The following is a 71,334-nucleotide window of genomic DNA, read 5'->3' on the forward strand; positions in this document are numbered from 1 at the left end:
TATTAGCTGGCTTAGAACCATCAAAACCTAAGCACCTCACTCATCAGCTGTGTGATGAAAACCCATAGTTAAGAAACCACGGAGCACAACACTTTATGGGTAAAAGTTTTTCTCCTTCCTCCCAAGCCTCACACACTAACATAAAAAAACAATCCATGTTGGAATTGCTAAACTAGGATTCAGCTGAATTATATATCCTGTACCATGTTATCTTAAAGCTGAGAAGATATAATCAACACATGGAAACAAATCTGAAAGTTAAAGCTGAAGAGTCAAAGAACTAAAAAATTCAGTCTCGAGCATAATGATAAAAAAAAACAAAAAAAAAAAAAAACCTACAGCTAAAATTAAAGTCTATAAGGAAAGAAGGTTCTAAAGGCTATTTATGCAGGCAGATTCTTCTCTCTCTATTTACTCCATGGCCCTTCCAGGCTATATACTCAGCTTACCCAAAAGAGCAAGTGGATTAATCTGGTAAGAGAATAAAGATATGAAATCCCTGAAAACCCTTTGGTGTGGTCTCAAATCCTAGGCATATGCCCAGCTTCCTTTGTGGAAGACATCCACCTTGCCCAGGCCCTCTGTGGCCTACAAAGAGGTCAGGAGATAATGATGGCAGGAACTTGTGATATGCTCTTGGGGCTTAAGGACAGTGTAGCACAAGTCCAGGGCCATGCATCAGCTATGGCTCAAGTCATGGGGTGCGCAGATGTACCTTTTTATCATTTAAATCAGGGACTCATTAACCAAGGTCTGGAATTACAGGCTGTGGACTCTTTCGCAGTTCTTAATGGGCCCAGGTGCACTTTTAATAGCCCAGGGGAGGCTCTACATCCACGTGCAGCCAATCACTGAAGAGTGACCACTTAAGTAAAATGCTGGTGATCCCCTCTCTCTCTTCTGATCATCACCCCATCTTACCTGATTAACTCCCATTCCTGAGTCTATATCTAATGAGAATTTGATCTGACTCCAAAAGCCATGCTCACCCACAATACCAACAGCCTCTCATCTGGTATTTCTTTTTTTTTTTTTTTAAGTGTATTTTATTGATTGTGTTGTTACAGTTGTCCCAGTTTCTTTTCCCTTTGCTCCCGTCTTCCCAGTACCCACTTCCCTCCAGCAATCCCACCCCCCTTAGTTCACGTCCATGGGTTGTGCATATATATACATTCTTTGGCTTCACCTTTTCCTATATTATTAACTTCCCCCTGTCTATTTATGCTTCTTAGTCCCTGCACTATTTCCCCATTTCTCCCCCTTCCCCTCCCGACTGATAACCCTGCAAATGATCCCCACACCTATGATTCTGTACCTGGTTGTTTGCTTAATTTGTTTCTGTTTTTACTTTTTAGATTCAGTTGTTGATAGTTTTAAGTTTGTTATTTTAATGTTCATAGTGCTGATCTTTTTTTCTTAAATAAGTCCCTTTGACATTTTGTATAATAATGGCTTGGTGATGATGAACTCCTGAAGCATTGCCTTGTATCGGAAGCACTTTATCTGTCCTTCCATTTAAAATGATAGCTTTGCTGGATAGAGTAGTCTTGGTTGTAGGTCCTTGCTTCCCATCACCTTGAATACTTATTTCTTTTTTTTTTTTTCAGATTTAATGTGTTTTATTGATTAAAATATTACATTTGTGCCAATTTCCCTTCCCTCTGCTCCCCTCCACCTGGTGGCCCCCCTCCCTCCAGTTGTCCCCCCCTTTTAGATTATGTCCATTAGTTGTGCATACAGTTCCTCCCAACCTCTCTCCGTCTATTCCATTCCCTCCTACCATGATCCCCAATTCCTATATCATCTCCCTCCCTCTCCCCACTCCCCCTCCCTGTTGACCTCCCCCCAATATGCTTTCCGTACCCACAGTTCCTTTTCCACTCTCGTTGCCTGTTTAGTTTGCCTTTGTTTCATCTCCCTAGCTTCTGTTTTTTAAACCAGTCCCTTTAACATCTCATATAACAGTGGTTTGGATCTAATGAACTCTTTCAGTTTTATTTTGTCCTGGAAACACTTTCTCTGTCCTTCTATTCTGAATGACAATTTCGCTGGATAGAGTATTCGTGGTTGTAGGTTTTGGATTTTCATTACTTTGAATATTTCTTGCCAGTCCCTTCTTGCCTGTAGGGTTTCCCTTGAGAAGTCAGCTGATAGTCTAATTGGGACCCCTTTGTACATAATTCTTTTCTTCTCTCTTGCTGCTTTTAAGATTCTCTCTTTATCTTTAATTTTTGACATTTTGATTATAATGTGTCTTGGAGTGGTTCTCCCTGGGTCCAGTCTCTTGGGAACTCTCCTTGCTTCCTGGACCTGCAAGTCTATTCCCTTCCCCAAGTCTGGGAAGTTCTCCTTTATTATATTTTCACTCAATTTTTCAAGTTCTAGTTCATCTTCCTCGCTCTCTGGCAAACCAATGATTCTTATGTTGGGCCTTTTATAGCTGTCCCAGAGGTTTCTGATCCTCTCATTGTTGCTTCCCATTTCCTCTCTCTGCACTGGTTGACTGCTTGTTCCTTCTCCATATTCCAGTTTGTTGAAATGAACTCTGGATTTTTTTTCCTCACCATCTGTCTCGTATGCGGTTTTGTTCCTTTCGTTATGAAAGTTTTTCGCTTCTTTCTTATCTTTTTCCTGCTCTTTTGTGAATTCTGTAAGCCACCTGATAACAATGGCCCAGAACTGAGCCTCTGACAGGTTTCTTATCTGTTCATCTGTCAGGTTCTCTATCTGTTGCCTGGTGAGTTGTGTCACCGGGATTTCTATAGTTGTCTGCCTCATTTTGACAGATGCGTTTTGTTTTCTTGGGCCGGCTGTCGGGGGCAGTGCCTGTGTACGCGTCACAAGTCAGCGACCGGCGCCTGTCTGCGACCTATTTCGCAGCCCTGTGGTGCTTTCTTTCTTTGGGGGCGGGGGTCCAAGATGGATTCACACAGTTATTCAGCTAGGAGACCGGGATCCGTCCTCCCGCCCCCCTGGGCCTCACTGTTCAAGGCGATGCGGTGGCTGCTCTCCCCTGCGCTGGGGTCGCGCACTGCCAGGGGCCCGACCGCAGCCGGGATTTCTTGCCGCCCCGCCCGATCTCAGGTGCGATCGCAAACAGCGCTGCCCTCTTTAACTCTTACCTGCCCAAATGGCACCGCTGGTTTATAACTTCGTATGTTGGGCTTCCGTGTAGTTTTATTTTCTGGAATTTCTAGTTATCCTTTGTTTTGAAGTAGTTGTATTCCTCTCTAGTTGTAGAGGGAGACCTAGCGTGTCCGTCTAAGCCTCCATCTTGGCCGGAAGTCAAATACTTATTTCTAGCCCCTTCTTGCCTGCGAAGTTTCTTTTGAGAAATCAGCTGAGAGTCTTATAGGCACCCCTTTGTAGGAAACTCTCTGCTTTTCTCTTGCTGCTTTTAAGATTCTCTCTTTACCTTGAATCTTTGGCATTTGAATTATAATGTGTCTTAGTGTGGTCCTCTTTGGATCTAGCTTCTTTGGGACTCTCTGTGCTTCCTGGACTTGTATGTCTATTTCCTTTGCCAAATTTCGGTAGTTTTCCTTCATTATTTTTTCACATTAGCTTTCGATTTCTTACTCTTCCTCTTCTCCTCTGGCACCCCTATGATTAGGATGTTTGCACATTTAAAGTTGTCCCAGAGGTTCCTAAGCCTCTCCTCATTTTTTAAAATTCTTGTTTCCTCATTTTGTACTGGTTGACTGTTTTTTCTTCCTTATGTTCCAAATAATTGATTTAAACCCCAGTTTCCTTCCCTTCATCAATGGTTTTGTGTGGGTTTTCGTTTCATGTAGCATAGCCTTCACTTCTTCTCTTATGCATTTGCCATACTTAAGCATATCTGTCAAGTCTGTGGGCAATCGTTATCACCAGTGTTTTGGGCTCTGTATCTGTTAGGTTGTCTATCTCCTCATTTATTAGGTTGGCAATCTCCTCATTGCTTAGTTCTCCCACTAGAACCTTGATCCATTCCCTCTTTTGGGCCATACTTCTCTGTCTCCTTGACAGGCTCCTATGTTTGTTTGCCTCTGTGTCTTAGGTAGAGCTGTCACACCTGTTACATTGTAAGGGGTGGAGCCTTAGATATTCATCAGTACAGGGCAATCTGTTTCACCATGTTGTAGTGCTGTGCATGGGGAAGGGATCCGAGAGGAAACAATGCTGCCTGCCCAGCACTCCAGGCACCTCTCTCACCTCCAGATAGGACTGGCGCCTCTCCAGCCATTGCCATGGCCATCGCTCCCAGAGTGGGTGGGTCCATGGATGTTCTAGGACCATGGGGTCCCTCCAAACAAGTGGACTCTGCTGAGAGACTGGCAGTCTCTGCCTCCACCCCAACCCCCACTGGTTTGCACAGTCAGGATCAATGAGGCTTTACTGTCCCCAGCACTGGGACCGTGAGCTGCGTGGTCCAGTCTTGTGCTGCGAGCACTCCCCAGGTGTCCCTCTCAACCCCTCCAGAAGTTTGACTGCGTTTTCTGCTGGCCTGCTGCTGCCACCGCTGCCACCACCATATCGGGTCCCCTCCTCGCCCTGGCTCCACCCCTCCTACCTGTCTGGAATAGTATCTCTTCTTTATAGCCTTGTCCGATGGACTTCCATGCAGCTCAATCCTCTGAAACTTCTGGTTGTCTCTAGCCTCGAGGCAGTTGCATTCCTTCCTAGCTGTGGAGAGAGACGCAGCCTGTCTGTCTAGGCCTCCATCTTGGCTGGAAGTCTTGGTATTTATTTTTAAAGGTGCACATTATACCCTTCTTTGTATAAGTATGTAGAAAAATTATGTCATTTCTGACAAATTTGGATAAGTTTACCTAAACAAGCAAAGGAACTGATGCATAAACATTCATTAATGGCTTCCTATTATCTTTGGTAAAAGTCTAAGTCTTCAGATTACTACACAAGACCCTCTGCTATCCAACTACTGCCTGCCCCTTCAGTCCTCTTGCCCCTCTCCACATACATCTTGCACTCTAATCAACTACTTGCAATTTGTATGCTTCTCACGATGCTAAGCCTTTGAATGCACTATCCCCACCGCCCAAGATGCCCTCCTGTTCTCTCCTCCAGAGTCAGGGTAGGCACATTTCCTCTTCCCTATCTCCTCCCCCATCCCTAACTAGGTGCTGTCATATCATCCAGTATCTATCTTTGAGATAAAACTTACTACACTGTATTAATATTACCCCCTTTTTCTGTCTTAAATAAGTCTCCTAAATATTATGCCATAATAAGCACTATTCTTTTGAATAAATAAGATTGAATGAGTTGTTCAGTAATAGTACATTGTTTTGGGCACACAGACGCAGCCACTAAATAATCCTGTATGGAAAAAGCTTTGTGCACAAAGATGCACTTTGCAGCAAAAAAAGTCAAACAACATGAAGACAATTATGTAAAATGACTATGCCATGACTGAAATATTAAGCAGCCATTTAAAATTATAAAGGAATCATAACATTGCAAAATGGATATAGTATTGGTAAGTGAACAAAAAGAAGACATTGTATTTAGTTTATAAAGATGCATGAAGACATATATACCAACCTGTTAAAAATGGTTCATTCCATGTGGTAGCATTACGGATTCTTTAACTTTTTGTACTATATTTTCTAAGTTTCAAAAACTTGCATGAAGTGTTTTATATATTGTAAGGAAATGTTTCTAATGAACAAACAATAAATATTTTAATGAAAATTCCACTGAATCCACTGGCCAGAACAGCTTGCAAACTAAAGTAAATTATAGCACTTTTCCTCCCACCAGGTATGAAGAGGAATAATGAAAATAAAGTCAGATTATAAAGGCTGCAATGCCAAAACACAGCTGGACAGCAAATAAACCTGGCAGTTAAGAGAATAAGGGATTAAACAAAAAAGAAAAAAATACTCCAACTCTCTCCTGATCAATCAGAACTATCCCCAGGTAAAGTGCTAATTCAGAGTGTCAAAGGCATGAGTGTGGTATTTTTTCATAGGCTGAAAAAATTCCTGGCGGTTTCCAAAAATGAACTTACGTGGCTGCCTTGAGTATGTTTGTGGAAACACACTGGCATCACGAGCGTTGCTCTGCTAAAACCCAGCCAGGTCCAACCAAGGCAGCTTACAATGCGGATGGACATAAAAGGCCTTTCCTTAAATCTATTTTTGTCAAGACCCTGCCACTATTTTTACAATTTTCAGAAATTAAATACCTGGGTCACCGATTCGAAACCTCTCTTTTAAACTGATTATGTTACCTATATCAGCATTATATTTTTCTCCAGGAATTTAATATTTATTAATTATGTACATATTTTCCTTAACTTCCACATGCCACTCTAGCAATCTATGTTTTGAACATGTAACAGTAATTATATTTCGTATCACCAGTTCCTTAGTTTTATTTCTCATTCACATACATTACTCTACAGTACGTTCAGTTTCCAGAGGAAAAACCTGTTGACCCCCCACGCCCCTCTTCCTTCTGGTCGCCTGCTCCGACGTATCCCTCGCTCACGACCCGGAAGTTATGCCAATTGGCGCCGTGACGTAACTTCCGGGCAGGGTTGCTTCCGAGGCGGACGCGAAAGGATGGTGAAGCTACGGGCTTGACGGCTGGATTCCTGCCCCAGCCGCTCTCCTCAGTAACTTTCTGGAGAGATCGGCTCTTCAGGGCCCGGTTCCGCCAGCGCAGACCCAAAGAGGCCGATGTCCCGCGGCCCCTCGGCCGGGCGCTGATGCCCGCCGCCCCCGGGAGGCCCCACAGCGGGCCTGGGTCATGAGCCTGCTGGGCGGCCTCGCCCCTTCGCCGCGGGCCGCGTCGCAGTCCACCAAGGCCAGGATGAAAAAGCTCGCGAAGAGGAGCCAGAACGAGAAGTACCGGCTCAAGTACCTGCGACTGCGCAAAGCCGCCAAAGCCACGGTGTTTGTGAGTCTGACGCCGCTCGGGCTTCCCCCGTCCCAGCACTCCGAATTCGCGGGGTCTTTCAGCAAACCGCCCCCCTTCCCAGAGTGGCAGTAGTAGGACCGTGTTAGCTTTTACAGCGTACGTCGCCTCTCGGTAGCCTTGTGTCCTTGGACAGATTGCATATTTTGGCAATCCTGCTTCTTACCTGCGAGAGTTGATAACTAGCCTGCTGAATTGTGAAGATTAAATAAGGAGAGGAAAGTGTTTGGTATCTAGAAGATGTGCCAGTAAGTTTTAGCCACTATGGTTGTTACCACAAAACTCTTGCAAATGCGTTTGATTCTGAAGAGAACCCTGAGAACGAGGCACTGTTTTAAAAATAACACTGAATCCCTGAGATGATTTGCTTAAAGGGGCGGTGTCAGAGCGCTGACCCCAACTTAGACGCCCTGGTTCTAGTTTCTTTATTACTTCCGCTAACCCGGCCTATTTCCTAAGCGCCCCGGGACCCCTTCCCTAAACGGACACATACAGGAAGCTTTCGGTAACTTATTATCCCCTTCTAACTGCGAGTCTCCCTAGTGTATCTGCTGCTCTTCTGTTGTAGAGGCGCTGTGTTTACTGAATGAATGGACTGGTTTGCCAGCCCCTCACTTCTGTGTTAAAATGTCCTGACTCGCTCAGGAGTGCGCAGTGCACGGAAATACAGGGAGTGGGGTCCTCAAAGGCCCTCCCACCGCTGTCTGAAGCACCACCTTACCTATTCTTTCTGCCAAAAACTTGATCATCTCTCGGCCTTTTTTGGAAGCATAAGAAAGGTTTGGGAATGAGCATGTTCATTCCAAAAACATTTATTTAGCACTTGTTGTGTGCACTGGAGAGAATTAAGGAAAGTATAATTAAGAGGATTTGATACCTTTCTCTTATTCCCTACATGTCAAAGGTACGTGAAGCTAGCCGCCTATGCTATTAGGAGGACTGTGGTTCCATTAAGTACTACATAAAGGTTTTGTGAAGAAAAGGGCTATTCAGGGTTTGAGTTCCTACCTAGGGAACACCCAGATTGTAGCATTCCCCCAGGACTGATGCTTGGGGAGTAGACTGAGTCATCAGTAAAGAAAGACAGTACTCGAGTAGGTAGATTATGAAGTTTAAGAGTTTTGCATACTAGAGTTGATTTTGTTCCCTCCAGTTTTTCTATTTAAGGCTCACATTGCTTGGGATGCTTTGGGTTAGACTGGTTTTGTAAGCTCCCCAAAAGTCAAGGTACTTGGAAATGGATAGTCCTCATATTTATAAGGATTGAATTTAAGCACCTATGGATTTAAGCAATATGCCCTTTCCTCTGCTAAAGGCTACCCTAATTAGGATGCCTGCACATCTTGACTCGCCTAGAACAGCCCTAATTTACCATCATGTTCTGGCATAATCATTACTAGTGCCCCCTTTTTACTCAAAGGTGCCCCAGTTTTGATAAATTCTGTAATTACCCTGCCCATAGTAAACTTGACTCTCCTGTTACCTATAGGTTCTTTTATCATTTGCAGGGTAGACTAGTTCTTCCCTCTTACCTAGCAACAAAGGACTACTTTGGTTAGAAATACAACTCTTCTTCCCAGAATACTTTGATCTTTTATTCATTTTGTGATTATATTCAAATTTTTTTCTTAAAGGAAAATGCTGCTATTTGTGATGAAATTGCTCGTCTGGAGGAAAAATTTCTTAAAGCAAAAGAAGAAAGACGGTGAGCTGAGTTCATTTTGTGTTTAGAATCACAGTTTTGGTGATTGACATGGCATTACCGCTCTGGGGATTGTTCTGTAGGGGGATTTTTGTGCATCGCACAGCCCGTCAGCCACTGATCAAGCACAGAGAGACAACCTGTGCACTGGTTCGTGTTTATCCTAGTTGGGCCAGACCACAGTGATGAGACGGCTCTTTTATTCATCTTTCTGATAAAGCCGTCTTGCCACAACTAATAAGTAATCTAATAGTATAACTTGCCAGTTATAAAAGAAACTGTCCCTCATTCTGCAAATATTTATTCAGCATGTGCTACCCTGTGCAGAGCACAGTGGGTATGTATACATATGCAATTCATGGTATATACCTTTCAGAAGTCTAACACCTTCCAACATCAAGTTACAGCAGTCCTCCAGATGCACTATAATTCTTTATCCTTCGCTTATTACCCTCTGGACCTTCATTATTCTCAGGGTCCACTAAGAATGTTATTTTCAGTGTAATAATCTTGTATATAGTTCTGACTTTTCCTAGCACTTAAGTAAAACATTGACTTGAGATAAAATGGAAGTTCATACCTCTGCTTCCTTTCCTTTCTAACCTCAGGTACTTGCTAAAGAAGCTCCTCCAGCTTCAGGCTCTAACTGAAGGGGAAGTACAGCCTGCAGCCCCTGCCCACAGCTCCAGTTTGCCCCTGACTTATGGTGTGGCCAGCTCTGTGGGAACTCTACAAGGATCTGGGCCCATTTCTGGGCCTAGCACTGGGGCTGAGGAACCATTTGGGAAGAAATCCAAGAAGGAGAAAAAAGAAAAAGGCAAAGAGAACAACAAACTGGAAGGTACCCTGGAGGGGATATCAGTCGTACCAGTGGCTCAGTGACTACTGACAAAGACCTGCTACTAACTGGTAGACACACATGGCCACAGATACACTTACACTCTCACCTGGTCCTTAAGCAGCCCTCACAGCCCCTGGAAAGCAAGTGTTCCAGAGCCACTTGGAGTGGAGCAATTCCAGTTAGACCTGGTTAAATGCGCAGGGAGCAGGCTAAAGCTTCCACCGTCTTCCCTATCCCCAGCTCTCTCGGCTGCCTTCAGTTCACACTTTCCTAGAGGCAGGGAAATGAGCTAGATGGCTTTTAGAGCATACTGCTGGCTTGGGAAATTACTGATTTGTGAAGTAAGAGACCTTAAAAAGTATAAGGCTTTTTAACCCTGGCTGGTGTGGCTCGGTGGATTGAGCGTTGGCCTGCGAACCAGGTGTCGCTGGTTCAATTCCCAGTCAGGGCACATGACTAGGTTGCACGTCAGGTCCCCAGTTGGGGGTGCGAGTGAGAGACAACCACACAGTGATGTTTCTCTCCCTCTCTTTCTCCTTTCCCCTCTCTCTAAAAATAAGTAAATAAATATATATATATATTTTTAAAGTATAAGGCTTTTAGATTCTAAGCAGTAATATTAAAATTGGTTACTGCCAGGTGGGTGGCTTAGAAGGATACTCGGGGCTTTGGGGGAAAGTCCCATGTGCCCATTCAATGAATGTGTAGAACTGGGATTGGCTTATTGCTCTTAGCATATACATGTAAATAAATTTTCCCCTTCCCCTTAGCATTGGGAGGGGCCTAAAGTGGGTGACCCCAGATTTGCGTTTCAGTTCTGAAGAAAACATCCAAGAAAAAGAAAATGGAGGGAGGTGCTCGCAAGCTGGTTCAGCCCATTGCCCTGGATCCCTCAGGACGGCCTGTGTTCCCCATCGGACTGGGGGGTCTAACAGTATATAGCCTGGGGGAGGTGAGTGAGACCAGCGATACAGAGAGAGGAGAATCAGAAATGTGGGAATGGGGTTGAGCCTTCCCTCCCTGTTCCCATTAGTAGCAGTGCTTGCTGTTTCAGACCAACACCAGGAAATCTGCAGTTCCTACGAGCCAGGTTGGTTTTGTCTCCTAAACAGCCTACACTCTTCCTGTGTGATTTGAGTCACTCTTTGCAGCCCCAGAGTGGTTCCAGAGGCGACCTATGGCACACTGGACTTCTGAATTCTCCAGTGTCTTCATTTGCAGGTTGGGGAACTCTTTTTTTATAGATCATCACCGACCGACCTGGCTTCCATGACGAGAATGCCATCTACCCTGTGGGCTACTGCAGCACTCGAACCTATGCCAGCATGAAATGCCCAGACCAGAGGTGTCTCTACACCTGTCAGATCAAGGATGGTGGTGTGCAGCCTCAGGTAGTTTTCTTTGCAAAAATGTATGGAACTTTATAGAAAACTGCTCAAGGAATTAAGTTGGCTAAGATAGCACTTACTACAAAAACACTTTCTTGGCAAAAATTTCTCAGTATAATTTTGATTTAACAGTTTATAAATAGTGAAAGTGTTCTGAAATTTAAAAAATACAGAAAATTAATTGGAAAGGAAGTTTGTAGTCAAAATGGCCTGTGCCCCTCTAAGGTATTGTAAGGGTAACCTGAGATTACATGGTTTTAAGATACCATTTGCTTTTGTACTTAAGAGATGTAAGTAAGTGGATCGAAAGAGGTCTGGAGAGGCATGGAACCAATTCAGTGTTCACCTCTGGAGAGCAGTCAAGCCAGGAGTATAGAATTGAAACAAAGGACTGTTTTCTGGGATTTGTTTGACTTTTTAACAGCACTGTAGGAAGTTGTACCCGCCTCCTAGTGTGGTGTACATCAGCTTCAAGTTCCGGAGTGAACAGGTACAGGAGTAGCGTGACTTTGTCTCTCCTACTTCTTCCTTGAAAATTGCTCTCATGGCTCCTTTATCTTTCTCAGTTTGAAATTGTTCCTGAAGATGACCCTCAGAATGCCATTGTCAGCTCTTCTGCAGATGCCTGTCATGCAGAACTGCTCAAGGCCATAAGTGCTACCATGTAAGTTGACCAATAGCTTGAAGACAGGCCAAAAAGATCCCTTTGGTACAGTGAGACCCTTTCTCTTGCTTTAATGAGCGGAGATCCCTTATTTTATAGAATGCTTTCTTTCATCAGTCAGATGTCTTAGCAACTAACATCTCCAGCATATGCAAGTCAAGAAAGCTTAGCCTGGGTGTTCATGCCCACATTCCAGCCCTACACCCATTCTCATCTCCCTCTAAGCTCGCCCTCTCCTGTTTAGGGGGACACCAGTGTCTGACCTGCTTCCGTCTGGAGCTGACTTCTTTGGGTTTTCTCATCCAACCATCCACAACCTGATCCAGAGTTGTCCAGGAGCTCGGAAGTGTGTCAAGTAAGTGTGGTCAAACCTACTCCCTTGATAGAAGCTGCGATCAGTGTGTCCAGGACGTGAAGTGTTTTGTTCATTCGTGTGCTTACTGAGCTGCTGCTGTGCACAGAGCATGCTTGCCCCTTGACCACGGGGCCTCAGTACTGTCTTAGCCCTCTGTACAGGCGAGCAGAAGCCAGTTCCCCGCTGCACTGTGGCTACTGCTCTCTGTGTACTGTGACAGCAAAGGGAAGTCCTGCAGAATAACGTGCCAGTAAAGAAGCCTACCTATCTTTTTAAAGTTTTTTTTTTTTTTTGTTTTTTTGTTAACATGTTTTTAAATACATATTAAATACATATTGGAGAGATCTACGTAAAAAAATACCTGATCCCTTTGGTGGTGAGAATGTGTAGTGGCCAACAGACAGCTCTTGATAACAGTAACATCCCTTTGATCCTGCAGTTACCAGTGGGTGAAATTCGATGTGTGCAAACCTGGAGATGGGCAGCTGCCCCAGGGACTGCTGGAGAATGACGCAGCGATAAGCTTTGAAGCCTTTCAGAGACAGACCTTTGATGAAGATCATAATGATCCCATTCTACAAGGTATCTTTTAATTTTACCTTTCTAGTTTGAAAATTGACCAGTTTTAGGCTTCCCTCCCTTCTTCATTCATAGCTGAGTAGCCCAGAGGTCTGGGCAGTGATAGAAGCTTTCACTGCTCCGATACGAAGAGTCCCGAGCCAAGAGAACTGGCTGCCCCGTGTAGCTCCACAGCAGTCCTCACAGAAGTCACAGTGCATGGCTGTGATCATAATAAGCTGTGATCATAATAAGGCAGGGCCCACCAAGGAAGGTTTCTCGTTTCTCCTTAAGTTAAGACCTAAGCAGAACTCCAGGGGAAAATGTACTGTACAGGACTAAGATTGCCAGACAAGGGTGATTGGGCTGACAGATGCGAGGGTGTTAAGGACTTGAAAGAACATATGTGTATCTGATCAGTCTCCTCAGAGTCCCAGACAACGCTGGAACTTATGGAATGTTTTCCCCAGGATCCTTGGACCTCCCGGAGCTCCAGCCCTCAGCCTTTGTGTCTTCTTACCAGCCTGTGTTCCTGACACACGAGCCGGTGGTGGACAACGCCCTGGAGCACTTGAAGTCTTCACCGCAGGGCAGCCCCATGCAGTCTTCCGACTGAACAGGATGATTTTAATCTTAAACTAAAACTTAGACTATACGGAAGGAGGCAGTGATTCAAAAGATACTAACACATTTTGTTGTGGAGCTTCCCATGGTGACAGTTTACCCTGAGAAAAACTTCACCTGCTGTATTTCTAGTAATAAAGTTCTCTTGACAGTTCTGCTTATTTTCATCTTGTTAGATATGATCTGTTTTCCTTAGTTCTGCCTTGGGTTGAGTAAACTTAAATTCTTTATTAACCAACATGAGAAATAGCTGTTGACTCATGGAGGAGTTAGTAAGGTTCTGACAACCTTCTACCCTTGATTCTGATTCTAGTTCAAGGAATGTTAAGCCCCAGCCCCTGCACCCCAAGCAGCTGTTTTATTTTTGTGCCAGTATGATCAAAAACGAATCCGGCTCATCCCCAAACTGGCGAGTCCAGCCCAAGGCACACTTCGTCCATTTATTCACATTTTCACATCTTCTTTAAAGAACCTGAGATTTATTTACATTTAAGCCAAATGACCTGTTTGCCTGTCGGTCACAGTTTTTCTAAGTTTGTGATTCCCCCAGACCGGTTCCTGGCAGCCCGAGCAGCGCCATCTCTCCTGCCGCCTCGCCTTTTCTCTGTATTCCTAAGGCTGGCCCTCAGCACCTCCCCAGGTGCATTTACATGGTTCTGCGTTGCTAGCTTTCAACATTCACATTATTATTTCAGTTGAAAGAGCAGGACCGTTTACATCCAGAATTGTGGAAACGAGGGTTAGAAGAGCTCTCAAGGCCATGCAGGCCTGCTGGATATTTCACCCCAATGATGAGGTGAAGAACACTGAGGTTCAATTTGTGCGTGGCCTGGCATGGCCCAGTACAGACACCAGCCTAACCAGATGACAAAAGGCAGGCATTTCACTGTCTACCGGCCCTGGCTCATCTCAGAATATAGAAAAAGGCACGTGCTAGCTGGGAACTGTCCAACAAAGTTTTTATGTTAATTTCCTTTAAAAGCAACAGTTGGCATCATTTAAACTCCTAAATGCCCAAATCGAAGGGATCCATACTTATGTCTAAGATATGGTCATACTCCAACTAAACCATTTACAGCAACCTTGCTGTGATACCCAGGCATCAGGCTTGCAATGGAAGCAGTGAAAGGAGGGACTGGCAGGGTACTGCTGGGGTGGTAGAGGGGACACTGCTTATATTCACAAGGCCATGTGGTCCAGGCATAGCGGAGAGCCACCGGAGAGTCGTAACAAGAACTGATATCCAGGGCCAGGGTCTGGGTGGAGAAAGTGTTCATGGGAGCTGGAAGCCAAGTGCACTGCTGGTCATCACAGCATGAGATCTAATGAGAGAGTCATAAAAAGGAAGGGTCAGGTCGGGCCGAGGATGTTCCTAGGGGCTGGGAACTGCTCTTTCAGACAGATGGTAAGGGAGGGAAAGAGCTCCTTTTAGCCAAGAACCCCCTTCCTATAGTAACCAGAGCGAACCTGAGTCCGTGTCTGGTCAACAGCCATAGGCTGATAAAAATGTTCATGCGATGAAAACAAATAAATCAACAAAGCCTTAGTTACTGAGGCAGACAAGGAAGCACAATCACATCCAGCACTTGGGGAAGGTTCCCTGAACATCCTTGCTGTCACCCCTGACAAATGGCAAAGCAGGAATCTGAGCGAGCCGAGCAGCCTAGCTCTGCTCCCCTTTGGTGCTCTGAGGAGCCGAGGAATGAAGAAGGGGCAGAGAAACTCTGGACACCATGCCCTTCTTCAGTCAGAAGGCAATCCAGGGAAGGAAGCATAAGTGGTCCAGTACCCAAAGGTTCAGTTCCGACCTGGCCCCCACTAAGACTCTGGGTCCAGGTGACACACAGACGGCCCGCGACTGACTGAAGCGGAGAACACAGAATGCGAAAACTGCTTGGGAGCTAGAGTTTACCTAAAACCCGGTGTCCAGAAGCTAAAGGCCCAAGTGCTGACCAAGCACCTGAGGCAAGTGGGTTCTGTAGTCAGGGTGCAGAGGAGAAGCTGCCCCGCATAACCGTGTGATTCGAGTTTGTTTGCAACGTCCTTTCATCTCCACTGCCCTCCTTTCACACACCCCCAGCCCCAGCCTAACGGCCTCTGGATTCCCAGACACTCGTGTAAACATTCCATGTAGGAATGCCTCCCCCGTGACCCCCAGCTATGGAAGACTCTTAAAGGAACCTCTTTAATCAATAGCCCCAGTTCCACAGTGGACTGATCCTTGCTAGGTATAGAAGAAAGTAGTTTCATTATATAAATTCACATTAAGCTACAAATCACCCAGCTTGAGCCCCTTAAATGAGACACTATTAAATTCAAAAGAATACCAGAATTTAGGATAAAAGAGACATCCAAGGATGAGGGAAGTATTCTGGAACAAGGATCCTTTCAAAGGTAACCTACAAATAAAGTTGCAGGCCTTGCCCAGAGCGGAGTGAAAACACAAAAGGAAAATGACTTTAATATAGACTCCTTTTCCCTTCCCTGATTGTCCTGGCCGTCAGAATTGCCTCCAAGCCAGTGATTTTCAACTGGCGTGCCATAAGATTTTTAAAACATGCAGTACCTGACTATTTAGTCAGGGCACTGGCTCTTTTCCCTCAGACTGTCACATAAAAAAATGACAACAGCCAACACAACAGTGGCCATCCAATGTGAATGAATCCAAATTTTACCTATTTTTTGTCAGACTGGAAAACAATATATATTTTTTGGTGTGCTGCAGAATTTTAGTAATTTCTGTGTGCCATGAGATGAAAAAGGTTGCAAATCATTGCTCTAAGCAAACGAATTAATAGCTGCTTATCTGCCCCCTGAGACAAACTCAGCCCCCCACCAATGAAGTCCTGCCTCGCAGTCATTTCAAATCAGAGACGGCCTCGCTGTGGAGGAAATCCTGATGCCCCAAACTGGAGGAACCCCTATTGTTTCTGCTGTCCTCACCTCAAATATCTTGTCATCCTGACTCTGCACCAGGATTTGCTGGGAGTACGTGAGGTTGAGCAGCCCCTTGTCAGCCAAGAGCTCTATCTTCTCAGGCAGCGGCCCCTGAAAGGCCAGCTGCTTCTCACCGTAAGCCACAGCACGGGCCCCCAGGTGTAGCCGGTAGGCCACGGTCTGTTTATCTCGAGGGTGGATGCTATAGGATAAACAGGTAGAGAACTTTGGGTTTGAGCTCAATAATAACCACATTTTTAAAAAAACAAACAAACAGCAGGGTGGTGATTGCAAGGGGGAGGGAGGAGTCACGGATAAATAAATGTTAATGGAAAAAATGCAATAAAAAATAAACAAATAATTTAAAAAAAAACATAAAGAAGAAACAATATACAAAGCGCCCTTTAAGAAGGTGAGACTAAGGTTGACTAAATACAATAGCCAGTGATGAGTGGTTAGTCAGCTTAAGAGAAATGGTAAATGGCAATCAGGGGCGGGCTCTGAGCCTTCTATGGGTTGGAAACCTTGAAATAACAGATGACTTGGAAGGAAGAAATAAAGGGAGGGAGGGAGGGAGGGAGGGAGGAAGGGAGGGAGGGAGGGAGGGTACTGGAACTAACGTAGGCGAGCTAACTCAAGACTATTCCAACCAATGTATCCTGTGTTTCCATCTGAATCAGCTGTGCGTTACTTGGTCCCCTCCAGGTTTTATTTGTTCAGTAAATATTTATTCATTTAAAAATAAATAAATATTAGTTCCAGCTCCTACTATTATCCAGACACTGTGTTCTGGTCTGCTTTGAAATACCCTCGTAACCTACAGCTAACATGTGGTAGTCACGGGACCACTCAAGAGACACGTCATTGCTCCTCCTTTGAGTCTCGGGTAGAAGCAAGTTTCCAGCCTCCCTGAAGCTGGGCACGCCCACGGAGCTGCTTTGGCTAATGCAACGTGGGCAGAAGTGACTGGCGTTATTAATCACCAGAGTGGTGCTTTAAGGTGACTGTGGAAGTCCAAGTCAGCGTAGTGCCTCTTTCTCTGGATCTGTGACTGACTGTGATGGCAGAGCCTCTCTGTTGACCTCTGGACACGTAGTGTGAACAAGAAGTAAGTTTCTGTTGCGTCAAAGCCCTGAGATGCTGAGGGATCTTTTTTATCACTACAGCACATCCCATCGTGAATGACTGCAAATATTGTAATGCTTCTAAGGTCCAGTCCTTAGACCATCCACTCTCTCCCCCATCACAGTGAGCATCACGGTGAAGAACACAGACAAAGAACATAGATCATTATTCAACCAAAGTCCAAGAAGCACCCATACCTGCCGAAAGGCGAGTTCCTGTCACCGAGATCCATCGCTACAGCCATGAAAGTGTTGGGCATCCTTAGGTTGGGGACATAGCCAAAGTCTGCTGTTTGATGCCAACGGATCTGGGAAAATCCATCATCTGAGGTTTCATCAGCTGAAACGGAAGACAACTAGAAAGTAGACACGTTGTTGCATCAGAATTTTAGTGCATCAGAATCCTGCCCTGGAGTCTTCTTCACAAGCAATCCCTGGTTCTGCTTCATTCATTTGTTCAAATGCTCATGCAACAAGCATTTACTGAGCTCCTCACTGCGGTGGCAGAACCCCTGTCACCCCACCTGCCAGTTAGCTCTGCCTCCCCTCGCATCACAAGGTAGACCCTACGTCTCCTCCCATGGAATCCAGGCTTTGTCTGTGATGTTCTCTGACCAATGGAATGCTCATAAGTGATGTTGTGTAGCTTCCATGTTTTTGCCTCAGGTGCCCCTGCCTTCTGATTTCATTTTCCTAGAACGCTGAGATGGCCGGGTGAAAAAAATGATGCACACAGAGGAGCCTTGGAAACTGGAAAATCGTGAAGGAGACAGGCATTAATGCCCTGGCAATCCCAGCAGAAGGGCCAGTCATGTGAATACTAGATCCTTCCATTCAAACCGCAACCACAAAAGCAAGCCCACTGGTAGCACATAGAGCAGAGTGAGCCATCCCAGTTGAGACCACCTGGTCAACCCATGGAATCATGAGCAAAAACAACTGCTGATGTTTTAAGACACTTCCTGCTGGGGTAGCTTGTTGCAAAGCAGTAGGTAATGGACACATCTGTGTACAACACAGGGCTAGGCACTGCACTGATAGGGGAAATCAGAGTGGGAAAACTTTTAGTTTTAAGTTACAGTTAATAAGTTTATTAACTATCGTCGGCAGCCGTCCGTCTCGAGAGACGATGGTGTAGCTTCTTAAGAGTGTCCTCTCCAGTGAAGCTGAAGCTACAGAGCCTGGGCAGGGTGATATGGAGGGTCTGCTGTTGCCCATGCAGCAGACCCCCCCTCTCTTCGCAGCTGAAGGGTCCAAGGGAAAGACGGAGTCAATACAGCTTGGCTTCAGGTGCGCCGCAGGAGTTGCCGGTGTTGACTACAACGTCAAACCGCCTTAGGGACTCCGGCTCCGGATTTTCTGTCGGGGTTTACTCCCTTAGCCTTTCCCCAGAAGAGGTATGCCGCAAGGCAGCGGAGGTTTTTTGGAGTCAGAGTTTTCCTTCTCTGATGTGCCCTGACTGGAAGCGACACTTAGCTCACAGGCCAACGCTCAACCCACTGAGCCAAACCAGCCAGGACATTTATTAACTATATATGTAGGGATTAATGTATGTAAAAAGCTATTGTTTCAGGAACTGAAAGTAGATCCATCCTGACTCCAGGAGACCACAGGCAATTCAACCTTTGTGCCCCAGGAGGACTGCAAGCCATTGTGCTCCAGGGAAGGGGCCTCCTGCCACTCCAGATGCAGATAAAGAATCACCGGTCAACAGATGAAAGGATGCTAGAAAAACTGCCGGACTGCAGCTTTTCTTTGATTAAACTTTTCCCTGAATTCCACCGACCATCAGAAAAGCGCCCATAAAGATTCAATCCTTGCCTCTACTTATTGGTTCTGGTAGTGACAGGCAGCATGAATGCCGACTTCTCTGGTTTCAGTGTGTAGGAAAGCAAATAGGAATCTGCCCTGGAGTGTGTGGGCAAATGGCAGCAAAGATCCTAATTCTTTACACGTTCCTATATCCACATCCTCTTGTCCTATGACCTTATGTTTCTTGTATTAAGAGAAAAAGTATATTTATTTCCCCACCACTTGACTCTGAGCTCAGCCATGTGGCCAGATCTGGCCAGTTGATGAAACAGAAAATTACAGTGCGTCAATTCCTAGTCTAGGCCTCAAGAGACCTTTCATGGTTCCACTTGCTCTTTCGCATTTCTGCTGTCACCATGAGAATGGCATCCAGGTTATTCCACTCGTCTTGAGAGAAGGATGACAGATGTGGAACAGAGCTGCCTCATCTAATGCAGTCCAGACTTGGCAGCGGAGCCCCCAGCTGACCACAGAGATCTGAAAGTGCCCAGTGGAGCTCAGCCAAGATCAGTCAACCCCCAGTTGCCTAGACATGTAAGCTAAAATAATAAATGTTATTTTAAGTCATGGAGTTTTGAGGTGATTTGTTTCCTAGTAGCTAACTAGTACAAGTACTTCACAGCTTTGCTGGGGGGACAGACCTGCATATAAGAAATATTAATAAAAATGCTATAAAATAGTGTGGGTTAAATGTTATATTGATGGCACAGACAGTGAGTGCTCTACATTTAGAACAAAATATTATTATAAAAAAACATAACATCAAAATACGTTAAAAATGGATGGGCACAGAAAATATGAGAAGTCACTACAAATGGGACTGCTCGTATGTCCCATGTTAGAACCTTATGAGATGCAAAGGTAGAAGATAAAGGCAGTTTTCAAAGAGAGAGAGAGAGAGAGTGCCATCTAGTTGGAGAACGTACGTGGGAAAGACAAGGTTGAAAAGATAGTAAGGCAAGTGTCTGGAGAGAGTTTACACTTTATCCTGTAAGCAACAGGGAACCACAGTAGAGAGGAAGGTGCAGAGCACTGTGAATATATTAAATGCCACTGAGCTGAATACTTTAAAATGGTCATGTGAATTTCCCTAATTTTAAAAATTAGAGAGCCTCTGAAACTATTAACATGATAAAAAGATGATTTCAAAAGATTAATCTAGTAGTCATACAAATGATCTGTGAAGAAAAAAAGACAGAGAGACTGGTTAGTTCAGAAGGTACTATAACATTCCAACGCGAAAGAGAAAGCGCTAACCTGGACAGGTAGTACTGGGAATGGGATGATGGTTAGAAATAAGGCAATCTGAAAGACAGACGGAAAGAACCAGGCATCCAATTGAGCATGGGAGCATAAGAGAAAGGATGCTATCCATCGTGCAGAATCTGTAACATCTGAATCGTCTGCTTGGAATTGTGCAGATGTAAGTTAGGTCCCTTACCAGCTGACTTCAAAATAACCAAAAGCAAGAGTATTGTGATGAACCCAACCCAGCCAGGCAAGCCCTTGAAAAGAGGGCCTAGAAGTCAGAGTCTCTCCTGTTGGCTTTCCAGAGTGAGCTGCCATGACTTCTACAGCTTCAAGGAAAAGGACTCTGTCAGCACCCATGGGAGCCTGGAAGAAAACCCCAGGCTCCAGATGAGACCCCAGCTCCATCCAACACCTTCACTGCAGCCCTGAGCAGAGGCCTCAGCTAAGTTCCACATACCCAGACTCCTCACCCATGGGAACTGTGCTATCTCACAGCCTTGTCTGAAGCAGCTAAATATGCAGTAATTTGTTATGTAGTGATAGAAAAGTAATATACTAGGAAATTACCTTCCAGGCAAAAGGGGACAAAAATGGCGGGCCCTGGCGTGGGAGCCTTATTGTGATTGAAGCAAGTATGGCAGCCAGTGTGGCTGAGGTGGTGTAGTGAGGCCAAGGAAACCAGGAGATGAGGGCGGAGGCAATGGAAGCAGGGGGCGCAGATCATGTACAACTGGTACGGGGGGACCAATGGAGCCTTCTCATATGATGTACCTCTCAAAGGGCCGCTTTCACCCATATACTGAGAATATCCTCAAGGGGGAGGAAAGGAAGCGCTAGTAGTAGGAAGGATAAGGTATGAAGGATATGTGGACGGAAAAGGGGCCACATACTAAACCTGACAAGTGCAGGAGAGGCCTGCATGGGCCCTACCAACTCAGAGACAGAGAGTAACCACACGGGACGGTCTGAACATAAGCACCTAACCACAAGCGAGTCCTGGCGAGCAGTGACGTCCGAGGTCTGTAGATTCCTTGACGAAGGTCAGTCTTAACCCGAAGTGAGCCTATCCACCCTCTTTCTGCGCCTAAGATAACAGAGCTTTGGAAGGTGAGAGCACACCCCCTTTCCCAGGCCCCTCAGGCACCGCTCCCCACAAGAGCAGGAACCCACAGACCCCTCGCTGTTGTGACCCTGCTCCCCGCACACCCTCCCTCTGTGCTGCCAACGTCGGCCTCAACTGGCCTGTGCCCACCGAGGTAAAAGAAGTATGTGTCTTTCCATTTCACTTTTCATCCAGTCTTAGAGATGTCCCTGCTTTGCTTCCTCCCACCTCCTTAATCTACCACCAAGGGATTGCAAGTAACCCCTTACATCTCCTCCTTTGATTCTGATGTATAAAATAAACTGCAAAACTGCCATTCTCTGGAGCAAATCTCACTCGGCTGAGATTTTGCTTCCCAGCAATTGTCTTCAGTTTGGCTCAAATAAACTCATAAAAATTCTCTCTGGGTTTGGATGTTTCTTATGTTGGCGGGTATGATACAAAATGTAGAGGATATTCCCAATTATCTTAATAAAATCTCTTACAAAAACTGGCTTTCACCTATGACATGATAAAAGGTGCTGACATTTCACAATGGAATCTCTGAAAACTAGAAAATGAAATAGAAAGATCAGTGAGTTACCCCACTTCTTCCCACATGACTCCCAGAAGACTGAAAGTGGAACCCTGGTCACCAGCCAGTGCACAGCAACAAGGCCACCGGGAAGATCTCCGGTAAGCACCAGCCTGAAGCACAGCAGGGAGAAATGCTAACAGCAGTCACTCAGGCCAAGGAAGTTTTCTCAAAGTGGCAGTTTCGCTGAGAAGTCCTGCCGCGGTTCCAGACTCCAATTCATGGCTGCACTAGTGCACACCGGCCACATGGGGGCACCAGCAAACTCCACAACCGAATAGTTCTCTGCTGAGACACAGTCTGGTCTCCCACGGTGTTGAGTACAAATACTGCTGCTTAAGACAGCATGTAATAGCCGAAGACCATAAAGGTGGCAGAGGACGTTACAAATAACATACTGCAGTCTGAAGTCTGTTCCACCGGCCTCCAAACCCCTTTTAAGAAAGCATAGTCCTAAGGACTCCAGTACCCAGCCGCCTCCTGCTCCCTTTCCCTCCCAGGCTTCAGGTCACCTCTCCACGAATAATTCTCCGACACGTGTGTCTGGGCCTGGTCTACCCACAGAGCTTGAGGCCGTCATCTCTCCCTGTGCTCCAGTTACTGCAACAATTGTTTCAAACCCCAAACCTCATCTTTCCCGACAGACCAACTGCGCCTCCAGATTTTCTGACTTCTCTCACTGATAAATACAAACACTAACATTATCTGTCATGTGCCAGGCTTTACATGAATTAACTCATTTGAAACTTAATAACAAAGAAGTCTGATATCTTGTTTAAAATCACATAGCTGAAGAAGTGTGGGAGCTGGGATTTGAATCAGGCAGACCGGCTTCAGCTCCATGCTCTGGCTATTGTATTATCCTGTTTGATATTTCCCTTTGGAGGTAGATGTGTATAGTCTTGGTTTTTCACGAGTAATCCACATATTTTTGCTGATGATGTAAAGTGAAAGCCCAGAGGCCAAGGGGATTCTACTAAACTGTAAGGCCTAAGTGCAAGGACAAGGTCTCTCTGATACATGCCGTTTCTAGACCTCACACAGTTCCTCACATATCACAAGCATTCTATACATACTTTTGGTTTGAAGTGGCTGAAGTCACATTTAAATCACCATGTATACAGGCTAAGAGACAAAAAAAAGTACCTCAAATCTAAATGTAGTTTCCACCAACAGTAACACAGAGCTGGTGACAGGAGTTGCTATTTTAATAGTAATGAGCAGAATAATCTTGTTTCAAAGTCAAAATAAAAGAAAAATGATTTTAAAGTAATTATAAGTGAAAAGAATATCTATAAAAATCTTCATCCCAAAAAAGTATGGTGAAGTAGGACAAGGTAGAGGATGGGCGGATGGTGGGAAGAAGGAGCTCGTGGACGTTCAGAGGCAGCTGCCCAGAAGTCTTACGTCCAATTCAAATAAGGAAGCCCATTCCACCATTATGCTGTGAGTTGGGCCTTGTTTTTAAAGCCCCTTACTTGTTTAATTCCTATGTTCCAGCAAAGTCAGAGCTACCACCCTACTAAAAAGTCTAGGTCTCAGAGGTTGTCATAAAAATAGGTGAAGCAAGGAGCTATGAATTTTGTTAAATGTGTTTATTCCTTCTGCACAAGGCTGAGAGCAGAATTTTCTCTTGATGCATATTTTATTCATGTGTTAGGCCACATTTAATAAGTGTCAGCCAATTACTGGGGATATAAAAGTGATCCAGGAAAATACAATCACGTGCAATCGGCAAGCAAGGATAAAGGGAAGGAGAGGGTGCAAAAAAATCACCCACTGGGGGAAGGAGGTGTCTAACCCAGACTTCAGATGGTCACAGAAGGCTTCCTAACTTATATCCAAGCTGAAACCTATAGAATAATTAAAAGTTAGCTAGGTCCTGGCTGGTGTGGCTCAGTGGACTGAGCATCAGCCTAGCAACCAAAAGATGGCAGGTTCGATTCCCAGTCAGGGCACATGCCTGGGTTGCAAGCCAGATCCCCACTGGGGACCTGTAAGAGGCAACCAATCACTGTTTCTCACCCTCTCCCCTCTCTCCAAAAATAAATAAATAAATAAATAAATAAATAAATAAATAAATAAATAAATAAATAAATAAAATCTTTTTTAAAGTTAGCTAGGAATGTATGGGAGAGAAAGGCTGTTTCAGGTGAAGGGCATGCACAATGGCTGGGAGTGAGAAAACAGGGTTCATTCTAAGGAGTGGCAGGGATAACACCAGTTGGGGAGGGTGTGGGGAAGGGGACATTCTCACACACTGTTGCTAAGGGTATAAATTTATACAAATTCATAAACTTTGACAGAGAAATTTGGGAACATGTTTAAAGCTTTAAAAAGTATTTCATTTAACCTAGCAATTTCATTTCTGGGAATTTCTCTTATGGAAATAATTAAGCATGTATGTAATGATTTAGCTACAAGGAATATAAACATGTCACTAATTATAAAAGCAAAATGTTTAAAGCAACCGAAGTGCCCATCTATTGAGGACTAATTGAATAAATTATAATATAACCATATTTCAGAATACTCTATCATCATTATAAATTACGCCTAAGATGAATATTTATGGGCATGAAAACAATATTCACAATATGACATTATGAGAAAGAAAAAGCAAGACATGGAACAGTATTATGGTATGGATCCTATTTCAAAAATAATGAGGAGAAAAGCCTGCTTACTTATGGATTATGGAATTACAAATGTTTTTAGCTTGTTTAGTATTTCTTTAATAAACATGTAATACTTTTTTTCCCCTTTTTTAAAATTGTTGACACTACTCCAGATGTCCCCATTTTCCCCCTTTGCCTGTCTCCACCCAGCCTTCACCCTGCGCCCCCCGGCCATCACCACACTGCTGTCTGTGTCTGTGGGTTACACATATATGTTCTCTGGCTAATCCCTCCACCTTCTTTGTAATGCTTTTTTTAATAAGAAGAAATATTAGTTACGTATTAACTTTTTAAAAAGATTTAATTGTCCCATCAGTGAACAGAGATGAATTAACTCTTATTATTCAGTTCTTGACCAGTGGCTACGAGGGTGAAAATAGGAGAAATATGGGTTCCAGTAAGGAGGTCTCAACAGCGCACCCCCACAGCACGGTCCATACCCCCTTCCCCTCGGCACATACCTGAACAAACCCAAACGGGAAGAGGCGCTCCGTCTGCCCCTGAGAGCCGCGGTGGAAGGTTCGGCGCCAGTCTTCAATGAGTGCAGGGAATGTGCAATTGTACAGGTCCCTGTTAAAGTTTACATTGGACTCCCCTGAAAACAGTACGAGTTGTGAGAGGAGCTGGAGGTAGACCACACGTAACTCCCCAGGCTCCACCCACGCCGTGAGGAAATGGGCCTTCCTGCAGTCTCTCTGGCCGGGCCTTGTGACTTGCCCTGGCCAATAGGGCATCAGCAAACATAATACAGGCAGAGACTTGAAAAGTGCTTCAGTTTAGGGGTCTGCTTTCAATACACTTGGAACCCTGAGACTGCTATGTAAACAATGAATAAGTCTGAGCCAGCTTGCTGAAGGACGGGGGGGCCACATGGGAACCACAGACCCCAGCACAGAGAGAGCTCCTGGTCCTCACAAGAGGGAGAGGCCATTCTAAGTCACCCAGCCATCAGACACCCCACCAGGTGGCTAGAGACACACAAGAGATCCCAACTCAAATCAGCCAAAGCAGCCCAGACACATAAACTACCTGCTAGCCCACAGAAAAGTGAGCTAAATAAAATTATTTTTAAGTCACTAAATTCTAGGATGGTTTGTTATGCAGCAAAGCTAACTGATACAATGAAGAAAGGGCACACTGAACACTCACCCTGGTACCATATCACGCCTTTCAGAGTCACGTTATGCAGTGGGTGGATCATGGCATTCCAGAGAACAGAGTATTCACTGGGACCAGTTACAGAATCAGAACAAATGAACCTGGAACTAGTAAGGGGCACAAGTATCAGAAGAGAACTCGTGACTGATCACATTAGATCCCTAAGCTGGGCATCTATCCAGCTTTCACCTGTGGCAAACTTCTGATGGATGCAGCACAGAATTAACTTTGAACCACTCTGTTTCACATGTAAACATGAATAGTCTCTGAACTTCATCTCCAGGTCCTTCCCAGGGTAAGTGTATCAGCCAGTTTTCTGTGAGTTCAGAGTGGGCCATCCCAGTTTCCAGATGAGGTCATTAAAACCACAGAGAGAAATGTTTTATTAGGAGTCTCTCACACAGGCAATACATTTCTTTACCTTGTACTCAATGGATAAACACTTAGATTGTTTTAAGCAGTGCCATGATTCTCTTTCTTATATTTAATCATTACATACAGATTTAAGTATTTCCTTAAGATAAATTCTCAGAAAGGCGCATTTTGTAAGGCTTTCAACGTACTCCTAAATTTCTCTGTGGATACTTGTATGAATTTATACTTGCAGCAGCTGTATATGAGAATGCCCACTTCCCCACATCCTTGGAATTATCCCTGCCAAGAGATCTGGAAGCCTGGCTTCAGATTCCTCCTACTTTCCCACGGGCGATTCTTTCTGCTCTAAAACTGGATGTGTTCACACAGGCACGCCTTTGCCCAAGCTGCGCCAAGAGCTCAAGTCCACCCTCCTCCCGGAGGCCTTCCCAGAACCGATGGGACACTGTCTGTGACAGCAGGTCACATGTTGCTCATCTCCATGTTTGTATGAATATCAGGATTTTATCCACTAGCCCATTCTCCAGCCCCCATCCCGCCACCAAGTATTCTTCCTGATCCATCTTTTCCTAAGCGCACTTTCATAATCGGTCTACAGTACATTTCTTTGATTATATATCTATTTGTCCTTCCTGCTACACTGTATGTTTACAGATAATACAGCACAGTGGTTAATAAGGGCACAGACATGGAAGCCACACTTTACCACTGACTTCATCTACCCATGGGCAAGTTACTGAAGCTCTCTCAGACTTCATATCTTTAGCTACAGTAAATGAATAGTGTCTACATTTCAAGAGGTTGTTGTGAGTACTAAATGAATTACTATATATAAACTGCTTATAACATTTTCTAGCATAAAGCTTTTGGCAAGCATTAGCTATAATTATTATTAAGAAAAGAATCATAATTGCTTCTTGTCATATTCTCAGGTGACTGGGGTGGTAATGACAGTGGAAATAATGGCTCACCTGTGCATGGAATAAGTTAATACATATTTGGACATTTAACACATACTTGACTCCCCAAAGGAGACCATGATCCTTCTCTCTTATATAATTTCCTGGCAGGTTTGCTCCTGGACTGGAGGATGCTTTCTTACCCTTGCTTAGGGACCCCACAGTCTTTCAGTGATCTTTTGGATGACCAGGCTTCGATGGGTGTCCCACCCCACGAGGAGGAGATCAGCCCGATGGGATACTGCAGAGTGTCATACAGGTAACGCCCAAAGAGCCAGCACACTGCTGACATGTACTCGAAATTTCCGTGGCCTAAGTTTTCTGTTCAGAGAAACAGTTACAGAGTCAGGGGAAAAGAAGACAGCTACAAACTGCAGGTACAAGATGGGCTGAGGTGAGAAGAATGGGGGTGGGTCATCCCTTGCGTTCCTTCCTAAGAATTTCCAAAAGTAGGATAAGACTGAGAGGCAACTGTCTCATTAGCTGAGAGCCAAAGCTCCCTAGCCAGGCAAGTAGGCCTCCCCCCATACTCCCCTAACACCTCCGGGTTCCTGAGAACCTAGGAATACGGACAGACCTGCTCAGTAGGGGAGGGGCAGAAAGGCCATCGGGCCGCTACACTCTCCCCACCTCACCTCTACCTTGGCCTCACCGTTTGTCCCCATGTGGCTCTGAGGAAAGGAATAAGCAAGCAAGGAGCATGTTGAGAGAAAATGTGTCTGTTTTTCTGAGTAATTTTATACCCAGTTTCACAGCTATGGTGATGAAAACAGACAAATAAGTAATGGGAAGCCTGGCTAAAAGGGAAAGCAACAGAAACCATCTGTCCGCACAGCCCGCCCAGTAACCATCACCCCAACGAGTGGGCAACGTCCGTGTGAGAGGAAAGCAGGTGAAGAGGGGAACGTGCACACACACCCTCAGCTGGCGGGAGCCGTCGTCTCACATTTGTTCAAGAGCTCCTCTGCTTAGGCCACTGGCCTGGCACCGCTAAAGGTCTGAGTTCAGTCTACCTCTGGCACTCAGCAAGGTGATGGTGATATAGTGGGACTTTGAATCAATTTGAAATCAATTAAAATTGGTTGAGCACCTACTAGGGGCCAGACACTTCTACAGGGTGTTAGTAACAGTAACTATAAAGAAAAGGAGAAGCGTGAAACCTCTCCTCATAGGTTTTTTATTCTACAAAATAAGACATTTATTCAGCTGAATAAAATGTATGGCAAAATATGTGTTCAGTGCCTCAAGAGTTACTAACATATATTAAGGGGTTTGAACAGCAAAAGAACCAATATAAAATGAAAGCTGGATCATGAAAAGCCTAATAAAGCCTGACCTCCTCCCGGTGCTTCCACAATACTCTCTGCATAGTGTTTCCCTTACCCCACTGAACTACCAGTTTAGTTCACCCTATTCAGTGTCTGGGCCTAACAGAGTCAGCAGGTGTTTGCTGGCTGGTGTTGGGTGGCTGTGGGGGGGCTGGTGTAAAGCTAGACTCTGATGTGCAGGTAGAGGGAAAAGGTAACCAAGAGGGACAGAGGGAAAGGCAGGGAAGCCCTGAAGGACAGACAGAAGTTTAATAAGCAGAGTTGGCATTCAAGGCAGAAAAAAAAAATGATAAAAAGGCACATAGAATAGGAAAACCGTTTGCAAGCGTTTGACTACAGCGTAGGTTACAAGAGGAAGAAAAGACTGGAGCAGAGGCGCAAGTCCCACCCGGAGTAAAGAAGACAGAAGCCACTGAAAATGCTGAAGAATGAGGTTGTGCATAAGCAGAATAGCCCCTCAAAGGTGTCCACACCCTAATGCCTATAACCTGTGAATATGCTCCCTTGTGTGGCTAACGGGACTTTGGACATGTGTTTGGGGCTACAGACCTTGAGACAGGAGAGAATCCTGAATTACCCAGGGGGATCCAATCTAATTACCGGAGTCCTTAAATTCGGGAAAGGTCCCAGTTGCAGGCAGAGAGCGGTGACACCAGGAGAGGTGGGACTGACTTGAACTGTGAGGCGGACCTGCCTGCCAGCTCCTCCTCAGCCACCTGCTCTGCCTCACCTCTCTCAGGCTATTTCTGAAGTCTCACCTTTCTCACTGGGACTCGCACGGCCATTCAAACTGGAAGCCACCACTCATGCCAGCCCCAAGAGTCCCTGACGCACTTTATTTATTTATTTGGCCTCATTAGCACACATCACCCCCTACCTGCCCCTTCATATCCTCAAATTTATTTGGTTTCTGAGTTCAGAGAGTGAAAGGGAGGTGATAGCAAGGTACAAACACATTACCCAAATCTCAGGGATTCCTGAGTTTGGGATAACATGTGGTGAAAGTTCATAGACCAAAAGATTCATCCAAAAATTTACCAAAATAAATTTAGTTCCCAAGTTCTTAAAGGGAGAGTTCAGATAGTGTGATACTGAATAATATCAGACACTTCCTATAAAATGTACTAGTTTTATTATTCATTTTCTATATTCTGCTGCTCCAAAAGGCAAGCTCCATGAGATCAGATGTCCTGGCCTATTTTACTCACTGCCGTGCTAGCACATAGTGGGAGGTTAAATATTTGGTGAATTAATTAACACTTGAAAATGTAGGAGCAATGGAGGTTACAGAAAAAAAAAGAAAAGGAACTAGAAAGAGGAAGGAATTGGAGAAGGCAGAGCCACAGGCAGGGAGAGGACAGAGGAGGAGGCCGGAGAAGGGAAGCGCCGCACAAGCGGACAGAAATGCAAGCTCCCTAAAAGGGGTGGTCAGCAGTGTTGAGCGCTGTCATGGTAACCAGAATGTATCATTAGAAGAACAGCAGTCACTCTGAGGTGAGTGAGTTGTTGCGATGGGAGCAGAAGGCAGACTATAAAGGGTTAAAGAGTAAACACATGGAAAGGCAGTGAAAAGAATGGGGAAAAATCGATGTTCCAGAAAGAGTGAACAAAGCAAAGGGGAGAGATAGAAAAGGCATGTGTGACAGGTGTTTTGTTCGGTTTTGCTTTGTTTCATTATCATAAAAGAAAAGCTAAGGTCTGAGAATAGGGACTGTGCCTGTCTGGCTCACAGCTGTCCCCTTGGGGCCCAGCACAGCCAGGAAATAAAGATTTCCTGCTGAATGGGCAGTGCGTGAAAGAACAGTGCTATGGGCGCAAGAAGGCCCCGGAGGAAGTAAGAGTCTGCGTCAGAGGTAGCCTTGGGAGGGCCCCAGCCAGTGCGTTCAGACACAGAAACAAAGGAAGGAAGAAGAGAGCAGGGCCTTGAGGCACTGAAGACAGGTGCTGGCAGGGGTCAGGCCGAATGGCCTCCATGTATTCAGTGCAGCTGAAGGTGGAGGTGTCTGCCTGTGGCAAGGAAGAAGACTCACCAGTGGAGTCTTGGGAATAAACTTAGGAAATCGTTCCCATCAGGAATGGGGTGGAAAGTCAGAAATGAAAAAGGGATGGCTGAATCGTAATAAATAGGTAGGCGCCACCTGGGGCACTGACCCTCTCTCCCTCTCTATAAGTGGCATGTGCTCCAGCACTCACTCACCTGAGGTGGGCTTCGACCATTCCAAGTCAACTGCAGCGAGATCCTCTAGCTCCTGCTCTGCCTGAGCCAGAGACACGGAGAGGATGCGGACAGACTGGTAGGCAGCGGTGTCAGACAGCTCGTGTGTAGCATTCAATACCTAAAACAGAAAAAGGGGTGTCATTTCCTACCCCGACCTATTTAGCAGGGGGTCAACTATCTGACTGCCTCTTAAACACTACCAACAGTGGCCGGAAAGGGGGCACCCTACTAAAGCCGACAAGCCCAGGGGAGGCCTGTGTGGTGGGCCCTACAAACTCGGAGGCAGGAAGCAACCACATAGGATGGTCTGAAAGTAAAAATTCCCAACTAAATGCAAGTCACGATGCGTAGTCCAGCCCTAGGCCTGTAGCTTCCTTGACAAAGGCCAACCTTGACCTGAAATGAGCCTGTCTATTGTCTTTTTGCATAGAAGATAACAGAGCTCTGAAATGTCAGAGGACTCTCCTTTCCTAGACCTCCTACGGCACACTTACTGCAGGAACCCACAGAACCCTCGTGTTGTCCTGTTCCCCACATACCCCCTCTGTGTGCTGTAATTGTTCATTAACTATCCTGCACCCTCCAATGTAAAAGGAGTACGTGTCTCTTCATTTTACTTTTTATCCAATTCCAGGTTTTTCCCCGCTTTGCTTTCTCCTGCCCCCTCAATCTACCACCAATGGAGGATTTCGTATAACCCTCCTAACATCTCCTCCTCCAATTCTAATGTGTAAAACAAGCAGAGAACCTGCCATTCTCTGGAGCATTTTCTCCATCTGTTGAGATTTTGCTTCCTGGCAATTGTTGTGAGTTTGGCTCAAATAAACTCATTAAAATTCTCTACAGGTTTGGATGTTTGTTATGTCAACACAGCCTTCAGAGCTCCACTGAGCCTTCAGTGTATCAAGATCAAATGAATAACCAAAACCAATGACAGGCTGGTGTGAGTCATGTTGACCCACCTTGGCCAAAAGAGATCATGAAGGATCATGTCCCCAAAGAAGATAGGACTGCAATAAAACCTGAGGTCTCAGAGAGCAAGTCTGTACTAGATGAGAGGAGCAATGGCGTGATTTAGGCTAAAGAAGAGCCACTGTCAACTAGACCACTGTGATATCCTGAAATGCAAATATACATCTATTCAGAAAAAGTATCCGATAACATAAAGCCAGGGAATTAAATTTTTTTCTTAATGGAGCCAAAAAGGCCATGGGAAGGTAGACTTGTGTAACCCATACTACATAAGAGACGTGGATTTCAAAGAAACACACCTGAGAAATGCTTGTTGAACTACTGAAACAGACTGAAATCAGTCTCAAAATGCTTATGTTCTCTCTCATCTGGGTCTTAGCCAATCACCAAAGAAAAGCTGGGGAGACACAGCAATTTGCAAAGTAGCATTCAGGGTGACCCCTGAGAGCAGCTCCAAGAAACTAAACTAAGAAAAGGGTCCATCCAAAGACACATCCCTTTTTCCCAAATCACTTTATGAACTCTCACCCAGGACTCAGAGTTTTCCTGGACAAGAATGTGCGTGGTCTGTACTGTGTCAATTCATCTTCGGTTGGATTGGGCATCACCCCTCTATGAGTTTATGCATAAGTGCTATCTCCTTTAATCCTGATTTCTTATTTTTTTTATTTTAAAAGGAATGTAACACAAGTACATTATTTTGCTTTATTTGTGTGTTTGCTCTTTCTTGTCATGTCTCTATGTCCCTGGACTAGTCTGGTTTTCCCAAAACAAAGGGCTAGCAGGAATGTCAGGAAGCCCAGTTATCACTGGCCTCAGGGAACAAGTGCTCCAGCTGAGGCAGGACTGCCACAGCCAGAAGCCCAGGAGGCTGGATACCTGCCATTGGCCGCTAGCGACAGAGTGCGCAGCTGGCTCGCCTTCCCTCCCGCCCACCGCAGAGAACACAGCTGGCCCTCCAGCCCACACTGTAAGAGAAATGATGGAGCTGCCAGACTGCACCCATAGAGCAGTCCACTAAAATACGCTGCCCCCTCATCGCCTCTTGACTTGCCACTGAGCCTGCTGTGGTCAATAAGATGGCCAGACGCAAATGGCTCTTTCGGTCACCATGGAAGCGACACCCTGAAATCCTCCCTGGGTAGCAGCAGCTCTAGCCTGTCAGGGTTACTGGTCCTCCCACTATCAGGACCCCGATTACATACAGTCTCAGGAAAATCCCATAGGAAATCCAGATCCGTTTGTTCAGGACCTTGCCTGGCAAGTTTAATGTAAGATAAACATCAGAGGAGTACGGGCAGGCTGAGGCACTCACAGTATATTCTGGCAGAGAAATTATTTTTCAACAGCAAGTACCTATAAAGAGTCACCTCTCCTGAAATTCAGTTCTTCCCTAGGCGCTAAGGATCGTCTGTTGCTCCCATGGAAACAGTGGATGGAACCGCTTCCCTTCTCCCCACCCACGCTGGCTTCCGCACTGACTAGGAACTCAAGCGCCTCGGCGCATGAGATGCCAACTTGGGGAGGCAGCATGGCGAACATGTCACTCGTCTTTTAGACCCGTTGCTAACACTGTAGAGTACTGAAAGGCCAACAAAGTCGGGGTGGCTGGCGCTCTCCTGTACTGTCACCAGCACACAGAACTGGCTCTAAACCACTGGCTGAGAAACTTCCATTTTCAAACTCCCATTTGTGAGTTATTTCAAGCCAAAACTTGAAAGCCACAGAAAGCCAGAACGAAAATGGGTGGTGGGAGAAAATTCTTGCTGTACCTAATGACAGTTACTTCTGAAATGGGTCTCCTTTCCCAGTACCACCAAGCCTTTGTGATGGACGCCATTTCCTTAGGGATATTGGCAACAAGCTTAGGAATAAAGAGATTTCAGGAAGATTTTCATTTAAATGACAAATGGTTTCCCTGCTGATGAAAGGGGAAGCCCCACTCCATCTGCTGAGATCAAATTTCATCTCATCAAACACCTCAGTGTAATTATTTTTCTACCAAGTATTTAAATGAGGATGTAAATGAACACCAAGGTATTTGAAGTCATTAAGGCTGCTGCGGCTGAGAGGGAGCAACCCTGCCTCCCTAGGGATGGCCAGTTCGCCATCAAAGCAGCTGCTCACCGGTGTTCAATTTGTAACCTTTACACCGCATTCTTGAATTAATGAAGAAACATCAAGAATCTATTTCCTCAGAGGATCTTGGCACGGGGTCTGCATGGGGAGCAAGGCTGGGGGCGGTGGGGTACGCGTGCGCGCGTGCGTTCTGCATCGCACCTTCCACTACAATATAATATAGCAGTTTTAAAGCTGGGGGAATGACTATAAATAAGCCATCCAGCATTACGTCCGTGAATCTTTTATTGTATGTGCTATTGAACCTTCTCTTCTGGACTTTAATTTCTCTGCTTGTAAAGCAGGAACGTGGAGATTGCCAAGATATTGAAAACTGCATTTCCAGTCTAACATTGGTCATCTTCTTCTGAGATTAACTAGAAATATCCAAGTCTTAAGACCTACCCTGTCTGAGGAGGCGACAGATGAACATTTAGACTTTTCTCCATTTATAAACATCTCACTCAGTGTTATAAATAACACTCAACTTAAAAATTCCACTTCACCCTAACAACAAGATGGGCATACAATCTGCCATTTCCTTCATTTGAATGCAAAGAGTGGTAGGTTATAGTGGAAACCTTACCTCTTCAGAAAAGGCACATGGAGGAAGGGAAGGAAAAAGAGACAGACACCCTGTGTGTGTAGCGAGAGGGGGGAGTGTGGGGGGACATGAGCAAAAGGAATAATGTATAAGTCACATACCAAATCCTTTTGATCAAAAATAAAGTCCTACAGAGTGTTAAGAGAGTAGAAAACTTGGCTTTTGGTACTGTCAGCACCTAAAATGCTGTCATACAAACTAAGTACAAGATTTAAAACCAAAAAATAAAAAATTAACATTTGGCTGTGTCAGGTGAAATCTGTTTTTCTGTTTTCCTATATCTCAGAGTTTGTAGCCTTCATTTAATGCAGAAGACGCTAGAGTCAATTCTAGGCAGAAAGAATGTGTTCACTCTTAACAATCAAACGCTGACTCAGCTCATCAGAAAACGGGATGCGATCCCCTGACATAGGCTGCTCTTGAGAACCTGACTGTAAATAAAAACAGATCTGGTCCATGCCTTTCTTTGCAAACAGAGAACCGCAATGAAAGCATTAGGAAAGTGCTGTTTTCATTAATGAGTTAACAGCAATGCCACTTCTATGTAAAACCATGTTTTCTATCAAGAGCTCCAACTTCAATTTTGTTTCCCTTTACTTATGTTAAAAGGGAGTCCAGTTAAAGTTCATCTTAATAAACATTTACATTCAGAGGGTTCCCATATAGTTAAGTAGGGCAGGAAGCAATAGATAATAAAATATTGGTTAAGAAGACATAAACACAAGCATTTAGATTTTAAATTAGAAAATTAATAATGAAATGAATAGACAGGTCCAGGGTAGAATCTCCTTAGTAGCATTATTTAGTAATTAGTTGGAAAAAAAAGAAGAATAAGAAACTATAAGGAGTAGAAGCAATAGAAGCAAAATAAGAAATCATAAAGTATGTGAAAGGACTCAATTTTAGAATGTTTTTAAAAGAAATTGATTGAGATCATGGTCTGGTTGTAGGGGTTTTTAAATCTCAAATTTAAATATTTCTCAAAGACATAGAAGTAGATAATAAAAAAGGCAGGAAAATAAAAATCAACTTGAGAAGAAACTGAGTGTTAGAGAAAAAGCTAGGGAAGAATCTCAAGTCCTTAATCTGTTTTTTAAAAGTATACAGAATGTATTAATGCCAGTCAATAATGCAAATTATTTATTCCTGAGATTCTTTTTTTAAAGATTTTATTTATTTAATTTTAGAGAGAGGGGAAGGGAGGGAGAAAGAGAGGGCAGAGAAACATCAATGTGTGGTTGCCTCTTGCACACCCCCAACTGGGGTCCTGGCCTGCAACCCAGGCATGTGCCCTGACTGGGAATCAAACCAGCGACCCTTTGGTTCACAGGCTGGTGCCCAATCAACTGAGCCACACCAGCCAGAGCCTAAGATCTTATTTATGTAATGTGACTCTTTATTGTAAACTGAGTCTTTGATAAATATTTAAGAGATTAAGTCAATATCAATTTCTTATTTTTAAAACTTTCTTTTAAAAATTATAGTTATTTATTTCATGCTCATTATGTAAAAAGTCAGAAAATACAGATAAACAAAAAAAATTAATCTCAATTTCAAATGTGCCAAATAATTCATGCTAATATCTCTGGACTGCTGATACTGCGTAAAAAATATTTACTAATCTTTCAGCAATATTTTAAGTTGATATAGTTTAAATATGCCTATGAACTTATTACATTGTCCAACCCTGATCCTAATTTAAATGAAACAACAGTGGTCTTCCTTACTTTTATTTTTAAGTCAGATAGCTGCCACTAAACCAATAAAGCAACCGCAACTGAGGCCCAGAGCACTAACCCCACCACAACCTATCCAGAAATCCACTCTCTTTATTCTAGGCTGTTTTTGTGTTTAATTAAAAGTAGAGTCGATCCCCAAAAGAAATCTGAGTGCTAAAGACAGAAAGCACTAAGACTTTTGTTCTCCTGCGTATGCCGTGCTAGAATGCCAATACAGCTATTAAGAGGCTTGCTTCCCTTGATAACTTTTCCAATGTCCTTTTTATACAGCTTTACTTAAGAGACCTCACTCATAGTCTATCAGAGGGTCCCTACTCTCTAATAGCAATAGAGACAGGAACACCCAAGGGGCGTTCCATCACTGACCAACATATGGGCAAGTCGGCATTCTCCTGATGGGCCCACCTGGTCCTTCATGCACTGTATGTGCCCATCCCTACTTAGAAGCCTACACATTGCTCTTGCTCCCAGAGCTCTAGCCGGTACAAAGAGCCCAGGGGTGCCTCTGCATATTTAAAATAAAGGAGGAATAACAGCTCGTCTGCAAAGGTAATGACTGAAATAAAGAAAAAACAACTGACACTAACAAAAGAAATCACAGGCGATGGCAACGCTGAGCAAAAATGTCATCACTGGCCTATTATTTCTTTTTCTGTGAACACAAAAATATATATAATACACAAACAAGTTAATTTGACATATGAATATATATATGTCAATTTGATATGTGACATCTAAATGAAGTATTAAGATGTCTGCAACTTACCTTGAGATGGCTCACCATAAAAAAAAAAAAAAAGATTGATAAACCAAATACGTATGGCAAAATACTAATAACTGTCAATCCAGGTAAATGGGTATATAGGTTTTTATAACTTTCTTAATTTTGGTGTGTGCTTGAAATTTTTATAATAAAAAGTTGAAAAATAATGATTTCTTATATTTAGACAGCAGTTTTCAATTTATAAGGGTCTTTTAGAGACAAACAAAATAATTTACTCTTCCATAATGGCCCTATAAATTAGTTAGGTCGAATATAATCACTATGTCTTAAAAACTAAGCCTCATACATTTAACAAAATTTAACATACTTTAATGAGAAAACCTCTTAGACAACTAGGAATAGAGGGGAAATTCCTCTACATGATAAAAGACATTTATGAAAAGCCGAATGGTTAACATCATACTCAGCAGTAAAAAAAAAAAAAAAAAAATGAAAGCTTTCCCCCAGAGACCAGGAATAAGACAAGAATCTCAGCTCTCACCACTGGTATTTAACATTGTACTGCAAGTTCGTGCCAGAGCTATTAGACCAAAAAAAAGAAAAAATCCAACTGGGAAAGAAAAGAGGTGAGAGATAAAACTATCTCTGTCTGTAGATGGTATGCGTCTATACATTGAGAAAATCCCAAAGAGCCCATGAGAAAACTACTAGAGCTAATAAATGAATTCAGCAGTTTCATGGTAGAGGGTCAACATGCAAAAATCATTTGTTTCTATACACCAGTAATGAACAGCCCTAAGAGAAAATTAAGAAAGAAATTTGATTTATAATAGCATCTAAAAAAATTAAACACTTGAGAATAAATCTAGTTAAGGAGGTAAAAGATACCAAAACTATGAAACATTAAAGACATTAATGGAAAGACATCCTATGTTCATGATAGAAGTTAAAATGTCAATACTACCCAACGACTCTGCAGATTCAAACACAATACTTATCAAAATTCCAATAGCTTTTTTTTAAGAAATGAAAAAAACATATATTCATATTCATATGGAATTTCAAGAGACGTTAACTAGCCAAAAACAATATTGAAAAAGCAAAATGAAGTTGGAGGACTCACACTTCCCAACTCTGTAACTTATTAACAAAGCCACAGCAGTTAAAACAGTATGGTCCTGGTGTAAGAAGAGACCTATAGCTCAATGGAATAGAATAGAAAGCCAAGAAATAAAACCTCATATGTATGGTTAATTATTGACAAGAGTGCCAAGGCCACTCAATGGGAAAAAGACAGTCTTTTCAACAAACGGTGCTGAGAGAACTCGATATTCACCTGCAAAAGAATGAAGTTAGACCCTCACCTTACACCATCTACCAAAACTGACTCAAAAAGAATCAAAGATCTAAACTTAAGAGCTAAAATTATAAAACTCTTAGAAGACAACTTTGGGGAAAATGTCCACGACACTGGATTTGGCAACAATTTCATGAATACGCCACCAAAAGCATAGACAACAACAGCAACTAAAAAGAATCCATAAATTGGACTTTATCAAAACAAAGAACTTATGTGTATCAAAGGACACCCTCAAGAAAGTGAAATAACAACCTAAAGAATGAGTTAAAATATTTCCGAATCATATACCTGACAAGTGATTAATATCTAGAATATATAAAGAATTCCTATAATTCAACAATAAACAACTCAATTTAAAAAATGGGCAAAGAACTTGAACAGACATTTCTCCAAAGAAGTTTTACAAATGGCCAATAAATACTCAATATCATTAGGAAAGTGCAAATCAAAACCACAATGAGATAACACTTCACACCTACAAATATGGCTATAATAAAAAAAGTGGAAAGTAACACATGTTAGTGAGGACGTAGAGAAACTGGAACCTTGGCATATTGCTTGCAGGAATATAAAACTGTACAGCCACTGTGGAAAATGGTTTGGTGGTTTCTCAAAAGTTAAACATGGAACTAACAGATGGCCCAGCAACTCCATTCATAGGTATATATCTAAAAGAATTGAAAGCAGGGACTGAAACAGATATATGCACACCAATGTTCATTGCAGCATTATTCACAATAGCCAAGAGGTGGAAACAACCCAGGTGTCCATCAATAGATGAATGGATAAACAAATGTGGCATCTATAATAGAATACAATTCAGCCATAAAAGGGGGTAATATTTTGATATATGCTACAACATATATCAAGGAGGGACATTGAAAACATTATGCTTAATAAGTCAGATGCAGAAGGTCAAGTATTGTATGATTCCACTGACAGGAGGGAACTCAAATCGGCAGAGTCACAGACAGAAAGCAGAAACAGATGTTACCAGGGCTGGAAGAGGAGAAAGGGGGAATTACTGCTTAGGTACGAAGTTCATGCTGAGGATGATGACATAGTTTTGAGTATAGATAGGGTAATGGGTACACACAGCATTGTGAGTACAGGGTGGGCAAAAGTAGGTTTACAGGTGAGTATGCAAAACACAGCTTATTCTTGTATTACTTATTAATTGTTGTATTATTTTCCATATGCACTGTAAACCTATTTTTGCCCTACCCTCTATATTTAATGCTACTGAATTGTGCACTTAACTGTTAAAATGATCAGTATGTTATATACATTTAAGCACATTTTTAAAAGTATGTTTTAAAAACAAAGTCTCAAAAGTGTCAAGTGATTTGCTCCAAGCCATACCCTAGTATATGGCGAAGCCAACATTCAATCTTAATTTTTCAGTCTCCATGACAACAAAAGATATACAGTGTATTAGCTGCTCAGCATTAAAACAAAATTGGGGCTCTCTCCAGAAGCTCATCTTATAAGACCAATCGAAAAGAAGAGTAAGCTACTTTGTCTTCCATTTGTTATGAAATCTCCATCACCATCAGGTACGCTCTAGCTTCTGCCTTTAGCCCAGAAAGGTGAGCAAAGCGTGCGCGGCACACGAACTGTACACCCACCCTGACTAAGACTCCACTACTAACTGTGACTTGAGGCAGGAAATTTGACCTAAGTGGTCTAGTTTCCTAGTCTGTGAGATGCTAATAGAGTACTTACCTCATAAAGTCATTAAACCAAATGTGCAAAGCACTTAGAACAGATCTTGGCACGTGGTAAAAAAGGTTTCTATTTCTTCCTCCTCCTTGCCCCATCCCCCTCCTTCTTTTTCTTCTTCCTCAACATCAGCGTTATTTATTATCACTGAGACTCTGCAAGTTACCTGTGAAACTGTCATCTGCATGTTGCTTTGCCCAGTGCAAAGCCAGACATCTCCAAATAAGACATCATGAACTCTGAGGGTTAAGTTCCTTCTCCCAGAAGTCTGCTGTGCTGTGACTTCGTAAGGTCCACCAGGCTTCATAGGGTCCAGTACCGCTGTCCAGGTATGAGAGTGTGCTGAAATAATAACAAGGCTCCAAGGAATTAATCAATCAGTTGATTAAAATGAAATTAAAGCCAATCCTGTCAGGTGTCATACTCATCTGTGGCCCTTCCCAGCTTCCGTGATCAACTCATTCAAAGCTATAAGCACTGGTCACATTTTAGACAAGCAAACAGAAATAACTTCAACCCTTAATTTGTGCTAATACCTCCTAACTTTTAACTGACACGAGAAATAAATTAGCCAGTTATAATCCTAAATGAGGATAGACAAAAATACAGAGAAATTAAAATTCAAGGGTGTTTAATGAAAACAAAATAGAAATTCTTATTATACTACCCAACTGTCAATATTAACATAATCATAACCTAATAGATTTACACAGTGCCCCAAATGTGAGCACAGGTTAGAAAAACTCATTTGTCATCTGAAACTTTCCCTCCCTCATGGGGTCACCTTTGTCGTCAATAACCCCGCCCCCTCCCCACGCTGCTACCAAGGATTAAGACTAGCAGTAGTTCTGGTTCTCTTGTCAAAAGGGAAACAGGTAAGTGGAGAAAGTGTGATATAAAGAAGGAATGGGAGACATAAATTAATATCTCTGTGAAGAAGATATTTGGATTTGCCCAATTATTTTCAGAGTTATTTACCAGACTTAAGGTTTTCATATTCAAGTAAAGAGATGAACAAGCTACCCGAGACCCTATTTCAGAAATTCATAGCATATCCCTTGGGAACCACCTCCCTACCACCTTCCTACCTCTCACCCACTCACTCCACCACCCGTGCAGACATCATACTCAGGAACTTAAGAAAAATATCTTCAAAGTGGCAAAATTATGCCCAGGAGAACCAGACAACATGAACAAAATTGAGAAAATGAGAGTGAGAAAATAGATAAAATAGAGAAATGATCACTTAAAAAGAAATATTCTTGGCATAATGCAGAAGAATAGGAACTGATTGATCATTTGTGCCCATCAGATCAATGTAAATTCAAAGGAAAAGAATGGTAAAAACTGGAAATAAAGCATCACAAAGTTATTATACCAGCCTGCAAAGAAATAATAATTATAAAAATACTGCCCAAGTGACTACTGTGTGCTAGACAGTGTACTCAGTTCTTCGTAATCAGCAAGAGCTAAGCGGAAGCATGCGAAGTCTGGAGGCACGACAGGAGATTAGTAAGAGCTCAAACCGTAAAGGATTGCTCAGTCGTGGGAGAAATGTCCCAAACCGCCAAGGCATCAGAGGAAGGGCGCGTGTCTGCTCCTCTAAAAAGCACGACTGACTCGGTTTGCTCCTCCCAGCCCTAAGAGATCAATGAAGCCCAGGACCAAATGTCTGCTACTGTTTTTATACCACTGATAGCCAGACATCAACATAGTAAAGGCGTAATTCACCTAAAGCAGAAAAAGCACTGCTTTGGAAACAGTGGGCAGCCAGTACAGACTGCGCCGCACAGGTGTGTGTCCTCCGTGCGTCCGCATGGCTCACACTTCTGAGCAGGCAGACACTCCAATCTGTCCCAACTGCAGTCTTGCCAAGGTCTTTCCAGGCTTCTTGCACTGACACATCTTACTGGAGCTCTGTCCTTCTGCCACCAGCATTACTCACTTATAATGATAAATTCAACCCCCAGAAAACCAAACACAGTGCTATTTTTTAGCTTCCTACGGCTACACAATTCGTTTCTTGTTACTGCTGTTAACTCGGTATTTACCAATATGGCTGGTCAAGAAAACTGCCTTCACCAGTGTTTCTGAAAGTTTTGCTGATCAGCAATAAAAAGACAAATAATGGAAGGGGGACATTTGGGCAAAACATGAAAATACCATCCCACCCCAGCCAAAGGATGAGCTCCCTCTACAGGAGTACAGAGAACTATACATATCAACGCCTGAGCCTTACTCCCAAGAACTGTTCAGAGGAAACATCTCACCTCGCTTGAAGACCTGGAAGAACTTTCTTCTGTTCTAGTCCTCAAGTTAAGAGTGTCTAGCTTTTTCCTGCTTCCCCTTGATAGAAAAATAAACTCTGATACAGTAATGAGTGTTAGGTAAAAAGTGAACTGCCAGGCAAGGCAGGGGAAATCAGCTCTACTACAGAGAGGCTATTAATGGTCAAAGTTAGCCCCAGCAAACAAGTTAGAGAAATTTCAAAGGAGAGCTGGAGACAGACCTATAACCAGATCACCCTGAGTTAATTTTCACCTTCAGTTAATTTAGATAATTGCGTTAGATTGTAGCTCTGGAGTATCCAGCATGGAGAAATGGGGAAGGAGGAGGAGGGGAAGGGGGACAGGAGGACGGAGGTTATTTGCATTAGGGATGAAAACAGCCAGCTCCATCTTTTCAGCGCGCACCTTGATTTGGCTTTTAGGCTGCGCCCAGAGCTGCAGATCTGTGAATAAACAACTGCCTCAGTTCCTGCTCAAGTCCTGTGTCCCGGTTTTTATTGTGAGCGTTTCTCACATTACTGAGAAATAATCCACTCAAAACAATGAGGATTTAGCCCTGGCTGGTGCAAAGGCAAGGGTGGGATTATAAGGGCAGAAGCCACAGGGTCTCCCAAGAACTGATTAGTCCTTGGCCTGGCAGTTCAGGACCAGTTAAAGTGGAGCTCACCACAGGATGATGAAGTCCACGTATAGTTTTCAGAAACTGTGTTGACCCACCAAGTCCAATAGGGTGAATCCAAATAATAAAACCGAGTCACTGCCCACAAAGGGTTTGAAGCACACCCTCCAGCTGGCTTCCTGCTGACCCTGGTGGGCTTTCTGAGCAACAGCCGCTCTGGTTCCTTCTTCTGGGCCCTAATCACTCGCTATCCTGCAACACCTTTTCCCAATCCAGGCCCAGGTTTCTATAGATTTTCATCACATCGAAGACTCCCCTTGCTACATTCTCTCTTCTCCCATCTAGGAAGATTCACCTCCTCCCTTCATGACACCACTGCTCAGAGTGTAGCAGGAACTCCATCACGTAACAGGCGAACGGGCCCTCGGCCTTAGTTATGCTGACAAGAAAGCCTTGCACACTGACTAGGGCTTTGTGTTTGTGTGTCTGACAGTTAGCATATCTGGTGGCCTATTTACTGTTCCTCTTCTCTTCCCATTCCAGCCAGACACAGGTAGAGAACACTACCTCCATTTTCTCTATATCTCCCTCACCACCCCTCATCTGAAAATGGGAAGAACAAACAATCAAAGGGGAAAAAAAAAAATCAAAATAATTTGTCTGGAGACGTGATTAGTCATAAAGTGCTTTCTTTTCTCTTTGCGCTATTCACATCAGATGTTAATTATTTTTCAGGTTGTTGTGCCAAATCTCAGATGCCAAGAACAGAAAAGGGAAAATTAGCCACAACCTTTCCCTTCCCACGAGGAAAAACCTAGAGCTGGAAGAAGCCGTGCTATTCACTTCCCACTCAGAACCCTGGCATTCACCAGCTGCAAACTGGTTCAGTCATTCGTGGATGTGGCTTAGAGGTAAGGAAAGCTTCACAGGCCAAACTGCCCCTTTCCGACCTGCACTTATTCTGTATAAAGTCCATTTCCACCACCACCAAATATAAATATAAAAACCAAAAAAAAAAAAAAAAAAAAAAAAAAACGGTTTAAATACTTATCTGTCAATACAACCGTTTATGCAAGTGAAACTGTAGCACACTGTGGCAGACACACATTAAGATGACTTCCAATAAGTCACACCCTAGATCAATCCCCCCACCCCTGTCATGTGCTGGCAGAATCTGTGAATTGCTTCTAACAGAAAATGGTAAAGGGGATGAGATTTCGGTCTCGTGATTAGGTTATGTTACACGGAAAAGATAAAGGGGTTTTGCCGATGTGATTCAAGTCCTTAATCAGTTGACTTTAAGTTAATAAAAAGGGAGATGATCCTGGGTGGGCCTGACCTAATGTGGTGAGCCCTTCAAAAGCATATCTAGAGGTCACAGGTGGAAAGCAGCCACAATGCGGCCATGAACCCTACAGGCACAAGGAAATGAACCTGCCCAGCAGCCTGACAGAGCTTGGAAGGAGACCATTCCCCAGCTGAGCCTCTGGATGAGGATACAGCTCGGCTGATGCCTGGATTTCAGCTTGGGAGACCCCGAGAAGAGCTCCCAGCTAAACAATGGCCAGGCTTCAGATCTACAGAAATTGTGAGACAATAGAAGCGTGTTCTTTTAAACACCTAAGTTTGTGGTAATGTATTATGTAGCATAGAAAACTAGTGTGCATGCTAACACTGCAACCAGGCACTTTTTATTTTCTAAGTTAGAGTAAATATTACCTGTTTACTTCAATCATGATGACAATTCAGGCAGACACACCCTCGTTTTATCACCCACATGTGCATCTCTGTGTGTGTCAGAGAGAGGATATACGCAATTCTCCCCAATTTTATCCCTTGTGTCTGAATCACCACGCATCATTTGACAACATGGTTGAAGAGGCCCAGTACCTGACCATGTGCACAATCATTCGTCAGGTTTTAATTTTCCCAATCCTTAAGCAGCAGTCTCCCGGATAAAAAAAAAAAAACCTTTATGCTGTTAAATTCCACTTTGTTGTGGGCATCTAGGGGATTACAAGTAATAAGTTAAATATTAACAGAGAGAAACAGAGTGGTGAACTGAGGTAATCTAGCTGAAAATTCCCAGAGCCCTCGTGAATATTTAAATAGAAGTCAACCCTGTAGTGTCTTCTTTTCTGCCCTTCTTTATTCCAAGTAACACTTAATTCCATTTGCTTCATGGGGAGGACAGAGCAAGATGACTGCTGAAGTAGGCTTGCAGATCTACACAAACTAGAGCCTAACAAAGAGATCTACCCCACTCCCACCACCTTTATCTCTTTCAGACAGAGGCACCTTTGTTAGGCTGCTAATCATCACCTTCTTGACCATCCTCACAGCAACTACTGTGAGGCAAGCCTTCCCTGTCTGTTGCCTGAATATCATAAAGCCTGCTAACAGGTTCCACCACTTCTAGTCTGATCGATCTCCAATCAGTCTTCCGCAGCACTGCTGGAGTAATCTTTCTAAAATACAAATCTGATTGTGTTATTTTGTGCTTCAGGTTCATCCATCCAAAATAGAGTACTCTCTCCTTAACAATGACAAGCAAGCCTCCTGACATTTCCAACCTGGTGGCTCCTGTCATCTACCACCAGTCACGTACCCCAGTGTTCCAGACAAACCCACCAACTTGCCTTTCTCCAATGACCCAGGCTCACTAGTGCCTCCATGCCTTTGCCCAGGCTGTTCTCTCTACCTGGTTTGCTCTACGCATCCTTCAAGGTAAACCTAAGACTAAGTTCATTACCCTATGAAGCACTCCCATTGCACCTTGTACTTCCCCATGGTGGCACTTACCGCACTTAACAGTAATTGCTTATTATTTGTCTGTCTCCTTGCCTAACCTATTAGCTTCATTAGGGGAGAAACTACTCTGTTTTGCTCATTACTATATCACCAGTACCTAACAGTATCTGGCACATAACACATACTCAATAAATATTTGAATGACTGACTAAAATAATAAAATAACAATAACAAGTTATCATTTATTTAGTACTTGCTGTATGCCAGACATCGTTCTAAGTACTTTATATGTGTTAATTCATTTAAAACCCACATAACCCCAAATATTATTATTATATCACTTTACACATAAATAAGTTGTGACACAGAGATATTAAATAACATATCCAAGGTTATACAGCCATTAAGTGAGAATCAGGACCTGAACCCAGACAGTGAATTCCAGAGCCTAGGTTTGTAATCACTCCTCCATACTGCCTCTCCTTTATGTATGATTCAGTTCAAATGCCACCTTGTGTAAACCTTCCCTTGCCATCCATCTGAGCCGGATGCTTCTCTTCTGTATCCTATGACATCCCATATACACCTTTATCATAGCAGTTATCACACAATATAACTTGGTGTCTTTTCCCATTATTCTATGAGCTCCTTGAGAACAAGCAGTTTGACTTAGCCTTAGTTTTCTTGGTATCCTCAGTGCCTAGCACACAGTAAATGCTCAACTTTTATGAATGGATGGATGGATGGATGGATGCATAGATGGATGAATAACCTGGGCTGAAGAGTAAGCTTTCATTTTCAGATAATCCAGCAGATGGCAGAAGAAGACAAAAGCTGAACAGAATGGGGGCTGCCTTACCTTTCACAGGAATCACTCTCCTCATGATAATTTCGTGATCTTGATAGAGAGTCACTGTCACTGGGGCTCCAGGTATGCCATAGCCCCAAATCACTGCCCCTGCAGGCTCCTTCTGCAGCACCATGTAATTATGGATGTACGAAGCAAATCGAAAATTAGCAGCTAGAAATTCAGCAAACAGAAGAACATCAGTAGGAAGATTCATCACTGAATCTGGTTAAAGAGCAAGGAACATACCGTCTTTATACAAGAGAATTTGAATATACTCAGTACTTTTAATCTTCTAAAACTAGATCTTACTCCTCCTAATTAGGTAAGCAACATAACAAGAAGAGTTTCCAGCAACATGCATCACAGTAAAAGACCAATAAAGGAAACTCCAGAGCCTAGGGCAACCGATGTACCACAGGCCTCTTCCCCTCAGAGCCCCCGATCTACCTTTGCTCTCAGGTTTGGCCCTAATGCTTCACTCTCTCCTCCCAAATCACTAAAATGCTCCTTTTGTGCACCCTACAGATGGTGTTTATGAGAAAAATAAAGCACTTCCTTCCCCTCCCTTCCTTTACCACTCCCACTCCCGAGTAGCTGGGAATTAAGAAACCTGCCTCTCTCCAACACAGCCCTCTCTAATCATTTCCACCCTTTCCATCCTTCCAGGGTGAATTTCCCTCAAATAATTCCCCTTATTGTGGTTTTTTGGCTACCCACTGAAAATTCTAAATAAGCATGGTTGAATATCTGCGACAAGTCTGCCTCCTTCTAAGGTAAATTCAGATAAATCAAGATGCAAAAAATAAGGTCAGTGCAAGGTAGAAGGTCAAACTGTCTGAACAAAGGTCTTTTGTCACCATTTTACCCATTTCACAAGCTACATTATGCACAAAGAACAAGAGGAAGAGCACTCGACACTGAATTCTATTCTCAAGTCACTAACAAGACTGAATAAGAACTCATTTTAACAAGATCATTCCTATTTTTAACATCCAGCCTATATCAAAGTATTTTATTAATAACCAGCATCTATCCAAATTATCTGTGTGTTCCTCATCAAAACTTAAAAGGGGGGAGGGAAACTTAAGTTACATCTTTGTCTAAACAAAGAAAACTCTAGAGTATTTAAAGTAATTACGATTTTTAAAAAAATGATAGGCAGGAAAGAGAACCAGACCTAACAAGGCTGACATTTTCCCCTCTAGAAGCTACAAATGATGATGGTCCCTTAGGCTACATTTTACTGAGCACACAGCTAATGGGGCCTCCCACACAGGCTCCCTGGCCTACTTGTCCTGCACTTCAAATACCAGCCCTGGTCCCTAAACATTCTCAGCTCTCTCTTAGGAGTTAGTTCCATGGTGAAGCCTACGTGACAAAGTTCACCCAGAAGGCCCACAGGGCTGGAGATACATGGCTGCCTGGAGCAAAATGCTCTAAGAGATTAATATCACACCGGGGGGAATTGCATAAGCACCTTGGCAGCCTGCCGGAGGGAAGGGGAAAAACACGGGTGTGGGAGGGCCTTGACTTGGGTAGGTGCTGCTTACAGAACTGAAAACGAAAAGCCTGAACGGGGTGGGGGTGAGGGATGGAGAGAAGACATCCAGCTGCCCCTGGCGCGGGAGCTGGCGCAGGTGGAGGGTTCTAGTTGTGTGCAGCCACTGTCTCAGAGGCCGTGGGAAACACCTTCCCAAATCAGTCTGTTTTCTCCAACATCCATTTACTGAACCTCTTTGTGCATGGCCCTGCGCTCAGTTTAAAGAATTTGAGAGGTAGAAAGGATCTTTCACACCCTGTGGTAAAAGCATGTTATTTACTGATCAACAGACTGAGACCCAAGCAGATTAGGTAATTTTAAAAATTGCTTGCATATTTATTAATTAACTCAACAAATATTTATCGATGCCTACTATGTGCCAGGCACCATGTTAAGCATTGAAAGAAAAAAAAAAAAAAAAAAAAAAAAAAAAACAGACAGCCCTGGCTGGTGTGGCTCAGCAGATTAAGTCCTGGCCTGTGAACTGAAGAACTGAAGGGTCACCGGTTCGATTCCCAGTCAGAGCACATGCCTGGGTTGTAGGCCAGGTCCCCAGTTGGAGGCACACACGAGGCAACTGATCAATGTATCTCTCATACATTGCTGTTTCTCTACCTTTCTCCCTCCCTCCCCCTATCTCTATATAAAGTAAATAAATAAAATCTTTAAAAAAACAATAGACAAAATCCTTGCCAGCAGTGAGCTTACATTCTACTGATGCGCTTACTTGTGGCAGGGACTGAGCTAAACACCCTGCAGATATTAAGTTTCTTTGGCCTCAAATCACCTAGGAAGTTCATGTGCCAGGACTAGGAACCAAGCTACTTGATCGAAGCTGCAGCACTAACACTGGAATCAAGTAGCTTGGTTTCTAGTCCTGTGTCATAAGCTACCTAGGTGATCTGAGGCCAAAGAAACTTAGTATCTGCAGGGTGTTTAGCACAGTCCCTGCCACATACTGATACCCAAGTTAAAACAGAGGAAATGAATAAAATAATGGCCCTATTTTTCTCTTTATCTTCTCCTCACCTCATATGCTAGACTCAAAGGCCTCCGTGCGAGCAAGAGAGAATTAGTGGACACTTCGGTTAAACCCAGGAAAACCCCTACGGGCTGCAGTTTGTCTGAAGCTGGGTCCTTACTGGGAGCTTAGGGAGAGGAGCAGTCACTTCTCTGCACTCCAACTGGCCACCCACCTCAACTTTCATTTCCTAACGGGGATCTTTGTGGTCCACTATTTGAGTGTTCGAAGAAAGACTAGGTCCAGTATTATCACTTTAACTTTGCATTAGCAGACAGAGTTTCTGGTTTTTCCATAGCTGTGACCCCGTGTCCAGCCTTGTGTAGTCAAGTGACAGGATCTGACTCGGACAACAGTCCGGGAGTCACCCCCTCCCCAACGCCACGCATATTGTCCCATCACCAGCATCTGTAAGCTGCGCCGGAAACCAAAGTTGAGCCTTAAATATTCTGAGCCAGTGAGGGGGCTGTAGTTTAGCCCAATTAAGCTAGTAAGATTTAATTCCTTGCCTGAAGCAAGCCCTCCCCCAGGGTTCCACTGAGGGGGCAGCACTGAAATGTTTTGGATGATTCAGGCACCTGTTTCCAAATAATCACCTAACCGGCTTTGACCCTCCTCTTCAAGCTCCGCAGCAGTGATTCAGAGACCCTGCGGGGGCACCCACTCAGATAAACCCGACTCTCCATCTGCCCCCCAACGCACTGCATTCTAACGGCGGGGGGCCGAAGGGAGGAAGCGGAAGAGCAGAGCAGGGGCTCTAGCCCCACAGACCCAGCACCTCAGGCCTGGGGTGGAGAACCCTTCCCCGACCTTGGGAGGGGTCCGAGCACGCAGGATGTCGGACCCCGTGTAGGCTGACAAGGCGGGGTCGTGTCGAGCCGGGCCGCCTCACCTGCGCTGGTGCGGGCCCCCAGGAGTAAGGGCAGCAACAGCCCCAACACAAACGCCGGCGCGACCATGTCGGCTAGGACCCGCCTCTGCGCGCCGACCTCTAGGCGCGAACCTCCGGACAAGGACGAGGAGTGCAGGCGGGGCGGGGCCTGAGCGGGCCGGGGCGGGGCCGTTGGGCGGGGCCGGCCTGACCCCACCCTTCCGGGCCGGGCCGTCCGCGAAGCGGTCTGCGGCCGCCCGCAGGGCCGTGCTTGTCCCCTTCTCGGCCGCCGTAGTTGAGTCAATAAACGGTTCCTCAGCAACAAGAAAAAACAGCTAGAACCACCGGCACCAGCTCTGGGAGAACGAAGAGGTGAGGCGGTTGACCCCCACTTTCTGTCCGAAACCGAGACCTCATCTCTTTCCTTCGCCCCTCGTAATTCTCTCAGGGTCCCCGACACATTCAGGGAACCCTGGGGCAGATGGGGAGCCCTGGCAGCCCGTTATGAAGTCCCAGTTCCTCGACGTCCCGCCCCCTCCCACCGCCCTAGGCTCCTCAGATCCGCTCAGGGTCTCACCAGTCCTTTCCACTACCCGGGAAGGATTTAATGCCTTGTTTCCTGTTCCCTCGAAAAAGGGAAAAGAATAACCTCCACAGATTAGACCTGAGGAGACCGTCTAGTCCCCTTATTCGGAGTTGACCCACACAGGCCGGGGCCCCGAGGGTGCTTTGCACACCCCGTAGCCTAGGAAGACAAGATCTGGTCAAGACAAAACCAGAAAAATAAAAAATCCCGAGATTTTGGAGGCTGGAATTGCAAAATTAGGACTGCCCCTCGCTGTCCTACCGCCCCTGCTGCCCCTTCCAGAATACATAGGTGTTTCAAGGCATTGTAAATCGTGCTTTCAAAGTGTGAAACTTAACAAATTAGAGTAATTTTTAGAACCAGGACCAGTTCTGACTTTAAAAATGTCCTTTTTAACATTTTAGACCCTAAACAAGGTCTTCTTGGCAACTTATGGTGAAGTTTTGACTACCATTCTCTAAATTCCTGTGAGATAGCAAAAATAGCCTTTGCCTCTTAAATACAGAAAAACGTTGGGGTAGGAAGAAAAAGTACCAGTGTTACAGTGAAAAATCTGTGATTTTTGCAATTGAAAGAATGACCCGACCTACTAAATAGACCTGTATTTGTACTATTCTAATTAATAATGGAGAATTCGAAACTCTTCAGAACCAATGGACGGACTTGGGGTTGTATTGGGGGGAAAATGTTTTAAGTCCAGGGAATGTGGTACTCAGAAATCCTTTGTTGCCATAGTTGTGATTGTATCAGTAAAACCAGACAAACTTAAGACAGTGCTCTTTAATAAATCTCTAGGTACAGTAGGCAGTGTCCTCCAAGGAGATGTCGATTCCATTCTCCAACACCCACTACCGAATTCCACAAGGATTTGGGAATCTTCTTGAAGGGCTGACACGTGTGATTCTGAGGGAGCAGCCGGACAATATACCATCTTTTGCAGCAGCCTATTTTGAGAATCTTCTAGAGAAAAGAGAGAGTAAGCATTTTTTTAACTTAGGCATTTTTTTTTTTAACATAAATAAGTAAATAAGAGACTAAGCACTTGGTTATGGTGAAACTTGCTTAAGACCATTCCACAGGTAGACTTTACCAGGCAGGTAGGCTCGAGTAACAGTTCTTGCTATTCGAGACAGCGTGTGCCTTTTTGGCGGGTTCTCTTAAACCACATTACTTCACATTATTGAAGATTACCTGTTTGTTACCCAGACCTCCTTGGTGGTGTTTCTCATGGCCACGGTGGGCGGAAGGGATCATCCAGGACAGCTCTCCGTTCCCCAGCAGGCTGTGCCCATGCAGCCAAGGCAGCTGACTGACTGTCTCTTCTTAGTGGGAGGCGAGCTTGTGGTTTTCTTTACACTGTTGCTCGTTTTTCTTGAAAGTGTGGTAAGTGTTGTAAAAAATAAGTCTATGCTCCTTAGATTAAATAAATTGGTATTCACCGAGGGATATGGAACTGTTCTACAATAAAGGCACAGAGAAAAACTGCTTTGACAAGTGAACTTCCAGCTTAAGAAGGCAATTTATGTTCTTCGTCTATACTTCAAGGTCCCATCCTGCCCAGAGACTAAGATTCAGGCTAACAGTGACTCTTTAGTTGAGCGCCAAAGCAGTTTCTTCACTTCCATAAATAAAATTTTCACATTTCCAGCCTTGAAGGTTTATGGCTATCTAGACCCAATCTAATGATCAAAAATGGGAATTATTACAGCTATAAATTTTCTACTAAAAAACTTACAACTATAGCAACCATTTTAATATAAGCTTTTATCATTACTTTTTTTGGAGGGGGTGTGAAAATCTCAGTGTATGTATGTATTTATTTTTGTTGAATTTACTAGCATGACATTGGTTCACAAAACCATACAGGTTTCAAGTGTACAACTCAATAAAACATCATCTGCACACTGCATTGTGCGCCCATCGCCCCAAGCAAAGTCTCTTTCCATCCCCATCTCCCTCTTTGCCCACCTCTACCTACCCCCCCATCACTACTTTTGATTTACAGTATTTTTCAACAGAGTGGTAAAGGTGCCTAGAAGTGGTCACAAATAAATAAACATTCCATTTTAAATCATTTTAGAGGGAGAAGACCTACACAAGGCCTGAACTGAACCAACTCGCATACACCCTGCATAGCTCTCCACCCCATTGTCTTCTTTGCTCTACCCTTGCAGAGCTCAGTGTCTCTGTGAATTTCCTGAATGTCACTGGTCTTTTCCATATTCAGTCACTGTGACTATTTGTTGCACAATCTGAAACTTAAGTGCCACTAAAAAGCTGTGAAGAGAAACCCTTTACGGTAAGACATGAATTGTAAAGAACATTAACTTAGCTTCGTTATTACACCTTTGTTTTACAAATTCATGAGTAAAACGTCTTTATTCATTTGTTTAATTTTAGACCTCAGGAACGTCATTACCAAAACATTTGAGTCATTGTTACTGGATCATGGTAATTAAAGCTATTGGTGATTCAGAGTAATGGTCTCAAAATACTAGCTCTCTAATAAAAAATGGGTAAAACTATTTGAAGAAATTTTGAGCATCATACCCATTTTCACTCCTGTAAAACAAAGGTGAGTTATTCACCTGATACAGGTATTAGTGTTCAGTCTCTCCAAAAGGGAAGAATCAAATCCTCTGGGCCAGTCTCTCACACAACACAAGAATCTCCTTACCAGCAGTCCTGACAGGTAATTACTGGCCTTAAGTTTTAAGTTTGATTTTTGTGGCAGGACACATGTTGGTAAATGAAATCAGTGGTATCTCAAAATCACTAGGGGAAAGGTGGGCCTTTTACTAAATGCTATAATAAAGATGGAAAAATATAAAATTTGATCTATTCCTTACATGATACACCAGGACTAGTTTTAAATTGATCAGATTTAAATATTTTAAAAAAATGAAACCATACAAACATTACAAGAAAATATGGATAAGTTTCTCTGTAATATAAGGGGGAAAAATGCTAGCTAAGTTGCTATAATTACTTTAAAAATCCAAGAGCAATCAGGGAAAAGTATAAAATTGACAATATTACATGACAAAATTTGACGTAAGGGAAATAAAACTACACATGACAAACTGAGAAAAAATATTTGCAATTAATATCACAACTGGGTAATTAACCTAGTAAATAAAGAGCTTATAAAAACAGTGAAGAAACCAATAATGCTATCTAAAAAAAAAAAAGAAAAAAAAAAAAAAGGCAAGTGATGTGAGCCAAAATCACAAAAATAAGTGCAAATGCCCCTTAACCTATTAAAGTACACTCAAACTAACCCAGAATAATAAAAGCCCATATCAAAACTACACTGAGGTACCACTACCCACCCCCACCAACCCCTCATCAGATTGGCAAAAAGCCAAAAAAGACTTGCCAATTTATTCTGGGCAGAGCTAGAGGGAAGTAAGCACTCATATGTATTGCTGGAGGAAGTATAAAATGATACAACCCCAAAGAGGGGAAAATGGCAATATCTACCAAAATTATATACATATTTAACCTTTGACCCAGAAATTCCACTTCTTCACTTTTCATTGCATTGTTATTTGAGGAAGCAACCCAAATATCCATAATAGGGATTTATTGACTAAACTGGAGTGCATCCACACAATGGAATAATACACAGTGTTAAAAAAACAATGAGGAAGATCTCTGTGATGTTATAGAGTGACCTTCAAAAAGTAAAGTGGAAAATGTATGTTTAGTATGCTGCTAATTGTCTAATGAAGGGGTGTTGCTATGAATACAAAACTGTTCATTTATATTTTTAATGGAAGAATAATTTTAAAAATAATATTTACCTCTTGGGGCAGAAGGAATAGAGTGGAGGGGACAAAATAGAAGCTAGATTTCTTTGAGTATATCTTGAATTTGAAATCATAAATGTTATAAGATCTAACCAATCATCTCATCATCAATGGACCCATAGAAAATGTAAAGCGAGACAACCAGGTATTATATATATCTCCTGACAATTACACTGCATTGCCTATATTTTTGCCAAAAACAACCAAACCTGAATCAGACTGAACTGTAGATCTAACTAGCAGTCTACAGGAAATTCAGATGCAGAGGAACTTGTTAAAAATCATCATGGAAGTGAAATAAAAAGTACCAAAACTATGGAAAACTCCAAAGAAAAATGACCAAGTTTTATCAACAAATAGGAGAAAATATGAGGTGCGAGGTAGGGACCTTTCATTGAAAAGAAATTTAAAAGATATAATAAAAGGCTGTGTATGTCCATTGTTTGGGTCCTGATTTGAACAGACTAACAATTAAAATAAATAAATTAAAATATTATTAGACAATGAGGGAAATTTGGGTAGCTGATATGAAGGAATTATTGTATTTTTAGGTATGATAATGATATTGTGGCTTTATATCTTAGAGATGCATACTGAAATAAATATTTGTAGATAAAGTAATATGATGCCTTGGATTGGCTTGAAAATCAGAAGAAAGCAGAAGAGTGAGTGAAGTTTCAGATAAAGGAAGATAAATTATAAGTTTGTAATTGTTGAATCTGAGTAATGTGCACATGGGAATTTATTCTATTATTCTCTACTTTCTAAGTTTGAAATTCTTCATAATTAGAAATTAAAGAAAAATTTTGTTTAAATACTTATTTCTGTCTATTTCAAGTGACTGTATAATATGCCTCAATTTTAAGAAACGTTCCCATCCTTCACTTTTCCAAACTTCCTTACTATGTCGCATTTATTTTTATACATTTTCCTGTGTTTACTAATTTATGCTTATAAGTTTCTATACTTATATTTAAGTATTGGCATTTATTCTCTCTCCCCCATTTTGTTATAAATTTTGTGAAGGCAGCACTTAGGTTTTTTACTGCCTTTCTAAATATACCCAATGGCTCATCTGATGTTTAATTCAGCAATGTATATTTAATGATCACTGTTAGATCTGCAGCGCTAGGCTATGTACAACAGCAATAAGATTTTCAACTAGCAGTAATGAACCTGTGATTTGGAAAAAAGCTTGGTTTGTATTATTCTAGGTTTACTTTAATGAACTCAAAATAAGTCTAAAATTATAATATTTTTATTATTTAGAAACCAACTTTGATCCAGCAGAATGGGGGGCTAAGGTGGACGACCGTTTCTATAACAACCATGCGTTCAAGGTACGGCCCTGTGAAACTCATGGATTTGGGTATTTCTTCTCCAGGTCTCCAAAACGGATTATTGGGATCTCCCAAGAATCATGAAAATTGTGAGAGGTGTCATAAATATCTTATTAAACTTAATTAATTTTCATGTCTTTCTGATGAGAAATTCTTTTCAAAAGTATCTGAATTGCATACAAATACATAGTTTAAATTTAAGAAGATGAACAGGAAGAGTGTAATGGAAAGTTATAGAATAATTATTCTTCAAATTTTATTGGGCATTACAGTGCTTAGTGTTAGCAGATAATAAATATTTGCTAAATTAATGAGTGATATTTCATAAAACACTACTCACTTTGTTATTTTGTTACCATTGACATTTTACAGAAGACTGAGTAGAATTAAAGATGGTAATGGTAGAGTTTTCTTTATAAAGCTAATCTGTTCAGAGACTGAATCTATCTTCTCTAATAGCATTCCTCAAAATATTAATAATTAAGCCCTAAGCAAAAGGCACCCATTGCATGGAAGGAATCAATGTCTCTCCTTTGTATCTGGTGCTGGTCATGGTGGTCTTCCCACTTGGGTCTCTCCCTTTTTTTAGTCCACTGTGTGCACCCCTACCTTAGCAGCTGGTTTAAGATACCCCTAGATTGTTCCCCTGCCTGCTGTCTACAGAAGTAAGTACAATGATTTAGCCAGCATTCAGAGCAACGGGAGGGACTGCCCCCCACAAGCATGCAGCCTAAGTTAAGTTATGTATCATCCTTTGGAGAATTGAGAAAATAGTCAAAATATTCTGTTTTGTGGTTCAGATAAGGAATACTGGTTGAGAAATGCCAGCATCAGGCCCCACCCCAGGTCTACAAATCAGAAGCTGACTTTTAACAAGATCCCCAAAGTAAAATGTAGGTACACTAAAGTCTTGAGAAAGCAGTACTCTAGACAACTGTGATAAAGCATTAGCCACAAAGCACCTGCAGGTATTCAAATTAAAAGGAATCAACACAGTTCAGTTTTTGATAGTATCCACAGTAGATATGGGGAATTTCCTGGGGAAATATCTGTCACTTATTCCATGAGTACAAAAGTGAATTTCCATGCATTTGTACCTGCCAGATAAGGGGGTGTTCTGTTTATTTCCATTTAACTGGATTCCCTGTGTTCACGCATTTGTTGAAATCAAAGGAAAAATGGTGAAAATTTCTCTTTTGAATTCTGAAGACTGATTAGCTTATATGTCCTTTCTGTTTCATGGATTAAGGAAACTCTTCCCATAAGTTGTGAATTAGCAATATCTCTATTTTGGAGGAAGATTTCAATAACCATGTCAAAATAAGTAGAGCTGGTTTCTCCTTTTCTATTTAAATCACTCCCCACAACAAAATTTACTTTTTTGGTTTAATTTTCAATCTACAGACTTCATTAAAAAGTCAGCTTGATTTCACACTATAAACCAATTACATTTATTTTGTTTCTGTTTTAGAAGGTATTCACACCTCTTCTTTATACTTTGTTCAGGATTCATTACAGCATCTTACCTATTTTTAGTATAAGACTGATTTGTTTTTAATATAAAACCATGTTACATACATTCCAAAAGCAAAAAAGCTGACATTTTGTTTGCCTGTTCCTTCGTCTTTAATATTTGTTTATGTACATTCCCTTGAGACTTTTCATTTATTTCTTCTTTTTTCACCCATTTTTCTTGTTTAAAAATATCAGTATTATTTAATTCCCACTTCTTCTCAATAACTTAAAGTAATATTTAATTACCTTTAAGCAGTTTGATCTAAGACTTTACTATTTTGGAAACATTGCCTATTTGGTCCTCTCCCTTCTCTCCAGGAGCAAGAACCACCTGAGAAAGAAAAGTCTCAGACATCTGAAAAAGAGGAGACACCCATCACAATGTTGGTAAGTTATATTTTCCACGTGCTACTGGATTCCTAGAAAGAATAGCACTCAACTTAGAAGTATACTCTAAATATGATTCTAGTTTGTTGTCCATGTTGTTAAAATTATTATTTTGCTTTCTAGATAACTAATATCAGTAATAAACTAACTGGTGGATTATTTTTGGCCACGCTACTTATAAAGGAAAACTCTTTTCCCCTTAAAAATAAAATCTTATTTCCCAAGATTGTCAACAAGTGGAAAAATCTCAAGGGGGAAGAACAGTCAGAACTCACCAGGTCCATTCTTAATCCTTCAGATTCACTTTGCAATTGGGAACTTTTCACAAATTAACGCTGTTACCACCACACAGTGACGAAGGTTCAGAGATACAAGGAAACTCACCGGCAATTTCACAGAACCCAGCGAGATGGCTTCACACCATGTGTCTCACTCACCTGGCACACATTGCCCTCTACAAAACTGATTCCTGCCTGGCAGCCTGCATCTAAGCAGCAAAGACCTGGGTAGATACCTATACGAACTCTATGTTCTGTGCACTAGAGGCTTTCAAGAGAGGATTGTGTACATCTCTACACAGCCCTGTGCTCAGTAATGTCACTTGGGTAGTTTGAAATCAGCCATAGAAGTAATGTTAAGACCATGACAAATACTATAAAGCAGGACTTTTTTCTGGAGGGCCAGTTTTTAAGCATTTACCAGCATCACACTATGTTTTTCATAGTGCAGATTCAAGTGGACCAAGCCTAGTGAGAAAGAATAACATACTCTTCACAATATTGAAGGCCAAACTTCTGAGTTCCATTTCAGGTCTTAGTGGGTTACCCAATAATCAACACCCAAAATGGATATCCCCTACTTCCTACCCAGTGGGGCATAACTTTTACCTATAACCTTTATAAATTATTCCAGAATTGTATCGGTACCACTCAGTCAACATAACATTGGCGTCAGGTACAGTAGGAGATCAGGGAAGAAGAAGTATCAGGAGCATTGTTCCCTTACATCTTTAATTGGTGCCCTTACACAGGTTTTCATGGATGTAAGTGAGGTCCCATTGATTTCCAACTTCAGAATAATTTTTTGCCCATATTGGAGCATCATCTCAGAGGATTTTATACATTTTGTTTGTGTTTACAAGTTAAGAGCCAACTTTGCCTCATTATTGTAATAGGGGGCAAAGGGAGGGAAACAACCCATACGTCTGTCAATAGGATGCTGAGTAAATAAATCAAAGCCCATCAATACAATGTAATACAAAAGTGTCATGAAAAAAATAAAAAGAATGGGCAGAGTTAAATACTGAATAATAAGATAGATGAGGAGAACCAAGATATGCTGTTACATGGAAAAAGTAGTAACAGAACATTGTGAATAGCATGATCTCATTCTTAAAATAAAAAGGCATATCTGTCTATGTACCCATATGAATACTTTGTCTATTTACAAATTTTGAAAGAATATATACACTCAACCCATAATAATAGTCACCTCTTAGGAGCAGGATTTGGGAAAGGGGAAAACTTTCACTATCTGTGATATTTCAGTTTTTAAATGAGTATGTATCACTTTTATAATTTAAAATAGTAAAAGCCATGGACAGTGGGGTGAGGATTGACTGTGGGAGAAGGGGTAGGCGGGGTGGGAGAAGCAATGGGGGAAAAAGTGGGACAACTGTAATAGAAAAACAATAAAAAATAGAGAAAAGAATGAAATAGTAAAAGCTATATACCTATTGAATTTTACACTTAATATCTGTACATTTCACTCTCTGTAAATTATACCTAAATTTAAAGAACAAGAAAGGAAGCTAGATACAACACTTAAATCAGTCATGTTAAAAGTGACATTATTGGACTAAGCAGGCGTAAGTCTGGCTCTCCACTTCAAATGTGTGCTTTTGGTTAGCTAGTTATAAGAAATTAAGAAATTTTAACACTTTAATTCATCTTATATAATCATGATTATTTTGAAATAGCATATCTGCTATTCTTCTCAACATTTTTACATGTTTCAAGGATTCTTACTTATTCTCCACCCCACCCCCCAATGTTATTGCTCAGAAAACTGTTAAATACGAGCTATTTTGTTTTTTAATTTCTATTCACTGACTTGAGAGAGAAACATTGACCTGTTGTTTCACCTAGCCATGCATCCAGTGGCTGATTCTTGGATGTGCTCTGACCGGGGATCAAACATGCCACCTCAGCACACCAGGATAATGCTCTACTAACCCACTGAGCTACCTGGCCAGGGCTGAGAAAAAGGAGCTAGTTTAGCGGGAAAAAGTTGGCAGTGATGATTTATTGCAGGGGCATATTAAAGAATGACAAAACAAAGTGCCTGCTATTCTGGCATTTACCATTTGCTACATAGACAATGTGACATTATATAAAATTCTCTCAGGAAGCCACGGATCTTGATTGTTACATCCCTAAATTGATTAAATTTATGCACTCTTTTTATGGCATCAAAATACTGTCTGGGGTGTTTATGAACCCTCTTTTTCTCCTTTCCACCAAGGAATTTTCTGAGGATAAAGAAAAGGAAGAAAACGCTGCTGTCAAAATCCAAGCAGTCTTCCGGGGACACTTAGAGAGGAGAGGGAGAAAGTGAAAAGCGATGATTTTTCAGGAGAGGAAGCACAGGAAAACAACTGAGGAGACTGTTTTTTGCCCCCAATAACCCATGAAAAGAGAATTCCGACCCATCAACTTTGTTGTGATTGTTGTTTTCTTTTCTCAGTAAGGGAGATTCGATGTAGTGAAATCACATTTGTTGCTGTTGTGAAAATCTGTCACGAGCATTTGTTTAATAAACATGCCATTGAACACATGCTTCTCGAAAATGCCTCTGAGATCACAACTCTTATTTATACCTCCCCTGAGTCTGTGTAGGGATCCTTGGATTTAGAGTTGCAGACCTGGAGTCCCTGAGTTTTCAGAGACCCCAGGGGTTATGTGGTCTAACCATTATCTAACGACCGAATTCCATCACATACCTGCAAAATGGTCTGTTAGCTCCCATCCCACTCACAGTGACAGAGAATGTCACTGCCTTTCAAGGGCAGTCCATTCAATTTTAGAATCACTTGACTTATAAGATGAGCTGAGTCAAAAATCTGCCTCCTTGTAAGTTTTCATTTGTCATGCCTGCATTTAATTATGTACTGAAAAATGCATTGAGCAGAATTCATGTGCTGGGGTTTAGCAGTGAATATCTGTTCTTACGTTTATGCAGCTAACAGTTTTTTATTGTCTTACTCTCCAGAATGACAGAATAAGACTAATATATTTGAAAAAAAAAAAGAAAGCTATCATAACATCATATATGAGTATACTCTTCAGCTAAAACTTCTCATGTTTCTTTAGTGTATCAATGGTAAGACCTTCACAAACTCACAAACTTTTTTCAGTGAGCATTCAAGCCCTAGTGCCTAATTTTTATAAAGTTTTTTCTTTGAGGCCTCCGCATCCTCAAATATTCAAGAAACATCAGGTTCCTGTCTTACACCAAAAGACGCAAATAAGTGGAGAGATGGTAGATTCTTACCACTTAATGCTGTTGCCGTCTACCACAGTGATGCAGCCCAGTCCAGCAGACTAAGGTCGCGTCCTGGCTGGTGCAGATTCCTGTCTGCACTACACTGGGTGCCCCAGGCTTTGTCTAGCATTACACCTCTCTTAGTTCACAGCCACACGGCCATTGTTCTCTCAAGCTCAATAACATGTCTGGTTGGCTTGGTCTTGAGCTTCTAAAACCAGCCATAGTTTATGCATAACAAGGGGTCTGCTGCAAGCACTCAGCTCTCTCTCTGGAGCTCAAACTTGCTCTTTCTGCAAAGCAGCGTTGCTTCAGGTGCCCCATACCCCTTCCCTGTCACTGAGCCCTTACAGGCTCCACCACAGCAGTTTACCCAAGTGCTCTCACCGGAATACAGGTGACTTACACCAGTGCTTTCAAGGCTGCGGCACTCATTCTCTCACCTCCGCTCACCTCTGGACAGCCAACCTCTTCCGAGGTCCCGCTGGCACGAGAGCGCTGCATGCCAGCTAAACACAAGTATCTAATAGCCACTGGACCCCTTCTCCCACCCTTGACCCCCCCCCTTTCCCAGTTTCAGAGAGAAAAAAAATCAACCTCTTCTAGTTGCTCATTCCCTCTTGAATCCAAAGCACCAGCCTCCATCCCACCTTCTTTCTCCTCAAAGTCATCCTGCTTGGGCGATTATCAACCAGACCCAGAATTAATGCAAAGACAGAGCTTCTCAGTCCTGGAAAGCAGACCAGAAGGAAAAAGACTTTTCCTCCCTAGTGAGTATATAGCAGGGGGCGGGGGGGCTGTGGAGATACCAGTTACCTTTTACAATAATCCTGTTATACATGTAACATGATTAACACTGTGCTTCCCAGCACACACACACTTAATGATCTGTGGCAGTGATGATGTTTTTGGTGAGGGAGGAAAAGGAAGAGGAGAAGGTAGGGAGGAATGAATGTGGTATTATAACAACACAGAGGAATAATGCTTCATTAGTACTTACTGCTTTTTATCTTACCTCCCTGGCTGGTCCTTCTCAATCTCCTCTGCTGGTAACTCATCAGTTCCCCAACCACTAAATGCTAAAGTGACCCCTGGACCCCTTTTCAAGAGATCACACTTAACTTGTTGATCTCATCCAGTCTCATGGCTTTAAAAGCCATCTACACACTGACTACTCCCGTATGTACACCTGTGTACATTGGAACTTTCTCCACTCCAGCTCCAAACTTGTGTATTCAACTGCCTACTTAACATTCCTATTGGGATGTCTGTAGGCAACTCAAACTTAACATGCCCAATAGCATATTATTGCTCCTGATAACAGCTCCTGATATTACCCTTCAAATCTTAAGTTCCCTCATATTCCCATCTTGGAAAATGACCATTCTGTTTTCCTTGCTCAAGCCAAAAACATAGAATTCATCCTCAACTCCTCTCTCTCACAATTTATCAGCAAAACCTATGGGCTCTATGAACATAATCAGAATCTGACCACTTCTATTTTTACTACCCTGGTTGCAGTTCCCATCACCTCTCCCATGAATGATTGCAATGACCTCTGTATTGGTCAGTCAGTCATCACCACATTAATGCTGCCCAAGCCATCCCCAAGTCAGTGACTTATTTTCCCCATGGGTTTGTGGATGAGAAGCACTTTAGCTGGAGCTAGGCTGGACCTCAGGCCTCAGGTCCAGGTCTGCTTTAAGCTAAGGGCTGGTGGGTTGGCTGGGGAAGGTCTGCTTCAGGCTGTGAGCCTCAGGGTAAATTGTAGTGCCTCTGTTCCATGTATTCTATTCAGGACCCATGCTGAAAGGGCCACCCAAGGCATGCTCTTCTCATGGGGGCCACAGAAACACAAGCGGGGGAAGTAAAAATGAAAGAATATTTCAAGATTTTGCTCATAATACTTCCACTGGCATCTCATTCACCAAAGAAAGTCATCTGACCAAGCCCTCAATCAAAAGGTAAGGAAATATTCTGTTCTTCATGCAATTATAGTGAAGGCCTCATGTACACACAATGCTTCTACAGGGTGGTGAAAAATTGTGAAGAACCAATAATTAATTGACCACAGTCTACTCTCTTGGTTATAATTATTCACATCCTTTTCACATGCCAAATACATTCATTCCTATCTCAAGGCCCCTAAAAGGCCCATCAAATCCTTGAAATTTAGGATCTACATTAGGTCCAGGTATGGCTGTTCTTGATGTAGATACCTATAAATTAAAAGAGCAAGTATCTTCTCATACACCCAACATGCAACAAATGATGGGCGGGGACAATATAACTGCACCAAAGGGGAAAAAACTCAATAATTAACCCTCTCATTCAAAAAGGGGAATAATGGAAGCATTGCTGGTTTATACAATTATTAAATCCCACTGAGCAAAGACTGTCAAGTTTTTCTGTTTGAGGAGGGGAGATGATGTTCCATGATTAGGCATTGGTTCTCCTCCCTATGAATAACTCTAGTCTATTCTCCATAGCTCTGGGTTCTATGGTCTAGAAAATCATTTTTCCCTTCATGTTCCTTAATCATTTGGAAAGGTCATTGGGTAATATGCCTTTCCTGGTGGGTAAGTGGGTTTCTCAACCCAATTCCTGCCTATAGGGAATTGAGAGGCCAAAGGTCTCTTTACATCCTGCACATCCACAGTCTCTTCCAGTTGGTGGTAATGCTTTTGCCCGTAGACTTCTCTTAAAAACTTTGTTAGTTTTCTATGTGTCTGACTCCAGTCAACTCCATGTGCCAAAAGCTGTACCCACAATGTCTTTCAAGATGTGCCGCCCTCTCTCTCTAGATTTGATTCTATTAAGAGGAGTGACAAGTTGGAACCATTTTTAACATCCTCAAGCCTCATGGCTGTCATAAGTAGTCTCCGTGCTTCCCCCCTTTGCAATTTTCAACACAGCAGCCAGCATGTCCTATTATCGTTGAAGTCATGCCATGCCACACTGCTTAAAACCCCCAGGGGTTCTTCATCTCATTCAGAGTAAAAGCTAAAGTCTTCATAATGGTCTACGAAGTTCTTTGCAGATCTTGCCTTCCATTGCCTCTCTAAGCCCTTTCCCTGACCTTTTTCCTTTTTCTCCTTGGTTCTGAACACCATCTAACACATCTTGTCCACCGCCTGCTTCTTTCCAGTAGCATGCATGCTCCAGAGGATAGAGATTTGCTATTTTGTTCACTGCCTAGGGCCTTTTTTATATGTAGCAGGAAAGACTGGATCATTTCTAGTGGCCCATGTAGAAGTGGGAGGAGCCCTAACAAATACCTTCTTCTAGCAAATTAGCTTCGATTGGGTTATACTTCCATTGCTTAAGGAATCAAGACCAAGAGGAAAGAATATGCTAATTACCTGCCTCTGGAGTAGAGAGGGTCAGTTCTATCCAAAAGCTGGCTGAAAGTCAGGAAACTTTGAAGTTCCTTATAAGAAATAGAGTAATATTGTCAGGAGGAGGGGATAGTGGATACTGAGCAGGTAACCAACAAATACCCACCACAATACTTTAATAACCACATGGCTTCTCACTATACTGTACTGTTTATCAAATTATTTGTCAAAACCAAAAGCTAGGAAAGTATTAGGAATGAAAGGAAAAACTTAAAACAGCAAATGAGGCATGGGCATGTAGAGATTTGAGCAGCCTGCTACATAAACTGTAATGTGTGGAGTAGTGCAGTGCAAACAGGGGAATCTCCCAAAAGAAAGAGCTTTGAAGGCTAGGAAAATATAAAAAAGCATATGAGAAAGAACTTAAACTGTATTTTTAAGATTTTATTTATTTATTTTTAGAGAGGGGAAGAGAGGGAGAGAGGGAGAGAGACATTGATCAGTTGCCTCTCACATGTCCTCGACTGGGGATCTGACCCGCAACCCAGGCATGTGCCACAACCGAAAATCGAACTGGTCACCCTTCAGTTTGCGGGATGATGCCCCACCCACTGAGCCACACAATCCAGGGCAGGACTTAAACTGTTTTTAAAATATATGCAAAGTTTACTCTGTGGGAGGCTAAGTGTGAGAGTTTTTGAACATGAATTTTTTTCATAAAACATTCTTATGAACACTTGCTATAGAAAAGGAGTCTTCTGTCAAAATCATCCATCAGTCCTTTTTAGCAAATGTAGGTCTAACGTCACCTGGAGGGACCTGTTCTCTCTTGCACTGTGATAGCAGCTCAGGCAGTGCCTCCGACTGACAGGTGAGCCCAAGGTATGGATCTGACTTCCTGCTGTCCTTTGGCCTTTAAACACAGGACTCCACCATTCACTGCTGCTGCTGCTGTTCTCCAACCTGCTAAACAGCAACTCCCCCAATTTCTCAATAAAATTAGCCCAGTAGTTTCTCTCTATTCCTCAAGTCAACTTGAGTTTTCTAACATTTGGGAACATTTCACTGGGTACCATATTTTCTTAGAACTAGGGTTTTTTTCCTGTAAAGTGATTCCCATGTTCTTGTTTTGGGGGAGGGAGAGGAGGTTATACAGGAGCCAGGTACTAATTTTCTACATGCAGCTCTCTTGGCCTGAGGCTATTTCTGAAGAGCACACTACACACGTAGGGCTAGGACATCGACTGTTCATTTTTAGTCCTATTTTTCCTCTCCCTTGTATCGGTAACAAGCATATAATGATGACCCACTTTGTGTAAATTTATGATGTGGATAAACTCATTTGCAAGCTGAAGTGCTTTTGACAAATATAGCTACTGGGATTGACAATTATTTATGCCTGTGAGGCTCTCAGAAGAGACTGAACATGCAAAATACAATACTTCAAACTGTGAACTTATTTTTGTGAATGAAATGTTCTTGGGAGCAAGCAGGGCTGGTTATGCAGAGCCAAAAAATAAAAGCCTTCTGGGTGGTAATGCCATTGTCACTAAAGTCTCAAGAATCACCATACTCATTACTAGTCACCTTAGCAAAGGATTGTCAACACTCCCAAGACCAAAAGATCACCACGGAAGTATATAAACACGCTATCCCAAAAGGTCAGATGTAATGGAGAAGGTGTGATGTCTGCCATTATTCTATCCCTGAAGAAACCTGTCTCAGAGGTTTCTGACCAACTAAACATTTTATACTAAAAAGTAGCGCTCAGTTTGATCAAGCAGGCATTAAACCAGTTTTGAAAGGTATCAGAAAAACTTGGTTTTGAAATCCTGAAACAACAGAAAATATGCTCGCCTGGAGACTTTTGGTAGAGAAACAGGGTCACTGCAATGTAGCCCCGTAATGAGTTTAGAGCCCCTCCCTGCTTTTTAGATTGCATGGGTAATGTTGTAAAGGCTGTCGTGTGTTGCCCAGACCTGCCCTCACCCTACCCCCATCTTCCAGGAATAAAGGCCACTTCCTTTCTAGAAATTGCCTTCAGCATTATGTAGCTGCCTCTTCCTGGGTTTTACCCTCCCCAGAGGCAGCTTACACCTAATGACCAGTCACTGCCGGGGTAGAAGGGCTTGGCCCTTCCCTCAAACTGAGACAGCTCTACTCCCAGCCACCAGACTTATCACAGTTCAGCTTCGTCTTCTGTCCAGTCCCGCTTCCCCACCATCCTTGCAGGTATCATTCCTGGATGCCCTCCCCCATAAGCCACCCCTACCCAAACTCAGAACCATTGGTCTCAAAAACCATTCCCAGGAACCTGACCTATAACACGTCAATTGAATATCTCTGACATACTTGTGCATTTCAAAACTCTTTGTTCTAATGTCACCTATATAAAAATTCAGTGATGGCGGTACCTGTTAATCAGGGGCACATCCATAACAGAAACATATACATTTCTATTTCTTCTCTAAATGAATTATAATTACCAAAATTCCAAACAGTAATACTCTGTGCTGAACTGTGTCTCCAAAATTCACATGTTGAAGCCCTAACCCTCAATGTGATGGTGTTTGTATATAAGATCTTTGGGAGATAATTAGGTTTAGATGAGGTCATGGGAGTAGAGCCCTCATGGTGGAATTAGTACCATCTCCTCTCTCTCTCTCTCTCTCTCTCTCTCTTTCTCTCTCTCTCTCTCTCTCTCTCTCCACTAGAATAAAGAGCTAATGGTAATGGCTAAGGATTAATTGATGATCAGATATTAAAATGGGAGAGGCAAAGCGGTCACTTACCTGCCACTATGGGCCTAATATCAGATTGTTCTGGGGTGGCTATTTCTTGACTCTCCAGTATCACTTCTATCTTCTTTCTTTCTACTAGCTTTTCTTTTTTGTTTTTGCCCTTTGTAAACACAGACCAGAAGTTGATACAGTGTAGAGATAAGTCCCAATTGGATTAAGCCAACAGCACTTTGCAACCTTCAGCAGACCCTCATTGTTTCAGGACCAGACATGTGATGTAGGCTCAGCTAGTTAGGACAAAATCTCTCAGCCAATGATGATTTCACCCCCACCCCACCAGAAGACATTTGGCACTGTCTGGAGACATTTTAGGTCATCACAACTCAGGGTGGGAAGAAGGGGCATTATTGATATCTAATGGATGGAGGCCAGGGATGCTTCTTAATATCATGCAATGCTCAGGACAGACACCCCCGCCCCCCAATAAAGGATTATTCAGCCCAAATGTCACTAGTGTCAGGTTGAGAAACCCTGAATTAGGCACCAAAAAGTCATATGGCTGAAAAGAAGAACAAGCTTTAGAATAAAGCTGACTCAGTAGGAAGTAGGACAAAAAGACAGAGACACCAAATCTGTCCCCTTAGCAATCACATCAAGGACCTGCTAAATCAAAGCTGAAGTCTGAAGATTTTCCATTTGTCTGAGTCAATTAATCCCCTTGATTTTTAATAGTTCTTAGCTGTAACTGATATTCTTCTAAACTTGTGAGTCCTGCATAAAAGAATGATAAGGGAAATTACAGATGTGAAGAAAAAGGAGAAGAGAGGAAAGGACACAGATAATGACTAGGGGGAGCAGCAGCTAGAGCTGAAGACGCAGAGGAAGACAAGGTGCTCTCCACCAGTTTGGTCTTCTTGACCTACCAGTTGGGAGTTACTGGAATTAACATTGTAGAGAACGAAAGAGGTGTGTAAATCATGACCTTTTCCCCAAGGGAACAGAGGCTTTCACCAAGAAGATAAGATGTATCACAAAAAGAGTGCAGAAAAGATAGAAGGATTTTAAAAATGTAACACAAAAACACAAGCCATAAAAGAAACATCTGATAAGTATGATCACATTAAAATTTAAATCTTTCATATATCAAAAAACACCATAAGCAAAGTGAAACACACAGCACAGAATGAGAGGAGGTATTTGCAATTCAAAATGCATAAAATTAACAAAGGATTAGTATTCAGAATATAACTCCTACTCAGTATAAAATCTTTGCATGGGAATGATAAACACTAAATTTATGGTAGTGATTATTGTGGAGGAGAAATAGAATTGGAGGAAGGGGCCACATATATATATATGTTTTATTTCTTTTTAAAAATCTGAAGTAAATAAGACAATGAATGAAGACAAGTTAATGAAGCTGGGTGGTAAGAACATTAAGATTTTTATATTATCTGCTAGTCTTATCTATATGTTTCAAATGTGGTTTATAAATTTTTTAACGAATTCCAGCAAGTCATTAAGAAGAAAAAATAGAAAAATAGGCAAAAAATGAGCTGAAGAGGAAACCTGTGTCCAATAGACCTACGTAAAAAAGATGTTCAGCCTCTCTCATAAGGAAAATGTAAATTAAACAAGAGTGAGACACAATGTCTCATTTGTAAATTGGCAAAATTTAAAAGTTTAGTAATTCTAAGTGGACGATGTGCAGCAACCGGAACTCATTCTGCTCCTGGGAATGGATGTAATTGGCACAGTAGCTAATAAACTTGTTGAGGATAAGCATTCCTGTTAGTGTTTAAGAAGATCAATGTACAATACCCCTCTCTTCCCAATCCAAATTCTGAACCAACAGAGGGAAACTAAGGAGAAAATTTAGAATCAAAGGTAGTGTTTGAAAACAGAATATTCGGCCAGGACTACAACTAAATTTGATCAGTAATTAATAGAGTTCAGAAAGTGAGACTATCTCCCACATACAAATACGATTGCTCTTCGGACTGTGGCTCCTCATTTTGGAGAGTGAGAGTGAGTGATTTTTGTGAAAAGGTGGAAACACAGAGTTGATTTTGTTGTTGTTTGGAATTCTGGTGTGCTTGATAGGGTGCATGTGAATCTGAGTAGCCGAAAGGGAAGACTATGCCAATGTCCCTCAGCCTCAAGGCCCCCTTCTCGTTGGCTTGGTGATGCTGGGATTGGGCTCTGAACACCACGTTTCTCCTTTGGCAGCTGGATCTCTTTGAGGTTCTGACAACAGGGACCATAGGGAGGGGACTTCCCTCCTTGGATTCAATGGATTATCTATTCCTCTACCAAAGGCCACAGATCTCACCAAACATCCTCTCCTATAGCTACTCTCTCCTGGTTCTAGTAACCTCTTCCTCCCCTTGATCCTGTAAGGCTACCGTCAACATCTCCAAAGTTCTTCCCCATCTCTTATTGGTTTTTATTTATGCCAGTATATAGCTAATTAATGCTGCATATCCACCACTTCAAGGTCTGATATCTTAAAGCGACTACTTATTCTCCTAGATCTGCAGGTCAGCTAGAACTTGGCTGATTTAGGCTGGGCTCAGTAGGGCATCTTTACTTCATGCTTTGGTAACTAGAATAGCTATGCTTCTCACTGAAGGTCTGTAGAGTAGTTGGAGCAACTCTGTTCCACGTGTCTGTCATCCTCTTTGGACCAGGAGATATCCTTCTCTCATGGTGGTGACAGAGGCTCATGAGAGCAAACAAAAACTTGTGATTCCTCTTTAGGCCTAAGCTGGGAACTGGCACACTCTCATTTATACCCACATGGCATTACCCAAAAGTCATGCAACCAAGCCCAAAGATGAGAGGCAAGGAAGTACACTTCACCTATAACAAGGACATGAAAGGGCATGGGTAATGACAGATATGACGAATGACCTCAATTACTCACCCAGCCCTGCATTTTTATAAATAGTCCCTCTATTAAATCCACCTCAATTACATTATTTGAGTGTACCATGTGTTGCCTTCCATACTCTAGACTAATGTAACAATTGATACCAAAAAGGGCCCAAATAAACAGCCCCCCAAAATAGGATTCTGATATTTTATTGCTCTCACATTTAAGAAGCACATGACTAACCTCCTTACCAGGAGAAAATTGGATACTCGTAATCCATGGCATTCACTGACATCACAGTGACTCAGCTTATTATTGGTGGTGGCAAGGAATAAAGTTCAGGTGCAAGACAACAGAAATAAAATGACTGTGGTACTTAGTCATCGTGATGATGACAATAGTGATTATAAATACTGTGGAGTCACCTGGCTGTTTCTGATGGCTCCAAATGGAGTAAACAGGGAAAAGGACATATTGAAAGCTTTGAATACCTAACTCAGAACCAGGTGGAAAACCAGAAAGTCTCTAGGGTAACTCAAAAGGACTCCTTCTCCTGTAGTCTCTGGACTGATATGGATGTGGACCAAGTCTAGAAGATGATTCTAATTGCAGAGTCAAAAACCTAATTAAATACTCAAGTCCTTCAACTTCAGTCTCTTACAATAAGCTGAGGGTACTGATGCTAAAAATCTGGGACCTCAAGATATAGGATGGAGACATTTGTGCAGATACGGAGGAGACCCATAACTTGAATGCTCAAATCTTCTGAAACTCCCTGAATATCCTGAAAACCTTTCAATGACTAAACCAAGGAAATTCTATTTTCCTCAGGACCCACCTCCACTACTCTCATTGCTTCCCAGTCCTCAAGGAGAGTTAAAGAGCAGCATAATTCAGATTGTAAAACACAAGACCTGAGCCTGGAAGAGACAGACTATATGTCAAAAGAGTTGCAGGACTTCATTAACTTGTATCAATAGGAGTCTGGAGAGCATGGATTTAAGCGGGTTCTAAGGTTGTTTGACCAAGAAGAAGATAACTTAAGATTTGATTAGCTAATTTTTTTAATGGATGTACAACTGGGAACTGGGTTTTAATGTCATGGTTTGAGCACTTGAGAAATGGCATTTACTAGTCAACTAGGTTGGCCAATCTCAACAGTATATAAACTACAGCCAGCGGGAGCAAAATTGCAGAACTTCCCTGGCATACTATAGACTGAGAAGAAGTCTAAATGCTAGAGCATGAATGCCAAAATGGATTTGTTACAAGCAACCTGCTCAACCACCCCCTAGCCACATTCCCTCAGGAGGTCCCAGAGGATGCTCTGCTCTTCCAGGCATTAAGAAATAAACTGAACTGACTCGAATCCTAAAACCTGAAATGCCACCTTGGTTCACTAGTCAGAGTGTGAAAGTAACTAAAGGATATATTTTTCATCCTAGT

At 42.6% G+C, this 71,334-nt stretch overlaps 4 protein-coding genes across 6 annotated transcripts in view; 3 read left to right on the forward strand and 1 right to left on the reverse strand.

Moving 5' to 3' along the window:
* PANX3 (pannexin 3) overlaps window positions 1-68 on the forward strand; it is a 6,558-nt gene extending 6,490 nt beyond the window's left edge. Inside the window, exon 4 of the mRNA XM_090292735.1 lies at window positions 1-68. This exon is cut by the window's left edge and continues 572 nt beyond it. Within this exon, the coding sequence (XP_090148861.1) occupies window positions 1-68 (68 nt within the window).
* A 6,462-nt stretch (window positions 69-6,530) lies between these two features.
* On the forward strand, window positions 6,531-13,223 carry FYRD1 (FYRN and FYRC domains INO80 complex interactor 1). 2 transcript variants are annotated; one of them, XM_090257675.1, is made up of 9 exons: window positions 6,531-6,906; window positions 8,559-8,629; window positions 9,235-9,467; window positions 10,283-10,419; window positions 10,712-10,858; window positions 11,422-11,519; window positions 11,764-11,874; window positions 12,314-12,456; window positions 12,903-13,223. In XM_090257675.1, exons 1-9 carry the CDS (start codon window positions 6,757-6,759, stop codon window positions 13,046-13,048), a joined length of 1,236 nt encoding a protein of 411 aa, XP_090113801.1. In that variant the 5' UTR covers window positions 6,531-6,756; the 3' UTR covers window positions 13,049-13,223. The 2 variants fall into 2 exon arrangements, with proteins under 2 accessions (XP_090113801.1, XP_090113802.1); XM_090257676.1 differs by having other exon boundaries at window positions 12,853-13,029.
* Window positions 13,224-13,998: 775 nt separating this feature from the next.
* SIAE (sialic acid acetylesterase) lies at window positions 13,999-49,919 on the reverse strand. 2 transcript variants are annotated; one of them, XM_090257672.1, is made up of 10 exons: window positions 49,773-49,919; window positions 46,329-46,490; window positions 39,978-40,153; window positions 30,552-30,690; window positions 27,170-27,347; window positions 25,684-25,799; window positions 24,996-25,129; window positions 17,316-17,473; window positions 16,000-16,195; window positions 13,999-14,378 (listed from the first exon to the last, which is right to left on the reverse strand). In XM_090257672.1, exons 1-10 carry the CDS (start codon window positions 49,837-49,839, stop codon window positions 14,109-14,111), a joined length of 1,596 nt encoding a protein of 531 aa, XP_090113798.1. In that variant the 5' UTR covers window positions 49,840-49,919; the 3' UTR covers window positions 13,999-14,108. The 2 variants fall into 2 exon arrangements, with proteins under 2 accessions (XP_090113798.1, XP_090113799.1); XM_090257673.1 differs by lacking the exons at window positions 25,684-25,799; window positions 27,170-27,347.
* Window positions 49,920-49,983: 64 nt separating this feature from the next.
* Window positions 49,984-60,105, forward strand: SPA17 (sperm autoantigenic protein 17). The gene is given in 6 exon segments (XM_090257677.1): window positions 49,984-50,123; window positions 51,133-51,313; window positions 55,419-55,489; window positions 57,323-57,391; window positions 59,915-59,981; window positions 59,984-60,105. Coding segments are annotated over 5 exon segments (429 nt in total). The 5' UTR covers window positions 49,984-50,123; window positions 51,133-51,159; the 3' UTR covers window positions 60,052-60,105.
* The last annotated feature ends 11,229 nt before the right edge of the window (window positions 60,106-71,334 follow it).

Source organism: Furipterus horrens, unplaced genomic scaffold (assembly GCF_987537825.1).
Source record: "Furipterus horrens unplaced genomic scaffold, mFurHor1.1.pri manual_scaffold_11, whole genome shotgun sequence".
Lineage (NCBI taxonomy): Eukaryota > Metazoa > Chordata > Mammalia > Chiroptera > Furipteridae > Furipterus > Furipterus horrens.

What these genes read in the sequence shown, in the direction of transcription:
- FYRD1 (XM_090257675.1), top strand. Translation starts at nt 6,757, where the DNA reads ATGAGCCTGCTGGGCGGCCTCGCCCCTTCGCCGCGGGCCGCGTCGCAG. An exon ending in CAGTATATAGCCTGGGGGAG is followed by an intron (nt 10,420 to 10,711) that starts GTGAGTGAGACC and finishes CTTTTTTTATAG; the next exon opens with ATCATCACCGACCGACCTGG. An exon ending in GGAGCTCGGAAGTGTGTCAA is followed by an intron (nt 11,875 to 12,313) that starts GTAAGTGTGGTC and finishes TTGATCCTGCAG; the next exon opens with TTACCAGTGGGTGAAATTCG.
- SIAE (XM_090257672.1), bottom strand. Translation starts at nt 49,839, where the DNA reads ATGGTCGCGCCGGCGTTTGTGTTGGGGCTGTTGCTGCCCTTACTCCTG. An exon ending in ATGGTCGAAGCCCACCTCAG is followed by an intron (nt 27,348 to 30,551) that starts GTGAGTGAGTGC and finishes TTCTCTGAACAG; the next exon opens with AAAACTTAGGCCACGGAAAT. An exon ending in AGGAACTCGCCTTTCGGCAG is followed by an intron (nt 16,196 to 17,315) that starts GTATGGGTGCTT and finishes TTTATCCTATAG; the next exon opens with CATCCACCCTCGAGATAAAC.